The sequence below is a fragment of the Camponotus floridanus genome, unplaced genomic scaffold, assembly GCF_003227725.1.
Source record: "Camponotus floridanus strain SB8 unplaced genomic scaffold, Cflo_v7.5 scaffold77, whole genome shotgun sequence".
In the NCBI taxonomy this organism is placed as follows: Eukaryota; Metazoa; Arthropoda; class Insecta; order Hymenoptera; family Formicidae; genus Camponotus; species Camponotus floridanus.
In genome coordinates, this window is record NW_020229846.1 from 539937 (window position 1) to 612025 (window position 72089).

A 72089-nucleotide genomic window follows, 5' to 3' on the forward strand; every position below is an offset into this window, starting at 1 on the left:
ATTTGTTAAATTTTTAAGATGTTCATTCATTTGATCGAATTTCAATCCTACGTACCTAAAAATTGAAAAGATTATTGGATAGTTATCCAATTAGCAGATTTGACAAAATATGTTTGTATTTTTACAAGAATAAATTAACCAAATCATATTCGTTATAATTAAATTGTTGATAATGTTAATATTAGCACAGTACATGCGTAAAGAAGGTATAAAGATAGATTCAGCAGTGCTAAAGTTTTCATTTTTGAAACTTGAAATATCCAAACAAGTTATTATTATAGCTATGACAAACCATCCTAAAATAAGCCATATTGTTCTCTTATGTAATGTATGATCTGTTTTTATTCCCAATTTTTCCAATGTATTATCCACAGCAGTGATATTCTTTATACAATTTCTAAAAGTCTAATAAAAAGAAAAAAAATAAATTAATGTATGTAAAAATTTGTATTCGTAATATCAAATTGTAGGAAATATTGACAATTTTAATGTCTATTAGTAACGTACTCATTTTATCTTGAAAAAGATGTAATATAAAATATAAATATATATTATGGTAATTATCTAGAAGAACGGCAATCTCACCGATGACTTTGACCTTGACATATGTGGTTATGATCCTGGTTATGATCCTGAGTAACCTTCAAAATGTTTCAGTTGGCGGTCATTGTTTATTAAGAAGTTGTGAGCAATTGAAATTCACGTAAAGCAAGGTCCATTTCCAAGCAAAATTTTACATAATTTTTCAACTTTTCATGCCAAATGACGTACACACACACGCGCGCGCGCGCGCGCGTGCGTGTGTGTGTGTGTCCAAACTATGTAAAACAGAACAATTATTTTTATCCTTTTTCAGATTATATCTTGGAAAGTATATGAGTCCGACCCTTATATATATATATATATATATATATATATATATATATATATATATGAAAATACTCGGGAAGACCTGCCCTACACATATTTAAAAATCAAATCGGAGGGGGGCCCCTTTTATGCATAATTACCCATTGTTCATTTAATACATGTGTTTATTATGTTTTTACTACAGAATTAAATTGTTAATAACTTCTTAATAAACAATGACCGCCAACTAAAACTTTTTGGAGGTTACTCAGGATCATGACCTTGACCACATATGTCAAGGTCAAAGTCATCGGTGAGATTGCCGTTCTTCTAGATAATTACCCAAATATGTTATCTTATAACAAAATTAAAACTACTAATTTACAATATATTACAATATGCTAAATCTTTTATATTAAAATTTTATATAAAAATATTTTTTCGTTACATAAATATTATAAGAAAAGTTTATGTTCCATTTTAAAATCAATAATTTTAAATATTCAAGCTAGTATTATTTTTTTTAAAGTGGTTTACCTTGTCATGATAGATCCCAATGATAATTGACAATAACGCTATAAAGATATTTATTCCATACCAAATATGATATAGAGTGGAATAATAAATCATCTGAGGTACTACATATACTACTACATATATAAAAACAAAATTATATAAGGACCACACTAGCAGCATATATAGAAGACCGAACCATTGTCTCGAGACATTTGGGGAAAACTCAATCACTCTTGAACCGCACACATAACTGATTATTAATAATAGCGATAAAATTTTTCGAATGCCCATAATGTAGGTATGCGATTTCGAACTTGGTTTGCTAACAATTGAAACGTTATGAGCGAATCTTCGTAATTTCATTCATTATATTTATCCGTAATGAAATAATCGATTGTACTGAATTTTTAATACATACTGCAAACTGTACAAATACTTTAATGCATCATATTTTTAGACAAAGTATATACGTTTAGAACACTAATATTGATATTATTTTTAATAAATTACACAAAGTTAAAGGCTCTTCTAAATTAACAAAACTAAATGAATAATGAAAGGCAATAAAGAGCCAACGCAGTTGTAGAGCGTGGATAAAATAATTTCCAAAGCAGCAATTCAATTTTACTGCGTTGGCTCTTTATTGCCTTTCATTATTCATTTAGTTTTGTTATTATTTTTAATTTTTATTGTTCTACTTATATGATGACACTTTTACACTATTAGAAACATCTAATAGTGAAGTAATAATATTTTAAAAATTGATTATAATTAATATCAAATCTGACAATATAATAATAAAATATTGTGATTGTAAAAGAAAAAGAAAAGATAGAAGAAGAAGAAGAAGAAGAGAGAGAAGAGAGAGAGAGAGAGAACAAAATATAAAATATAAAAGCAAATTAAATAATATGTTTCTTTTTATAATACATTGATGAAAAATAATATTGCCTTCAAGAAGCATGCTTTACATTCAAAATATTATTTTCAATTATTTAATGTCTATTCAAATTGTATGAAATATTAAAAGAAAAAATCTGATTGAATTGTTAAGTTGTCATTTATACTCTGCCATTTTTTAAGATGTCTGCTTACTTTTGCGTAGTAATAAAACTAAAACAGTTATAATAGATGATTTAAATGAAAAATAAATGTAGAAAAGGTATAATCGCTAGTCGAATAATCAAAGGATTATTGAAAAAATTATATTCGACCAAACTAGCCAGAAATTTCCTTTATTTGATACGACGTTTCGACCATATAGTTGTGGTCCTTATCAAGTATATACTGGAAAGATTTAAAATACATTAAATTAACGGTTTGAATACGTAAAAAGCACAAACAAAATAAAGAGTAAATAAATTTACCGATGAAATATAATAATCAGGAGGCAAACATAGCGCTTGTAAAAACCATCACGAGTCACAAATAAAAAACGTTATATAATTAAATTCAAAAAACGAGAGAGACTGATGCGTCCATGTGAGACTTCGTCGAAAAACTAAACGAATCTCGAGGGAGAAACACAACTAAGTGACCTTTATTATTTTGTCATAAATATTATTTAGATTATCTGTGTCTGTCTGTAAGTTGATAAGATTATCAGATCTCTTAATAAAAAACATCTCAGCAATCTCTCTTTTTCGAACATACGTTTCGCTATGTAAGATGTCGGGTTTCAACCAATCAAATTCGTGTCCAGATTCCAATCTGTGTTTGGTAATTACAGAGTGATTAGAATCATGTAACTTTATATTATTACAATGTTCGTTCACTCGTGTACGTAGATGTCTTTTTGTTTGACCTATGTATGATATGTTGCAATCTTTGCAATTTAATTTATATACAACGCTTGTCTTATCGTTATTATGTAATCTGTCTTTACCGCGTCTAATTAAATTATTTAGTTTTTTTGTTATTGTATAAACAACGCTAAAACCGTTATTTCGCAAAAGGCGATGCAGATCATGGCTCGTATTCTCAACATATGGTATTGTAATAATTTTAGCCTTATCTACACGAGTAAGATTGTCGTCAGTATTGTCATTACGGTCACGATTATTTAAAAAATTGATTCTCTTTCGAATGTGTCTATATACGATGTGTTTAGGAAAACAATTATTGATTAAAGTGTCATAAACTAATTTGATATTATCTTGCTTAAAGCAATCGTCAGATAATAAAATAGCATGGTCGACTAAATTGTAAATCGTATTAATTTTATACTTAAGCGGGTGATTCGAATAAAAGTTAATATATCTACCAGACCATGTAGGTTTCCTAAACCAATTAGTGATAAGTTTAGAGCCTGACCTAATGACTTTTACATTAAGAAAGTTGATTGACGAATCAATTTCAATCTCGTGTGTGAAACGTAAACGTTCATGATAATTATTGAAAATAAGTTAGAATCTCGTCGACTTTTGTACGTGGCACGATTGCGAAAACGTCATCTACATATCTATAATAAATAGGCGCCGCAAAACTAAGTGAATTTAAACATTGCGTCTCCAGATCGTCCATCACCAAATCTGCTAAAATAGGTGATAGTGGGGAACCCATAGGAGTGCCGAAGATCTGTTCATAAAAACGACCGTTGAAAGAAAAGCAAGTTGAGTTCAATATCAATTCTATAGTATGTAAAAACTGTGACAAATTAAATTTTGTATTTTTAGAGATGTCCACCCAACGCTTTCTTATGGCATTCACAACTAATTCTTTTGGAACGTTGGTGAATAGAGAAGCAACATCCAATGAAATCATTATGTTATCTTCTTCAATACAAGTGTTCTTAATTCTGTCAACAAAGGACCATCCATCTTTAATATGTGAGTTAGGTTTCTTAATCGATTTGTGAAGAATGTTATGAATATATGTAGAAATATTATAAACCGGACTTCCCAAAGTGGATACAATAAGTCTCAACGGGAAACCATCTTTATGGATCTTCGGCAGACCGTAGCAACGCGGTAAATTACCGTTCGTACAAATTAGATTTCTGTATGTTAATTCACCTATCAAGCTATTTTTCTTCCAAGACTTGACCAAATCGTTGATCTTATTAGTCAATTTGTTTAACGGATCCTTTTTCAAAACTTTGTAAGTGGCTTGATCACCCAGCAGCAGATCCATCTTATTAAAATAATCTTTCTTATCCAAGACGACGGTAATTTGGCCCTTGTCAGCGCGTGTGACCATGATATCCTTGTTATTGAGGTGGTGGTGCGTGGAAATGGAGTAAGAATCACTACAGAGGATATGTACAGTTTATTTTACATACAAACGAGTGCTTATTCCTAATCGCGGGGGATTACTCATCGCGGGTGCCGCCCGTCCGGTCGCGTCGCATGTAGGCAGCCGAATGCCTAGGCGGAAAGGGTGAGAATCTGTCGTCTACGGAAAGGCTAGGAATGCCCGGCATATGTGTGAAAATCTTATTGTTTTCAACACGTTCGGGTTCGCCCTTGTAAACTCGAGATTTACGTGCTGTAACTTTTACTTTTATGACTTTTCTTTTTCGGGCACACGTGAGTGTCCGCCACAGTACCCCCTTACCAGTGATAACGCTCGTGAACGCAAACAATGTACTGTTGTTCGGAAAAAAAATTTTCGCGTCGATTTTGTACGTGGTGAAGGTGGCATTATTCCCATTGCTTATATGTTAAGCAAAATCGGGCATATATCCAGGGACTTATCTGAATCCGGCCTGAAAACGCTCGGGAAAACGGATCGATCTTCCGGCTCGTGACGTGAATCGACGTCCGTTTTCGTTCTGTGTCGGTTGAGGTTGGGGTTCAGCTGCAATGATCTCTTCACGGATCTTGTCTTCGTGGCCTCTCTGATCTATATGTTCAGATACGACGAAAGCAGGCTTTAGTCGGTCGATCGTGACTCTTACGTTTTTTCCTTTGATCTTGACTACGAAATTCTTGTCGCCTCGTTCGATTACCTCATATGGTCCGTCGTAAGGTGGTTGCAATGGTCCTCTTGCAGCATCGTGACGAAGGAATACATAGGGTGATGATGAAAGTTCTTTGAAAACAAAGGTCCGCTTGGTGCCATGTTGTGTAACTGGGCTTGGCTTAATATCGTTTACGCGCTGTCTGAGACGCGCGACGAAATCTGAGTTTGCCTCTTGGTCGCTAGGTACGAAGAATTCCGCCGGTAGATGGATTCCTGTGCCGTAGATCATTTCGGCTGCCGTCGCTTTCAGGTCGTCTTTGATCGCCGTTCGTATACCCAAAAGGACGATGGGTAAAATCTCCGTCCAGTTCTCTGTCTCGTGACATTTTATAGCTGCTTTCAATTGTCGATGCAGCCTCTCTACCATGCCGTTTGCTTCAGGGTGGTAGGCTGTCGTTCTAATATGTTTAGTGCCCAGCATTCTACATAATTCTCTGAATAGATCAGATTCGAATTGGCGTCCTTGATCGGATGTGATTCTCAAAGGTACGCCAAAACGAGCAATCCATGTGGAGATAAAAGCTGATGCTACAGTTGCTGCTTCCATATCGATGATCGGGATGACTTCCGGCCAGCGGGAGAAACGGTCGATGCACGTGAGGCAATATTTATATCCTTGCGAATAAGGCATTGAAATAAGGTCAATGTGCACGTGTTCGAATCGTCCGGCCAAACTTCCAAAATCATTGACGGGTGCAGACACATGTCTGGTTACTTTGCATCGCTGGCAAGGGATACATTGCCGTGCCCAGTTTCTGCAGTCTTTGTTCATTAATGGCCAAGTAAAGCGTTTGGTTATAAGTTTTTGCGTAGCTCGAATACCTGGATGTGAAAGTCCATGCAACGAGTTAAATATGACGCGCCGCAGGGGTTGAGGGACATATGGTCTTGCCGTGTCGCTCGCTATGTCGCAATAAATGCCACTGTCGCAGTCGGGAAAATGTATTTTCTTAAGTTTTAACGCACTATTTTCGGATTTTAAAATTCTACCTAACTCGAGGTCGTCTTTTTGCGCGGCTTCCAGAGTTTTGTGATCAACCGTTTTCGAGATTGTTTCGACGCGAGACAATGCATCGGCTACGTTATTGTCTAAACCTTTAATATACCGGACGTCTGTTGTGAATTGTCCGATATAATCCAAATATCGAAATTGGCGTGGCGAGCATTTGTCTAAATTCTGATTAAACGCGAAAATAAGCGGTTTATGATCCGTGAAAATAGCAAAATTCCTACCTTCTAAAGCGTGCTTAAAGCGTTTGACTGCGCTATACATAGCGAGTAGTTCGCGATCGTATGCGCTATATTTTTGCTGTGAAGGAGATAAAGATTTGGTAAAGAATCCTAAAGGTTGCCATTCATGGGCCACGAGTTGTTGCAAAGCTGCTCCCATTGCGTAGTCAGATGCATCCACGGCGATGCTAATCGACGCGCCCGGTACAGGGTGAGCCAACATTGTGGCGTTTGCGAGAGCGCGTTTCGATTCGACGAAAGCGTTTTGCGTGCGATCGGTCCATGTTATAGGCGCGTTGCCCTTTTTCAGACCTTTCGTGAGTTCGTTTAGCGGTTGTAAGATTCGAGCGGCTCCAGGAATGAAACGTCGGTAGAAATTAATCATTCCTAGATACCTTCGGAGTTGTTTTAATGTCGCGGGTTCGGAAAACTTTTCGATTGCTTCGACGCGCTCGGCCAGCGGTTTAATTCCGTGTTCGTTGACAGTATACCCGAGGAAAGTTATTTCGTTAACGCCGAAAACGCATTTCGCGGGATTTATAATGACGCCGTATTCGCTAAGACGCTTAAATAGGACTTTTAAGTGTTCACAATGTTGCGTCTCGTCTTCCGACGCGATAAGGAAATCGTCGATAAAAGCGTATACAAAATCTAAACCGCGTGTGATCTCGTCGACGAATCTTTGACACGTTTGAGCAGCGTTACGCAATCCGAACATGGTATTTAGTGCCTCGAAAAGACCGAACGGGGTCGTGATTGCCGTTTTTTCAACATCCTCGGGCGCTACCGGGATCTGATGATATGCTCTCACCAAATCAACCTTGGAGAAAATCCTTTTTCCATGCAGGCGCTGCGCGAAATCTTCAATGTGCGGCGGGGAATACCGGTCGGGAATGGTGCGGGCATTGAGTGCACGATAGTCTCCACAAGGTCGTAAGCTGCCGTCTTTCTTCGGTACGACGTGCAATGGGGATGCCCACGGACTCTTCGAAGGTCGAATGACTCCTTGTTCGATCATGAGGTCGAATTCGGCCTTGACTTCCTTGAATCGATCGGGGGCGAGCCGGCGAGGTTTACTATAAACTGGCGGTCCTGGCGTTGTTTTAATGTAATGTTTCACGTTATGTTTTATCGTCTCCCCTCGGAACACAGGCGGTCGAGTGAGTTCAGGGTATTCACTCAAAAGCTGATGATACGCCGACTTCCCGAAAACCGTCTTCACCGTGACAACTTGAGCGCTAGCCGCGTGCCCGATCGTCGACAGACTCGTGATCGAATCGATTAAACGTTTGTTTCGCGGGTCAACGAGCAATCCATAATGGCTCAGGAAGTCTACGCCGATAATAGGTGTACTCACGTCCGCGATCACGAATCGCCATTTGAAACTTCGGCGAAGGGAGAAATCCAAATCCACCGCGGTTGTTCCGTATGTCGCTATTGGCGTACCGTTAGCTGCGAAAAGTTCGTATTCGCATTTCTTCGTATTTCGCAACCTATTGCGAGGATACACGCACACATCAGCGCCCGTGTCAACGAGGAAAGAAATCTTAGTCTTTCTATCGGTCACGAAAATGCGGCGGGATCTAGAATCGTCGTCGAGTGCCGCGTTCACGAACGACTCTCCTCGTTTTCCGCCTTCCACTGACACGGGGGTCGGCACTTCGTTGCGTTGTTCTGGAACTTCTGATGATACCAGCATATTCCCTCTAATTCACTTCCCCCTTGCGTCAGGGCCCTCCGGTCGCGGAATTTACTGCGGGATCGGTCGCGTCCCCGCGTCCGCGAAAGAAAACGCCGCTGCGCTTTCTCGATCGCGTCGATCTTCAATGTTAGCTGCGCAAACGCGACTTGCATCTCGGTCGAAATCGCGTCCTTCGCTACCGCTGTAATCCGTTCTTGTTCCGGTTTGATTTCGTGGATCCGGTCAGCCATTTCGACGATGGCGGTAACGTCAGTATCCGCGGAAGCTGCCAATACCCGCTGGGTGCTTGCCGGCAAACGAGTCTTCCACAGCGTTATGACGAAATCATCAGGTATTGACGGGGTCGTGAGTTTCCTGAGGTCGCGGAAAAATTGCGAAGGTGTCCGATCGCCGATTTCTTCGCTCTCCAATAACTTCCGCACGCGCGAACTGTCTGATTCGGTCAACCGCTTGATGACTTCCTTCTTAAGGTGTTCGTATTTTTCGACTGCCGGCGGGTCCATCACTACATCTTCTACTTGCTCGATATATTTCTCGCCGAGGTTCGCGATGACCACATTGAACTTCGTGTCGTCCTTCGTGATACGCGCGGATGCGAACTGCGCTTCTAACAGTCGAAACCACAAAGCGACTTTTTGCGGCCAGAATTGCGGGATGCGCAAATTATTTTGGCTTATAATGTTGATCGTTTCGTTTTCGGCACTGGCGTCAAGGGTTACGTTCCTTTCCGGGAGCGACATTTTCGCGTGCACACGCACTTCCGTCTTCGCGAAAATTTCACTAATTCCCACGTTCACCTCTTTACCCAAGCGATCACGTCGGGGTCCAATTGAGGTGGTGGTGCGTGGAAATGGAGTAAGAATCACTACAGAGGATATGTACAGTTTATTTTACATACAAACGAGTGCTTATTCCTAATCGCGGGGGATTACTCATCGCGGGTGCCGCCCGTCCGGTCGCGTCGCATGTAGGCAGCCGAATGCCTAGGCGGAAAGGGTGAGAATCTGTCGTCTACGGAAAGGCTAGGAATGCCCGGCATATGTGTGAAAATCTTATTGTTTTCAACACGTTCGGGTTCGCCCTTGTAAACTCGAGATTTACGTGCTGTAACTTTTACTTTTATGACTTTTCTTTTTCGGGCACACGTGAGTGTCCGCCACATTATTATCGCGTATGAATTTTTTAGAAACAGCGAACGAATCGAGAATGCATCTATCTGGATGATTAATGTGTTTTTTTGTGAAAAGAAATCTTTGAAGGATGTTAGCCACTGAAATCCTAGTTGTTTCGATGGTGTCAGTAGGCAGAATGTTACTCTTCGCTTCAAAGTTCTTAATGACATCCAACACATAATTCGTGCGATCGATTCGCTCATCTTGTTTTAATGGCAAGGCAAAGTTATCACCCAAGCTCAAAAAATCGGACACCACGTCTGGTATGTCTCTGCTACTGATGTTAACAAACCACTTTGATTTGTTAATATTTGTAAAAGGATATTGACAAGCGTTGTACTTTGTTGTATTTAATGTATTTTAAATCCTTCCAGTATATACTTGATAAGGACCACAACCATATGATCGAAACGTCGTATTAAATAAAGGAAATTTCTGGCTAGTTTGGTCGAATATAATTTTTTCAATAATCCATTAAATGAAAAATATTAACATCATTTAAAAAAAATAATTTAGCATAGATTTAACTGTTCAATAAATATCATGTAATTATCTAAATTACACATACGTACATATATATGTACGTATGTATATATATATATATATATATATATATATATATATATACAATAATTTATTTATACGGTTTTGCTTTTGAGAAAATTTTCTTTGAGGCCTGAAAATTCGATAATTATATATTCACGCTTTCTTAGTCAAATGACTTTGTATAATTGTCAGAAATATAGTATCATGTAAGTTTATTACTTACAAATATTATATAGTAAATGGTACATTTTGGAAATGGTACATTTTAGTAAACTTTATAAGATATTATATGGTGAGTATTATGTACCGAAAGTCAATTATATTAACAAAAATAATAATAAAGCTCTCTGTAAATTCAAAAATTAAAGTGATCAGTCAGGCGTAGAGAGCTAAAAAATCAATAGTGTAGAAATGTTAATCAAAATATATATTAATAAATCATAATTACAAGCTTTAAGCAAGATAGTTATAATATATAAAGATGTTGAAGATGTGTGCGGACGTTTCGACTTATTTGACTGACTGATCACTTTAATTTTTCAATTATATTATTTTTGCACATTATATACTTTATAATTTTTTTTTTAAATGTATGTAGTTATTTGTGTAAGTTTGTAGTAATATGATTAAAACGGTGACAACAGATGTAACAACCTATAAAAAAAATCAGAATAGTTACTTTTTTATATTTATTATGGATTTCAGCTAATTATAACGAATAATTATATTATTATAATATACACTTTGAAGAAATTTGAAACCAAATTGAAAGAGTCCAAATCCGTAGAATTTGATTGGTGATTGAATCATAAGTAAAAATTGTAGAATCCATATTAATACAATAAATTATATATGTATATATATTCTAATATATTTGTATCTAATATATTAATATATTTGTTCTTATGAATTTAAACTTAATTAAAGTTTATACTTTTATAATAACATAATACATTAAATTTTAAAACTTACATTTCCACGAATTTCATAATCGCAATCAGAATATAATAATTTACTTATAAAATTTCCTGTTGCATTTGCCTCAAATTTGAATATATAAAATAAAATTAACGTAAGTATTTTAATATTAAATTATATATATATATATATATATATATATATATATGTATGTATGTGTATATGCCCATACAGCACAAATTGTTTCAGAAATAGCTCAGAAATATTGCATTGAAAAAGTTGAAATATTTCTGAAATGTTTCAAAATGTTTCTGCAACATCTCTGAGATAGCTCTGAGACGTTAAAATGTCCGCGTTTCTTACATTTAAAATATTTCTAAAATATTCCTAAAATAATTTCAAAATCTCTCAAAATCTTCAAAGTCTTTGAAACGTTTCAAAACTATTTCAGAATGATTTTAGAAATATTAATCGAATCTTCACAAAAACCATATTTTCAAAACTTAACTTGAGTTTTTCAAAATTAATTATGGACTTAACTTGTTTTGGATTATTTCCAAAACAAATTAAATCCATAATTAATTTTGAAAAATTTTAGTAAAGTTTTGGAAGTATGTTTTTTGTGAAGATTCGATATATTTAAAATGTTTAGAATTATATATTTTTTCTTTACATTTTTTTCAGCTATTTAAATAGTTTGCCTCTTTTACAATTAGTTTAATATATCATATAACTAATCAATTTTAGAATAAGAAATGGAAATATTAAATAATTCGTAAAAATATGTTTGGAATAATAGCATTTTACTACAGCACATATATATATATATATATATATATATATATATATAATACATATACATATATATATTAGAACATTATTTATTAAATTGTAGCATATATATTATATTAATATTAAATAAAATAAGTAAAAAAAGTATGTATTAAGAGTAAAAGTATGTATTAAATTGCACTTGAATTGCATAAGTAAAATATATATAAAGTACAATAGAATAATACGTATATTAAATTACATATATTAAATTGCATTGCATTAATATCTAATTAATATCTTAATTGCATTAATATCTAATTCTTATTCATTGTCAGAATTCGTGCTCGCATCTTCATCGTTACATTGCACGCATGAGGGATCCACATTTTCTTTAGAAATACGTTTCAATTTTTCTCTGCAAATATAGTGATATAATAAATGAAAGTATTATAAATGTATTTTTTGTATATACATATTTTGTAAATTTACAAACGCAATATTCTTTTAACTGATAAAATATTGATTCATATTTTTAAAAATACATAAATTATTTTTTCGAAATGTTAATTAAATTTTTAATTAAGTCACTAACAAGTGACAAAATACATAAACAAACGTTCTCTCTGAAGGATACTGATAGCGAATGTTAAGTAGAGTTATTAAATTTTAATCAGATTTATAACAAGAATTATCTAAATAGCAAGAACTATCTCTCTTTATTTTACTTTTTGATTATATTTACTCTTCTCTATCCTTTCTTAATTTTCCCTGAATCAACCACTTCGAAATAACATCTGCTACTTCTTTTTCTGTGCAATTGAATTTAGAACGTATACATTCTGAAATAAAAATATTATAAAATATTATTTAAACTGTATTTCTTTTTGATAGACGTTTGCAATATTCACAAGCATTATGTTCGTAATTATTAGATAATGAACATTGCAAAATAAAATATTGAGAGATTCTATGCATCTTTCCCGCGAACTTTTAACGCGCATCCGTCTCGGTTATTTAAAATGCAGATAAGACTACACCCCCGATATTAGAATTATATATTATATCCAATCAGTGCTGGCCTCTTTCCCTTCCCGCTATGTTAGTAGAAATGTGATATCCATTTCCGAATTTACTTGTTTCTCAGATGAGACTTCGCGCATCGAAAGTGCGCATGAAAGGTGCATAATTTCTTAAAAAATAAAAAAGAAATTAAATAAGTAAAAATCATGCTTACTCATAATACATCTTGTTAAAAGCAAATCCTTAAAAGATTGTTTGACTTTTGTTCCATTCCAAGTATACAAAGTCGAAAGGGAATTGCTGCATACACGCTTTAATATAGTTACGGTCAGGTCGTGAAAATCTTTGCCACCTAAATTTGTCATGAAGATAACCTAAGAAAACAGTTAAATTAAGTGTAAATTTCAAAAAATGGTTTTTTAAAATAATTTTTAAAGCTCAAAATATTTTTTATTATTAAAAAAAGCAGACTTTTCTTATTTGTATATACACACACACACACACACACACACACACACTCGCACGTGCATACTCGCATATTTTACACAAATTCCAATATCTCCAGATATTTAGATGAATAAGCGTTTACATTTAATATTAGAAAAAATTACGTTAAAAAGTTACTTTAATGAAAAAATCATTCTCCTACCATTTTTGAAAAACATTCTTTCTCTTTAAGATTATTTTCCAATGCTTTAACGTCATCGTGATTTTGTAACGGCAATGAAACGATCTCCATAAAATCACATATGTTATCGTTAATGCCTTGACCAACGCCATCAATTTTTTCTTGTATATTGTGTAATTTGTCGTCAAAACTTTCTAATTTTACAAATATTTGGTTTGTTCTCCGTAACAATTCTTTCTTCAATTCTGCAACCTCAATAACATGAATAAATATCCATATAGCACAGAAGCTTGCTGCAACGTTGCTGCAATGTTACAATATTACTCACTGCAGTGTAATGTTGCTGCACTAATGCAGAGACATTATTTTGTAATATTACTTTGGCAATGTTGTAGCAACGTTTTAACATAGCGAAAATGTATAACATGTGTTTCTTTACTTGCCGCTACGCGGTGACACCCAATTTAACCAACTCGTATTCGAATTCATTTAAGATGGATATAAGGTCACAAAGGATTAATGTAGTAATTATATTTCTTGTGTCAGTTTAATTTCTGGCGATAAACTGACTTGATTTACTTAATCCTAATGAGGGATCTAGATTATTAAACAAATAATTTGTTTAATAATCTGGATCCTTTATTGGATTTCAGAATATTAAACAGATTTTTCTTAATTGAAAATAGAAAATAATAGAAAATAATTAATTTATTGCACATATTAAAATATTCTGATGTCGAATGTATGTAAAATAATTATATGTAATATTATTGAGATAAATATTTAAGAAACATCTAATAAAAACACTAATAGATGTTTTTTTAAAGGCATTTTTTCCTATCTTTCTGAAACACGGCTTTTTATATTTTCAAAGTTTATTTATTAAATTTAAAACGGTGTCTGCATTTGTAGCAAAACGCGTTTTAATATTACAAATACGTTGCACCGTAACATTGCTGCAATATTGCATTGCAATATTTCTACAAGCGGACATTTTACCGTTGCTGCAATATTGCAGCAACGTTGCAGCAATATTTTGCAACATTTCTGCAATGTTGCAATCTTGCAAAGAAATATTTCTGCAATGTTGCTGCAATATTTCTGTGCCGTATGGGTATTAAAGCCAAATTATTGCATGACAAATAAAACATGTATGTAAACCAAATAATTTATAACCAATCTAAGTTATAAATAACACATTACCGTTATCTGTTGCATAATTTGACATGAAGAGTTGTATTTTTCTGACTAAATCTGAATTGTTAGACAATGGAGAAGAATTTTCCATGAAATCCGTTGGATTAGTTTGTTGACAAATCTTTGATGAGGTAGGTAATATATTACGTGGCGAAAATTTCTCTTTATTTGCAGAATTAGAACTATCTTTCAAAATCTTGGATGTGTTATTACATCCATTGGAAGGTTGACTTTTGGAGCATTTTGTTGGATATTTATTTGGAAGTGTTGGTATTTTTGGTGGTGGAGGTAACGATGACAAAGTTTCATCATTACTATCAATTTCATCATCACTGTCGATATTGAATCTTTTCTTCGCATGTTTTTTTCTTGATTTTTTCGACGTCTCACTGTCAGTACAATTATCGATATCTGAGAATTGCTCTACTAATTTTACCTTTTCTATTCCACTTTCATATGAACCTAGAATATTACAAATCATAATTAATGTTACATAAAAATACCTCTGCGTGTCTTTGATAATACATAATTATTTCTTACTTACTTGCAGTTCCAAATACACGTATTATTTTAAGAGTTTGCCAATTGTCGGAGACAGCTTCACAATTTGAAATGGCTCGATTCATTTTTGATAAATTAGTATAAGGTGGCCAAAAACATTCTTTCTCATTATCTAACATCCAAGTGCTGGGCACTAATTGTAAGCCATCTTCAAACTCAACAATGGCGAATTGTTGCATTTCGTGTAGTGTACTATAATATAAAAAAATATCGCGAAATACATATATATATATATATATATATATATATATATATATCCATTTATAATATGAGTAGCAACGTTACGAACCGTCAATTGTATGCTATATTTACACGACGTTGTCGATTTGTTATGGATATTCGTCACATATAATATGAATCGACTTTTGCTTATTATTAGTGTTTATTGAGAAAAAATATTGTATCGACAAAAATATAAATATAATGAAATATTTAAGTAGACATTTTCACAAGCTTATTTTGTAACTGAAGTTGTCAAAAAAACATATTTAATTATTATTGTGATTAAATTCAGTATTTATAAATATATTATATAATTATTTTGTTTTAATTATGCATATAAACAAATTAACTATCTGTGATAACAATTTCTGTGTGATGATAATTTATGTATGTATAATGGGGAAAACAACAATCTGCTTTTTATCTGAGTTATAAGGCATTTTCCACATTTTACTCTGAATTTTTTCACAAAGTCATATATTTATAGGAGTGTTTTCACTCATAATTTGTATACCCAATACTTCTGATGCACAAGGATATATAGGGTCTGAATATAAATTTTTTACTACTTTTAGTTTTTTTCCAATTATATATTTTTTGTTATCTTCACATTGGACTAAATTTAGAACAGATACTATAGTTCCATTTTCAAATAGAATACAATTGTTATTTCTACTGTTAGCATGAATCGAATATGAACTATTGTGCAATACTTTATATTGAGAGTGAAAGTTATATCCAGTAATAAGAGGTCCATTCTTGTGAGGTTTCTCAAAATACATTTGATGATTATTTTGAAGTTTCTTAATAGGCAAATTGACGTTTTTAATTTCAGCATACTTTCTTGACAATTGTTGAAGAGGTTTTTCATTCTTTCGAATTAATTTTTTTATGTGTAACATGTAATTTTCGAATCTGAAAGCACTAAATTTATCAACAGGCCCGTATTTTTGTACATTTGGACAAATGTGTAATAAATTGTGTAAATTGTGAGACATATATTCAGCTCCATAAATTTTTTTAAAACATGTTAGAAAATACTCTAATAACTTTTGGGCCCAGATAACATTATCCTTTGAAAGAACGGGACTTGCAAGAATTGTAATAGCAATATGTAAAGTTATAAAGTTTACGTAAATGTCTTTGGATACCACGTCTTTTAATACAACTGGGCCCGTATAAAGAAGGAACTGCCGAAATTCCGTGGCTTTCCACAACTTTACATCTTTTAATGATCTTGGACGTCGAACGAAATCATTAGGTACACTGGTTTGTAAGTTTAATAAAGCTCCTGAAATCTGATTAAGTAATTGTTGAGATAATCGTATGGAACGAGGACCTTTTATCCAAAGTAATATTAATTTTTTCACAACGCCCAAACATACAAGATGCATATAGTCAAGCGGTACGCTTGACACTAACCCAAAATTCGGAATTTGCTTTAAAATCGTATCTCCGGTTTGATAATCATCGTACTTATTACTTTCAAAATCTTGATCAGTTCTTAAAGCATTGTTTAAATTTGTTGCTGGAAAACATACGCTTCCATTTATGTAATCGCCTCTAATTGTGCATTGCGTACAGCTATTATACCCAGTATGATTTTTTACAGCTAGAACAAATGCCTTGGCAGGAGCATCACAAATTAAACCATGTAAATTGATGGCTACACGTATTTCATTATGTACAAGTCCATTATTTATTAATAAAATTGCTTCATCAACAAATCTTCTCAAAAAATTATTATGATTTTCTGGTTTTGTTTGACCAAAATATGCTCCAACAATAAAAACCGACTTTAAAATAGTATCCGAACATAAAATTAGCCACAAAGAAGAATTACTTGATTTGAAAATTGGTAAACCGTCAATATTTATCAATATATTAAGACTATTAGGTTGGTATCTAACTTTATTCGCATATTCATCTAACATATCTTTTAAGGCATTTTCCAAACCAAAATAACAGTATTCTCCAGTACCCATTTTAAGAATTGCTGTATGCCTTGGTGTTTTCAGTAAGGTTCGAGGATCTTTAGGAATTGGATAATGAATATATTTTCGTAATATAAATAAAAGGGCTGACAGTGAAGTGTGAAAGATATTAAATTTAATAGCCCAAGAAGATATATCTCGTAAAAATTGATTTTCTCCATGATTCTTTGCAATTTCATCGACTTCAATATTTTCTAAATTATATTTTATGTTTTCGTCAGCAGAATCTGTACTTTCTTCACTATCGCTTTCTTCTAATAATTCATCATAAGAATGTAAATCGATATTATTATCCATTAATTCATGTAATGATTCGATGCTACTGCTAGAACTTTTTTGAATTGCATCTATTGATTCTTCTAAGCTTTCATTACGTTGGATTAATTCATCTGAACTTTTCATTTCTTTGGAATCTATATTGTTATCAATATTGTTATCAATAGAATCATTTGAACTATCACTGTTTATAAGATTAGATGTATTACCTAATGTATTTATAAGATCAAAAGCAGTATTGTTTGCAATTAAGGGGGGGGTATGCTAATTTCGATGGAAAAAAGGCATGTTTTTACGAATTTTTTTTGGCGAAACAGATAATGTTACTTTATTTATTCAATTTCCATGTAATAATACAACATTTGAAGAGTAGCTTGCTAAATTTTCATCGAAAAATATCGAAAAATACGCGAGTGACAACGAATTTCCGAAGGCGCTCCTAAAAAAAGTGGTTTGGCGGTGATCATCATAACTCGTAGTAGAATCATCTGAAACCAAAAAATAAAAATGCATTCGTTAAAGGAAATGTTTTTCGAGGTAACGCTGGGGGGAATTTTTTTTTTTTTGATTTTTTAATTTTTAGTGGCACTTTGAAGCCAAAATTCTGATTTTTGGTGCAAAAAATCGAGTTATTTGTTTTTGTAAAATTAACAATTTTTAACAAATCAAAAAAAGCTCCCAGGAATACCTGGTAAATATTGTTACGAAGCAGTGTGCCAAGTTTTAGAACGATTGATCGAGTAGATTTTGAGTTATCGTGATCACGGACTTCGGAAAAGGCAAGTTCGAGAAAAACACTTTAAACTTTTGCACACTAAAAATCCCGAAATAAAAGTCGATAGTTCTTTTATACTCACACAGAATCGTCGATACCAGGTCCATACAGCAAGGCGCTTTCATCCAGAAGATCCAGAGCATCTTTTTGTGTTTGTCTCCGCGAAACTCTCCCTTCTTTACTGTCGTGAGCCGCCTTCTCGCCTCCTCTAGTAATTCGCAAATCGTCAACTTGTCGCGCCCATTCATGAGAACTAGGGCCTGTACCGATGTGCATCTCTTCCATGAAGGCCAACAGGGCAATAGAACCTTCATTAAAAGTGCAAGCAGCCACATTAGCTGCAATTTGTACGGTTGTAGAGGTTCCACTGTATGCCTTTGGAGAGATTTTCCATATTAGCTGATTGAGGCTTTCGTTATTGTTTTGTGTAAAACCTCCAAGACATCGCTGCAACAGTGCGTCCCTGCTCAAGTCCTCATAAATGGGCATCATGGCTTCCAGAACTTTATAGCTTCTATTTCAATAGCGGGACGATTTTTAATTTTTTTCGACGACGAGCTGCCAGCTGTTACTTCATCGTTTTTACGCTTTTGTGGCGGTATTATTTTTTTTGCTCGGTTCAAATACTTTTTGCCGTATTTACGATCATCTCTAGTCACTTTTCGAGGCATCTTTAATAATAACAAATACACTCAGTAACAGTTCAAACACAAACACAGTTCAAAATGCCCGAAAATTCAACGAACTCGAACGATAACAGTCAAATTTTTCGACTCACTTTCTACCGTTCAACACGACATACAGCGAGCAACTGATGTATATACCATGTTTTCAATGCTCACAAGGCTACCTGAAAAGATGCTTTCAGCAATAAAGGAATTTAGGGATTAGGAATGAATACAATAGAGTGCCACGTCAGCGCGCCGCACACCGGTCGAGCGGGTAGAGAAATACGGCTCGGAACAACGGTCCTTCAAGCGTTCATAACTTCTTTACTTTTGCTCCGATCGACTTGAAATTTTGACTGAATATTCTTGAGATGTTGCGCATTCATTTAAAAAAATAAAAAAAAAATGCCAAAAAAAAATTTTAAATAGCATACCCCCCCCTTAACCTACGAAAATGCCTTTTGGAAAGTGACGAATACCTTTTGCGTTTTCTATCCATAATTATTTTATGAATTAATATCTTTTTTAATGTTTATTACAGAAATTGAAGATCTTTTGTTTTATATATTATAAATTATTATATATATATATATATATATATATATATATATATATATATAGACATAAATGTTTTAAAGCGTTGAATCACACAAACACGTTGTTGAGGTTAAGTAAAGTTTTACAAATTATGTTTTGATAATATTTTTACTTACGTGATAAGTAAAAACAATATTATTTATTACCTTTTTATTTACTTCAATTCTAACTCTCCACGCGATGTCTTAATCTGAAGAAAAACGCAGAATATTTTTACTTACGTGATAAGTAAAAACACAATATTATTACCTTTTTATTTACTTCAATTCTAACTCTTCACGCAATGTCTTAATCTGAAGAAAAACGCAGAATAATTGTTCTTTTCAGCCAAAAGCAGCGAAAGCAAACGATCCGCATGGAAGCATGATCCACATGATATCACGTGATATCAATATGGCTAGATTCGAGAGGCGAGCAACACGATACGACCGTATGGAGATGCGCAGTAAGCGAAAACGTTGCGCGTTCGTTTGAGCTCTGCGCATCCCTTACGGTCGCGCGTGTTGTTCGCGTTTCGAATATGGCCACACTTCGTGATATATGAGCTACATTATTACCAGTGGCTGCGTCGCGTCGCTTTAGACGCTTACGCGCTTTACTTATTCTTCTTCTTCGTCTTCCTCCTTCTTTAAAAAGAAATGCGTCCAAAGTAAATGCAGTCCTTGAAGCACATACATATTGAGTGCGTTAATAGAAAATGTATAAGTTCGTCGAAAATGATGGCTAATTGTGATTTATTATCATTATATCAGATTTATATGAATATTTCACATACCTTATTTTCTTTAATCAAATTATTCAATTTTTCATTTTACTCTCATAACTATTTTATAATAAATGTTATAAAATTTATCGTATCCCAATCTAACACATACACAGTATATAATATATAAATTATTATATATTATATATATATAATTATATTAATATTTATGTATATAAAAATATACTTTTAATATACTTTTATATTTATAATATATAATTTATATTTACTCATTATAAATTGACATTAAAAATTAATTAAGCTGAATTCACATATAGTAGGATTCCTATTTCCAAGATTTTAACTAAAAAAGCATGTAAATAAAAAATTTCTAAATTATTTCATATGAAAGATTTCAGAGATAAATCAATTGACAGTTTTCAAAATTATTTCAGATGGAAAATTTCTGAGATAACTCAACTGAAAGTTTTCAAAATTGTTTCTTAAGAAAGGTTTCAGAGATAATTCTTTTTCAAACATTCAAAAGACATATTGCAGAAATCTTGCAAAATTATTGCAGAAGATAATGTTCAACACATGAAAGGTTGAAATATTTCTGAAACATTTCTGAAACAATTTTGAAACAGTTTGTGCTGTATGGGTGTATAATTGTTCTGGATTGCAACTTTGAAGTTGCTCGCTTAATGCCGGTACACACCCGAGTGGGTATCGCGAGCTGGGAGGACACGTGACTTAGCGGAGGATGAGTGATGGGATGAAAGAATGTGAGCTTGCTTCTGCGAATTTGACAAAGTAGCTTCCACGAGAGAGTTACTTTCACTTTATTACAATGTTTCGAACAAGATTTTCCACTGTTCAACAAAATGTTCGTAGCGTTCACAAAAGCGATTGCGAGGATTATGAGTTAATCGAACGGCGCGCTGGAGTAATCGAGATCGCTCGATACAGCGACGAGCGAGAGCGAGCGAGACCGCACTATACGACGGTTCGCGAGAGCGAGCGAGACCGCACTATCAAACGGTTCGCGAGAGTAAGCGAAACAGCGCTTTATCGGCTGCACGCGAGATTGAGCGAGAGCGCACTATACGACGGTTCGCGAGAGCGAGCGAGACCGCACTATCAAACGGTTCGCTAGAGCAAGCGAGACAGCGCGATTTATGAGCACACGAAAGAGCGGAGGCCGAGGCTCCTCCTGCTTACGAGAGTGGAGGTACTCAATTGTGTTCCGGCACTCGCGATTAAACTTGCAGTTTGTGACGGCACTGAATGATTCGAACGGGACTTCGAACCGACACTATGATTTGAACGGAATTTCGAATCGATACTTGGCACTACTACGTCCAACAATGTATCGGTTTTATGTGCTCGCGTTCTCACTGATTCAAACTGGCAATTAGATGACTCTTTTTTCACTGCAAAGGAATTTCGACAACTCACACCGAGAGAGGCTTTCTTCCGGAAGATAAAGATTCGATCGCGAGTCGGGTGATCAAATTTTAGCCTATCCGATTTAGGCACGTTACATCGCGTGATTTTCGGATCTCCCGATTGGCCAGGACCATGTAATCATCCGTGATCACGCGGATTCTGGCTGATTTCGCGAAACAAGGACGGCATTACATACTTTCGAGTTCGATCGAGTGTGAACGGATGGCGCCAGTATGACCGGAGTGAATTTTTAATTTGAATTACATAGCAAATCCTGAACAATAATATATATGTTTAATAAACTAAAAATTGTTAAAAATAAAATTCAAATAAATGCTTCCTTTCATACCTTGATGCTAACTCTTTCACATGCATAATTTATGAGAAAGAGTCTGAAAATGTGCAAGAAAAGCCATAAGAATACAATTATGAGAAGGTATATATTATTCTGATAATCTTTGATGAATATCATATTAAAAATATTATGAAAACCCAATGCTATGTAAAGGAAGTAACATCCCATTTCCATAATTACTTGTGTTCAATATATCAGATCTATTTTGCAAGATATTTTATGTAATTCCAAATGAAGATGTCTGTGCACACATGATATTAATTTGTTACATGAAACGTAATCATATGCCATGATTAATAAAAATGATATAATTCGCTTACATTACAATTCATATTGTATATGCGTTTCTCGAAGCTTTTACATATCTGGATTGATGAGAAAGTAGTACGGAAGCTCACTTTATTCTACGTTTGTTATTATTTGTTAATTTTTCAAGATGTTCATTGATTTGATCAAATTTCAATCCTACGTACCTATAAATTAAAAAGATTAGTAGATAACTATCTAATTAGGATATAACAAAATATTCTTGTATATCAACAAGAACTAAACTAACCAAAGTATATTCGTTGTAATTAAATCGCCGATAATGTTAATATATCTTATTTTTATCAAATTTTTCTTCCTATATATACTCAATAATTTGTGTTTCTGAGGAAAAGTCTGACTTTGATTTTGATTCTGATTCTGACTCTGAAGAAGATGATACCTGTATTGAATCAAGGTACACAAATCAACTATATATCTGAAATAATCATAAATTATTATAATGATATAAATATTATTGTTAGATTTCACATAAAATATTTACTTTTCCATCATCAGTAAGGATGAGAAAATCTGTTTTATTGCAAGCAATATCTATAATATGTTTCCCTTTTAATTCAAGCATTTTAGTGGATTCAGTTATGAACGTAACATCATCTTTTCTTATATTCGGAAATTTATATACAGATTCTCCTTGATAACTCATCCATAAATATACTTTTTAGAAAGACAATGTCATTAATTTTAATATTCTATTTATACATTCTGATTTATTTTATATATACACAGAATATCAAAAATTTGATTACAAAAATAATAATAAAAAAATTATAGAAAATAAATTTTTTTCAGTCATTTATATATTATTTTAGCATAGATACTATATAATCTGATAAATTTATTATTAACACATAAGAAAGAGATACATTAATTTTAAAATATCCCAGCTAACAAGGTGACGTCAAAATGACGTGCATTTTTCAGCCCGCAAACGTTATTAGTAACATGAATTGGACGTCATTTCGACATACCTATAACGTCATTATGTCACAGTCTATTGACGTCATTTTTGCAACGTCATATGACGTCGACAAGTTACGTAAAAATGACGTTTTTTAGACATCTTAGGAACGTTTTTTAAACGTTTTATTAACGTCAGTTTGATGAAATAAATGAAAACACAATATATATTTTGTTTCAATATATTTTATATTATTCATACAAAAGAAATACACAATAGTAAATATATTATTTGTTTTACAAAATTAAAACATAGTTTTTTAACTATAAAATAGAAATGATTTCTAATAATGATTTGTATGTAATAAAGGAAAAGAAACATATTTCTTTTTATAAGGAAAAACTAAACACTTAGTATCTATATCATTTAATTGCCATATTTTTAAATCAGATAGTTGTTCAACAACAAAAATATTTAATTCTTGTGAATGAAATGGATAGTTATATAATGAACTATATTTAGTAAACATTTTTCCTACTACGATAGTTCCTTCATGTTTTAATTTAATAAAATTATGTATTTGAACAACATTTGATTTAATGAGGCAATAACAGTCAGCTTTAGAATGTGAATAAATTTTTAATATAAAATCTTTAAAATTAACTTTTTTGTACTGGGCAGAAATGATGTTAATATATTTAGTATTGGTCCAACGCAATGTTCTCTTTCTAATGTAGGATATATTTGTGTATTATTTTTTTTGTCTCCCAATAAATCATATTCTGCAATTCTATTACAAAGTTGTACTAATAGTTCTTTAGGAGATTTTACAAGTCGCGATAACTGTCCTAGAAAATTTTTGAAGGGAAAAGCAGAAAAGTTATCAAGTTGTCCGTATTTTTTTACATCAGTTGGTAAATGTATGAGAGAGTGAACATTATATCAGTAGTATCAGTAGTATACCATAAATTCAGGATTGTATAAATGTTCACAATGTTTTACAAAAGTCTTCAGCATTTTAGAAACTAATTCACAACCGTGATTTGATATGTGTTTGTCAGAACACAAAATAACTATAGAGAAATGAAAAAGTAGAAAATGTTCGTAAAATGAAACATTTAAAGTTTCTGCAAGCACAACTGGCCCTAAATATAATAAAAAAGAACAAAATTCAGTAGCCTTAAAACGCGCAATTTCACTTAGTGGCCTAGGTTTTCTATTTATTTCTTGCGGAAAATATTTTTTTAATGCAACCATTTTTTCAGAAATGGTATTTATTTCGCGACTTGATAATCGTACATGTAAATCTCCACTCATCCAACAAGTTAAAAGTTTGCGAGTTACCCCTAAGCATACATTATGCATATAATCTATTGGAAAGCAAGTAACAAGTCCAATATTTAATTTTAATAAAGGTGTATCGCTTAAATGATGCTCTTCATCACGTTTACATCGAAATGATTCATCTGTTCTTAGCTTTTCGTCTACATTTTTTAGTATTACCTTTCCTTTCATAGTTGTCTTGTTCGAGAATTTTCATTTTACTTTCTTTACATAATAATCACCACGCACAATACATTTTTCACAAGAAAAGTAATCGCCGTGTGATTTTACACATTTCAAATACGATCGCGCAGGGACATCGCAAACAAATGAATAAATCTGTACTTTATAATGTTTTTCTACTTGATGTTTTTCTAATTGATGTTTTTCTACTTGATGTTTTTCTACTTGATGTTTTTCTAATTGAAAGCCATTAGTAAGCAAATGCGACAATTCAATTATAAAATCATCCAAGAAATCAGATAATGGTTGTGATTTCGATATTCCACAAAAAATTCCAATCACAAATGGTTTCCGAACAGAATTTTGCACCATTCCTAAAATTGGCCACAAATTTATACTAGAACTTTTAAATAAGCAGAGTCCATCTACATTAATAATAAGTTTAATAATATTTTCCGAAAAATTAGAGTTTTTAAAAAGATGTGTCTTTAACGCATTTTCAATGCCAAGATAAATGAATTGTCCATTTTTCAATTCTTTGATATTAAATTTCAATGACGAAGTCTTTAAAAGCGTTCTAACATCAAGAGGCAGTTCTGGATGAAATGAATGTAAGATACGAAGTAATGAACTAATTGATGCATGAGAAACATTCGAGTTTGTCAATGCCCACATTCTTATAGCATCTACAATTGAACTACAGTTGTTAGATTCTTGTATTGTATGTGTATTTTGCATAGATTCTGTATCATTACTTATTTCTTCAATACAATCAGAAGATGTATTAAAACAATAACTGTCAACATCACTTGTCGATAAATCTATGTCAGTATAGTTAACCATGATTGGAGATTTACATGTAGGAAGATTATCAAATTGCGTGAATGATTCTTTTAATGTTTCTGCTACTATTTCTTCCCGCATTTTACTTTTAGTGTTTGAATTTAAATGTAAAATAATTTCATTAACTTCTTTTTCTGCCTTTCGATATAAATGTCTGTTAGTAACAAATTTTTTACTTTTACGATTGCACGTATTATATGCAGACATAATGATAAAAATAAAATAATTATATAAAAAAATTATATAATAAAATAATAACAAATAAAAAAGAAAATTATTAGCGTAATTGCACGAATAAAGAATGTTTCTTTACTGATTATTTTGTTTTTTTAACTCCAATGTAAGACGTTGAGGGGAAGGTTTCAACCAGTTTTTAATGCAAACAGTTACATCATCTTCTGATGTTTGTGGTATTGCAATTTGAACTGCTCCTTAAATTAAAATGTTAAATAATAAAACTGTAATAAAAAAATTAAAAAGCAAAATAAGAAAGTAAAAGAAACTTACTAATTACTGCTCTATTCAAATTTATTGTTGGAAATGCTTTCTTTTGGTTTTTGCTACCAAGAAAACTGTAGTGAGATGCCACTTCATTAGTAAGAATCTTTCTTAAAATAGCGTTTGTTTTCGAAGTAACATCATGGCCTCCTAATGTTGACAAATATGATATCTACAAATATAATTATTTATGTAATCTTTATAAAGACACTTATATTTTAAAAACACTTGAAAAGCATACCAATTCAGAAAAATTCTCGTTGTCATTTATATGATCATGAAGAAGAGTCACTTCTTCAAAATTTTTCAATGGTAGTTGTACAGGTAAATTTGGCTCTTGAAAATTTGGGCCCTGAGAACGTTCCTTATTTTTTAATATTTTAAGAATTTCTTCGTTTTGATGTATTATTTGTCGATTCTGTTGCTTAACGAAAACAAGTGCTTTCAAAAGAACTGTGGTATTATTTATAACGTTTGAAACACTTTCTGTAAATAAATAAAATAAATAAATTATGAAATACGATTGTGTATGTGTGTGTGTGTGTGTGTGTATGCGTATGTAAATGTTTATGTAGGAAAAGTGATGTATTACCATTTTCGAGCTCTTTTTCTGTATTTGTTGTTACTTCCTCAATGAGATTTACGGGAGTAGATGTTTCTTTGAAATGTGTCTGACAATGAGATAATGATGATGAATGTGCACTCACTGCTTTAACTATATTGAATTTATTATATAAAGTATTCTTCACAATTTGAGGAGGCCTAGGAGGTATCTTTTTATTGATAGTTGCATGTGATGTCAATTCTTCATTAGAAGATTCAGATGATGTTGTTATATACTTTTTTGGTTTTGTTCTATTCCTTTTTCCAATAATATTTTCATTGTCATCTGTCGCGATATCAGATGTCCATTCATATTTTTGCAACTTTTTTTTTGCTTTTTCAAAATTGTCTGAAAATATATAAGAAATCAAGAATTTTATAACCTATAATTTTTAAACAGAATGTTATATTGTTCTTACCAGTTGTAAAAAGAACTTTTTTTATTTTATACATTTGCCAGTTTTCCGTCGGTGTTTCCTTCTTTTTTAATAATTTATTAAAATTGTCCTGTGTTTTAACAGGTGGCCAAAGTACTTCTTGTTTTCGTGGTGTAAGCTACTGTGAGAGAACAGTAGCCAAACTTCCATCATCATCTGCTTCTGTACAAAATTCTACTCCTACGAATGCCATCTATGTATCAACAATTATAAAGACTGCATTTTACAATATTAATTAAATTTTTTTTAATGAGTTATAAATGTAGATATTGTAAAGAATTTATAATCTCTGTTTCACAATATAACCTCACATGTTTAATTCATACGTATATCTATACAAAATAATACAAAAATATATTTTTATCTTACCTTATTGATGTTGAAATACACTTTACTAATGTACAAACTTAAACTTTAGCACAATTTAAACTTCTGCTCTCTTACTTAAATTTACTAAAAAATAACTTCAAGCACATGATACATGTGGTTTCTGCCTGCACGGGATACGGAAAACGGAAACGCTTGCCGCTTGCAGCACTGCAAGAAGTGACGCGGTAGCTAATAAACCATGCCCTTATTAAAAGCTCTTATCAAAAAGCGGTATGTTGATTGGTTACCGTGTTATTCTTGCCGCGCAGCACCAAGGTAGCAAAATTAGTTTTGACGTCAATTTTACATCAAATTACGTCAAAATGACTATAATTTAAATGACTATAGTTTTTTGTTAATTGTTTTTATAATAGTTTATAATAGCTTATAATAACTTAGAAATTAAAATTATCATTAAAATATATAACGCGCGAACAATGCCATGTCATTATTTGGGCATACAAAATACATTTATATATTCGACGTTAATGTTACGTCTTTTCGATGTAACAGTAATGACGTACTATTTTAGTATTTAAAATCACGTCAAAATAACGTACCATTTAAGTCACATGACGTTATCGTCATCAAAATTACGTATTTTTCACGTCATTTTGACGTTGTCTTGTTAGCTGGGATCTTTAAAGCTAATTATAACAATGTGAATGTATTAAATATAAAAAAATTATATATTGTAATTTCCATTCTCATTGTAAAGATAAGAAAATATCATAAAATTCTTCTAAAGTTTGAAATTCAAAGTTAAATCTTTTTATCTATACACTTTATTTAAAAAGGTAATTATATTTTTCAAACATTGTGCTTCAAATTTTAAACTTATATATAATAAAACTTATTTTTATAACATTATCATACACACAATACTTTATAAAATATAATATAATATGTATAAAAACATTTTATATAATTTTAACATTATAATTTTTGAGCATACTTCTCCTTCTTCTGAAAGAAGAACTTCTTTATATTTTTATTACAAATTTTATTTAAGATTTCTACTTTTGTTAGCTGTAATATATTATCTCTATATGGTATCCCTAATTGATTTTTGTTATTTCCTATGGCATATATATGTCATTTCATTTCTTGTTACAATTAAAGCTCCATCATCTGTTTGAAAATACATGAAAGTTTAAATGTTATTGTCAAAGCAGGAAAAGATAACAAAAAAATAAGAGGAAATTTTACTATATCAAAGCCAGATCAATTCGCAGAAGAATTTCCTCTTCTAGCAGAATAAAGATTGGCCATTTCTTCAAGTTGAAGAGATATTTGTTACTAACAAGATTATTTTGCAACCTTTTTGTCTTATCTCTATCTCTCTATTAATACTGATTTTTTAATTTTATAAATTATCTTAATATCGCTAGTCAATTAATCAAAGGTTCATTGGAAATAATGTAATCGACCAAAATTAGCCAAAAAAAATTTTTTGTCTAACAAATAAAAGTGTAACAAATAAACAAACTTCTGATGTTTTAATTTATTTAATAAATTATTAATAGAACAAGTTTGACAAATGAATTGATAAATATTTGATCTGCTTCAAATATTTGAAATTTTGATTTCAATTACTTCAGGAGCTCCCCACTCTCGATCGCCGTAGCGGCTGAGCCGAAATTGAGGGACCTCAGAGCAGGCCTAGACTCAGTCAGTCTAACTCGCGACACCGAACCGACAAGTCCTAAGCTGGACTCTAACTCTAAATCTTAATAAATGTATCTTAACTCTAACTCTAATTCTAATTCTAATTTTAAAGTTTATTAAGTTCATTTATAAATTCATTCTCAAGTTTAAGTGTTAGTTTAAATATATTACATTGTGTGTATTAATTTAGAAATATATATTAGTGCGTGTTAAATCTTGTGATTATTTGAAAGGAATTCTAATTCAATAAATCCATATCCCACGCGACGCGACATTAACATATAAATATATTCTTATCCAGGCATGTGCTAATAAATTTATTATAATAATTAAATCGGGACTTCGAATTTGAAGTGACTCAGAGAGGATGAACCGCTCGCCGCCTACAGAAAATCAGAAAAATAATTAAACATCAGAATTAATAATTCGGATTCGTGGTGTTTGTTCTGAGAGGACAACCGCTCGCAACACAGCTAAGGCAATCCTTGATAGTGAGGATCGTCGCACATTAAATCATTGCCAAGACAACACAAATCTGAATATGATTTTCAATTTTTACAATGCTTAAGACATGCCGTGCCAGTAAGATAAACCAACTCCATCGATTAGTAGCAAGATATCACCGTGCCGCATCTTGACTACATCGATATCGCGTAGATGGATCATTACAACAAAGAATAACGAACTGCTATTCACGGGTAAAGTGATAAATAGTGATTGCGAGATTAAGTGGCTAACTCAACTCACACCGATAGACGTCGAGGACAAGCTCATCGCCCGACAACTTTCCACGAAAAGGATCCACGAGGTGTGACGTCATCCAACGTGCCTGCGTAATTAATCAGTGGAAAATAATCAACCACGTGGTGGAAAATATTCTACAGGATTTTAGAATATATCAAGTAAGTGGAAAATTTGAAATATTCTGTTCAAGAAATCCTACACATGCAAGTTTTACTTTTATTATCCGACCCTTGTTTTTCTGATGCGTCCCGAGTTTCACTTTATTGTCCTGAGTGACCCTTTGTTTTGTGAGTCAGGACGATTTTACTTTTATTGCCCTGAGCGACCCTTTATTTTGTGAGTCAAGACGATTTCACTTTTATTGCCTCAGGCAACACTCGAGTTTCACATTTTTCAGCCAATTTTAAAGTCTAAAATATTTTCTAAAATATTATTCTTACGTAAAATATACATAATATTTCTTAACATACAAATTATTGATATAAATATTAATAAATTAATAATTAATAATCTATAACTAATCGAATTAGACGATGTAGAATCATTAAACTTAAATTAGATATTTTAATTCATATCACAAATCTGAATATGATTTTCAATTTTTACAATGTTTAAGACATGCCGTGCCGGTAGGAAAAATCAACTTCGTCGATTAGTAGCAAGATATCACCGTGCCGCATCCTGACTACATATCGATATCGTGTAGACGGATCATTACGACAAAGAATACGAACTGCTATTCGCGGGTAAAGTGATAAATAGTGATTGCGAAATTAAGTGGCTAACTCAACTCACACCGATAGACGTCGAAGACAAGCTCTACCGCCCGATAACTTTCCACAAGAAGGATCCACGAGGTACGACGTCATCCAATGTGCCTGCGTAATTAATCAGTGGAAAATAATCAACCACGTGGTGAAAAATATTCTACAGGATTTTAGAATATATCAAGTAAGTGGAAAATTTGAAATATTCTGTTCAAGAAATCCTGCACATGCAAGTTTTCCTTTGTTACCCGATCCTTGTTTTTCTGATGTGACCCGAGTTTCCCTTTTATTGTCCTGAGTGACCCTTTGTTTTGTGAGTCAGGACCAGTGATGGTAGGCCGGGTGATTTTTTCGCGCATGCGCCGCGAACGCGGCGTTACCGAAGTATCTAGTAAAAGTAAAAAAGTGTGTCACTCGTCGCCCTTAAATAAATTTCTGAAGGGAAATTTTTAGAAAATTTTTACGAGCGACCAACACCACACTATCATATATATTATTATCAAACATTTAATTAAGCTAAAAAAGAAAAAGATACAAAAACAAAACACAATTTTTATATTAACAAAAAATAATTTATTTGGCAGAAATATCATAGAATATTTGTTGCAAGGATAAGGAAAGCTGCCAAAAACCTTATCAGTATTCATAAAACAAAAATACATTTATAAAATAAATAAATAGGTATCTTTTTTATGTATAAATATAAAGAAATAATATGTTATATATATATATTAAAAAATGTACTTAATAATATACAAAAACAGAAAATTAATTAACTTTATAAAATAATATAAGAATATTTATAATTAATTTTTAAACTATAATTATTATTATAATTATAATCTTAAATATAATATTAAATTTCTAAAATTAAAATGCTAATAATTTCCATTATATTAATTATCACATTAATTTATCACATTTTAATTACACATATCACATTTGTTAAATAATTTTAGTTATAAATTAAGTTATACATAACATTTTTAAAATCTATTAAAAATAATAAAAACTCAACATAAAGAAAATAAAAATGTTGCACATAAATATTGCACAGAAATATAAGGATTTACATTAATATAGAAAATAAATATATAAACTCTGAAAAATAATAACAATTAATAATAACATATATGCAGCATGCATTGAAGAAAATGGCTCCATAGTCTAATGGCAAAATATGAAATATATATAATGCAAAAGCTCACATGCAAAATAATATTTAACATATAAAAATATTAAAAAATTATAAACTATCAGTTGTGCTCTGTTCTACATATAAATTTGATGTATTATGCAGTTCTAAATGCCTTGCATCGACTTCAAAATTTGTACAATTAATACCTTCGTCTTGAAAACTAGACCGAACTATACAAATCGTGGAAACTGTATCATTAGATAAACGATTTCGTTTTTTATTTCTTACATCTGTTACTATAGAAAAAATTCTTTCGGCCTCAGCATTAGAGTGTGGAAGAGAAAAAACGATCAAAACTAAAGATTCTAAATTTGGAAATATTTTTGTCCCGTCAAAATTTTTAGAACTTAATATATTTTTCCACATCTCATCTATTTCTAAAGAAGCTAACTCTTTTTTCTTTGGTTCATCAAAAATTGATGGCAAAATCCTCCATTCAAAAGCTAATTGTGTTAAATTAATTTGTTCTACTCGCGTTGCAATAAAAGTCAAATCTCTAATTTTATTTCTACCTTCATTATATAAAGCAATTTGAGGATCTAGAAATGTTAATTGTTTAAAAAATATATCTGTACACGGTAAACGTTTCAGCATTTCTTGAACTGCAGTAATATAAAAATCTAAACATTTTAATCTAATCTCATGCGCGCATTCCAAAGATAAATTTTCTAAAAAGCTTTCACATTCTGGTCCCACATATACATTATCTATGTGTTGTAAGTTATTTTTATCATTTAAATCTAAATTACAAATATTATTTAAAACATCAAAATTTACAAAATTTTGAGCAAACTGAAACATTATTTGTTGACTATTATCATATAATTTATGTATTAAAATATTACGAGACTGAAACAAAGCGTTAAAGCTGTTAAAAAAATTCAAAGAATATTTCAAAAATAATAAATATGCTTTAATAGAATTATCATTTAAATGTTCTAAAATAGTCTCTGCAGATTTTAATTTATCTTCCATTACAGCTAAAACAAAATAATTTTTCAAGATTTCCCAATTTTCAAGAAGTCTAACGACACATTTGTGAAAACTAAGTCATCTAGTATTAGATAATAATTTTTTATATTTTGTGTATATTTGTGTATATTTGTGTATATTTTGTATTTTTAATATTTTGTGTCGTTCTGCATTAAAAAAATCCTGAAATTCAACTAAAATTGCACTTCTCTTTGCACTGCTCGAAATATAAGTAGCAACTCCTTTAATCAAATGTTCACAAGACGAAGGTAATTTTTCACAAGCTTTACTTGCTACAAGTGCAGATGAATGACAAATACAATTCATTGTTATTAATCTTGGTATTTCTGACTTTAAATGACTCATAAAAGAATTATTGCATCCTACCATAACAGATGCATTGTCACATGCTAATCCGACAATATTTTTAATTGGAATTTCTTTTTCTTCAATACAATTTTTAAATGACTCGAAAATTTTACTTGCAGAACAATCTGTTGCATTTAAAGGGTATAATTCTAATAATTTAGTAGTAATTTTTTTACTCAAAGGAGAAATGTATCGAACAAGAATACACATTAATTTTGTATCCGATATATCTGTGCTCTCGTCGATTAAAATAGAAAATCTGCTAGTGTTTAAATCCTCAAAAATTTTTTCTGTTTCGCATTTAGCTATTACATTTTTAATTATAGATGAACACTTTTTTCGAGCAAGTGAAAGGTCTTGCACAATTTTAGGATCTATACAAATATCTTTTAATAACGGAATTAAATGATCTACGATCGAAAAGGCGACATTATGTTCCGCGAAAAAAGCTGCTAATTTAATTTCTGCGCGTTTGACTCTATCTTTGACGCGACCATGTATTATTATTATTATTATTATTATCATTATCATTATTATTGATGGTTTTATAATCTGAAGAATTAACATTCTCGATATGTTTTACCCTCTGTGAATATTTAATTAAATCCGCTTTGTGACAACTGAGAGTTTTATTACAAGCCATGCAAAGCGCTTTATCTTCTGAAGTATGAGGAGCCAACCATCTTTTAAAAACATTTTCATCTAACCATGCAGCTTGAAATTGTCTAATTTGACGCTTTTTAATAGCTCCTTTAGAAATAGTAGGCTCCATTATAATAATATATCAAAGGATATATCAAAAGATATCAAAGGATTGAAAAAAGTGTAGTCGAAAAAGTGTGGTCCTTATCAAGTATATACTGGAAAAGATTTATAAATAAATTAATTAATTAACGGTTTGAATACATAATACGCTCAACGAATTAAAGTGTGAACAATTTTTATACCGATGTAATAATAATCAGGAAACAGGCATAGACGATAATCTTGTAAACTGTACAAATCACATTAACAAAAAACGTTATTTAACTAGATTTGAACTTGAGAGAAATTGATGCGTCCGTGTCAAACTTTGTCAAGAAACTAAACACAACCAGAGGAAAACGAAACTACGTGACCTTTATTATTTTGTCGTAAATGTTGTTTAAACTATCCGTGTCTTTCCGTAAGTTGATTAAATTATTAAATTTCTTGATAAAGAACATCTCGGCAATTTCTCTCTTTCGAACATATTTTTCATTATGCAAAATATTAGGTTTCGACCAGTCAAAATCATGTCCGGATTCCAATCTATTTTGCTAATGACCGAGTGATTAGTTTTATGTAACTTTGGCGCCCATAATCCACTATCCGATACACCGTTGCTTTTCTGCGATTTCTACTGCGCATGCGCCAAAAAATCACCCGGCCTACCATCACTAGTCAGGACGATTTCACTTTTATTGCCCTGAGCGACCCTTTGTGAGTCAGGACGATTTCACTTTTATTGCCCCCAGGCAACTCGAGTTTCACCTTTTCCAGCCAATTTTAACAGTCTAAAATATTTTCTAAAATATTATTCTCACGTAAAATATACATAATATTTCTTAACATACAAATTATTGATATAAATATTATTAAATTAATAATTAATAATCTATAACTCGAATGAGACGGTGTAGAATCATTAAATTTAAATTAGATATTCTAATAACAGATATAATGATAATTAGAAAGCTCGTGTATTGCAATGCAATAATAATCAAATTAACATTAAAGGGCCGACAATACGAGCAAATTAATAAGTTAGAAATAAAAATAAATAAAACAGTTAATTATAAGTTAATTTAATTAAAAGATCACAAACGTTTCGACTTAACTTAGTCTTCTTCAGTATGATATTTAAACAAAAACAATATATTAAATTAGTTCATAATTGGTCGTAAATTACAATTATAACTGAGTCAAAATGTTAAATGATCATCAGAGCGTAGAAAAAGAATAATAAGAAGCCCTCAAATACTTCTGCGGATCGCATTTATACGTTTCGACGATAGGAAACGGAGTAACGCCGAGAGACAACGCCAACGCCCCACTCAAACCATCTTCCTCGTTGGAAAGCGAGAAATTGTTGATTTGAAATCGATTGCGTCAAGCTGTGTCAGAGTCAATCCATCTCATACTGCTAATAGGAATAAATTAGATAAAGAAATGAAAAACTACATTAAATGAGTTATTAAAATTTCCATGAGTATTTAAAAAAACAATAATTAGTATGTACTAACGCGATATCTATTGATAATAATGAATGAATAACTAATGTTGAAGTCAATGATAATTAAAATTGCTTGTTAAAACGCGAATGTCAAAATTTGCTTCTGCGAGAGTCATAATGATCTTAAAGGCTTCTTACTGTTTCGGAGTTCGAACCATGACTGTTAGTATGTGTCATGATAAAAGTTGAAAATAACATGGTGACAAAATAAAAACAAAAACAAAGTAACAATTATCCATAGACCTTACAGATATGGACTGGCAATTGCCTATAGTTTCTTTAGAGAAGCAGTGTCCGGAAGAGGTTAGAGAGAGAAACATACTTTTTAGTACTTCTCTTTCTACAAGTGTCCGGAAGTATGCATTGCGCATGTCAGTTTTAAATAAGCTAGATTAAGTTTATAATATGATTTATCAAGAAATAAATTATTTACAACTTTTATAAAAAATATTATGCCAAAAAATGAATGTTATAACTTATTTTTATTACTCTGCAACAATAATAATATAAGTTTTGTGTTGTTAAATAAAATGTTTTAAAAATAGATATAAAAAATATGTGTAATTTAAATTATGTAGATATATAAAGCTATATAACAGCATTCTCTTCAAAATTTTAATTAAATTATACTTTAATAATATTTTTTCATCTAAAACCTACTGTATACTATTAAAAATAATTAATATTAAAAATAATTAATATAACATTATACTATATGTTAAGTTCATTATATTTTAAGATTTTTAGTACTTAAAAAATTTTTAGTACTTAAAAAATGTTTTTGTATTTCTTCATAAAATTAAAAAATACTATAAAATAAAATCTTAATCTTGTTTACATTAAGCAAATAAGTAGGATAGATAGAAATAAAAATACAATGTACAAAAATTATATTATTTTTTTATTCATGATTAAATAAAATTAACTTTGTTAATTTTTGTCTCTTTCTCTGTTCTTTGTTACGTATTTCCTAAATGATGGAATCTTATATTAATGTAATGTTCTGTTATACATACAATTAATTGTTTTTTATGATTATTAAATGGTTCTTGAGAAAGAATATGATGATTCAAATTGAGAAATACATAAGGTAATACATGTTGTACAACTTTATTAATAATTACAGGTTTCATATTTTTTTTTTAAATTTCATTTTGATATTCTCTAATAATTTTTTCTGCCCATGTACAAATATAATTAACATCTTTTGATGGTTTAATTAACATGCCTCTATTTTTTAAAGTAATAATAAGTTTGTACTATTATTTGTTTCTAATTGTTTTTCGCATATTGCACATGATATTCTTTTTTTTATTTGTTTCACAACAAATCCAGCAATATAATTTGTGACATCTTCGACAAATGTACTTAAAACAGGAATAGCAGATATGTTAATCATGATCATTTAAAACATTTGCATTTAAATCAATTTGTTCATTGTTATTAATAGTATCAATAACATTTTTATGTTTTGGAACGGAAACAGGTAATATTGATGTCGTATCTAATATTGTACAATTAGCATGTGCTGATTCTGATACTTGATGGTGTACCAGCAACTTTTTATAAGCACTTTCAAATGAAACACTTGATGGATTACTATTAAATCCTCCACGACTTCGGATTGCACTAAAAAATGATTCCAAATGATCCTGTAGTAATTTATATGTAAGTAAATATTCAATATATTTTTTTGAGTACAAAGTTTGATATAATTCAAGTCCATTTTTTAAACTACAAATTATTCCAATGAACCCCGTACTTCTTGTTGAATGTATGATTTTTTTGCCAGTATTATCTTTTAAATTAGAAACATATGTTTTAAATAATGATACAAACTCTGAATATTTTTCAATTGTATTATTACTAATAGGCTGATTGAAAGGTTTTTTAGAAAATTTACTTCGACAGTTTAATATATCAAATGCTTGGTTCATTAATGAACAAAATTCTGCTGTAGTAAAAGCTCCTTCAAAACCATCATATTTTTTCTCCGCACAATATATTAATGCCTTGCTAACACTCTCGCTTAAGACTTGGACTGCTAAACGAACATTCATTTTTTCATTATAATAATTTATGTGACGTCCAGTTAATTTTGTGGCAGCTTTTAATCCTTCCGTTTTTTCTTTATTATAAAGTGCGATAATATAATCCCATTTTATCATGTCCCCTTTTTCATTAAAAAGAATTTTTTTTCACCAAAAGTATTTCTTATTAACTTTATAGCATGGGAAGGATCCAAAAAAATAAAGATATTGTCTCTTGTTACAGGATGATAAAAAGTATACAAAGAAGTGTTAAAGTTAAAAACAGCACCAAGTTGTGCACACATAGACTTATTGACAGGGGCTCCATCCAAAGTAATTGAATGTACATGACATCCTGTATCATGTAATAACGATAAACAAATGTTTAATAAATTTGCTCTTTCCATGGCATTGAAACTATTAATTAGAAAATATCCTAATGGTATTTTCCAGTAACTATTTAAAGCTACGGCAAGAAATACTAAAGCATTTTTAGCTAAATCTAATTCATCATGATCATAAGTAAAATCAGAACCTAAGTTGACAAAACCAGAATAATTATGACTATCCCAGTGAACATGTTGTCTAATGGCCATCTCATCAATTACAACGTTAACAATAACAACTCCTTCTTGTACTTTTTGCCGAATGGAATTAAAAGATTCATGTGTAAAGCCTGGTTTGCCATCAATTGATTCAAACCATTTTCGTATTGTACGCTCGCTAGGTAATAAGTTATTAAAAGATCTTCTGACATATGCATAAGTTCTAGCCGAATAAAAGTGTAAAGTGATAGCAAATCGTCTTAAATCTGAAATAAACGATGCTTTCTTGACTCCCGACAAATGTCTTTTCATTATCTCTGAAAGCGAATCTGATGTTGTCGTCTATATGTGAAAATAGAAAAAATTAATACTTCTTAATAAAAAATTTCCTTTTTTCATTAATAAATAACAGTTATATTTAAAAAATAATTGTTACCTAATATATATTAATTTTCTCATTAGCTCTGTAAAAAATCCACAAAAAACTGCATTAAAATTTTAAACATTAAGTAGTAGTAAAATCTGAAAAACAGTTTCTATATAATTGATTATTTATCATTGTATACACATATACATGATAAAATGTTTTTATTGTAAAGTAAAAATTTTAAACTAAATTATATATAAGTGGAAGCTATAAAATATTAATTATTAAAAATGTATTTAATAGATTGTATAAAATCTTCTGAAGTTTATAATAATAAATCAATTATAGAATATATATATATATATATATATATATATATATATATATATATATAAATTTTTACACTCTTTATCATAAAAGATAAATTTATGCTAAATTTATTAAGACTATCTTTTTTTAAGATTTAATGAAAATTTTTATATATCACATTAATTCTTTATTGCCCTAGTTTAACAACAAATTAAATTAATTAACTAATGAGATTAAATAATTAATGAGTGTTCATCTTATAAGAGCAATTATAGAATTAAGAAGTTATGTTCATTATGATCAATTTTGATAGAAACATTTTGTACATTTCACAACTATTTAATGATAAAATGTTAATAACATTAAGATTTGATGTGTACCAGTAACATCTGAGCTGCATTTTCTGAGATTAATCGTTTCTTTTGTAATGTTGAAAGTAAATCCTCCAATGTCTGCACTTTTGATTGCAATCTTTTAAATCGCTTTCTAGAAGCATCTAATTGTTTGCGATATTGGGAGACTTTTCGTATAGCTACATCAAAGCATAACTTAGCACGGCGTGGAGTTGAGAAATGTTCAGCTATACAATCTCCAATTCTTGCAGGACGCCAAATTTTTGTACTTGCACTATGTGACTCGCTAAAAAAATCATTTTATATAATACATATATTTCTATATCTTCTACATATAATATATAAAATAATATATATATATATATATATATATATATATATATATAGAATATATTTTATGATAAACAATAAATATATTACTGTAATGATATTGGTTCCATGCATTTCTCTTCTTCATTAATTTCTTTCCTTTCACTTTTATTTAATGTCTCTTCTTCACTGTTAATTTCTTTTCTTTCACTTTCATTTACTGTCATTGTTGATGCTTCATCTATATTACATATGGATGACTCTTGAGCTCTACAAAACAAAAATATAAAAACATATGTACATATTTTAAATCAATTAAAATAAAATTATAAATAAATCTACATTTTAAATATATATTTTTATTTTCATAGGAGCAAAGAATAATATACCCTGATAATGTAATTTCCATTTCTTCTTGATTATAAATAGATTCTTTTGTATTTTCTGCATCTGACGTTGAGGGAGAAGATAGGTTTGATACAATATTTGAAACAGTCAAACATTGTTTTTGTATACTAAAATAATAAATATATATTATTGAAGCAAAATTTTTTGGAAAAGTGGTTTTTCTAAACATTATTAATAACATTTTTTAATAAGATATAGAACATAACTTTTCTGTAGCGATTAAAATTGCATATTACATTTTTTTCGTCTTTATATTATATTTATTATATCTTATATTACCTTTTTAGATACTTTTTTCTTTTTCCAAGAAATAATAATGGAACTGCATTTGGTTGTAAAATTTTTCGAGATCTATTAGTCCATTGCAAATGAGATGAACTGAAGTGACGTGAACATACTCTACTTTCTTTCGTGATTTCACTTATATTGCACACACCCATCCATAATTTTTTATATTTTTCATTTGTTGGAAAACTGAAATTTTTGATGTTTTTCTTTCTTGTACTGTTTATAGAATGTCATTTTATGACATTACGATTTGTTTCATTAATACTTACGAGTAAAAAGAAACACTATTTTTTGATGAATACGTTATATCACAAACAATACATCTTCGAACCATTATTGTTAATCTTTATTAAAATAATTAAATTAATATTAAATACAGAGACTTTCTGAGACTTCAGAGACACAACCTCAATATTATGTTCTCTCTGTAATAATACATATACACATACACATATACATCAATCAGAATGTTTTATTATATAGTATATGTCAGGTGCATGCGCAAAACGTATTTCCGGACACTTGTAGAAAGAGAAGTACCAAAAAGATGTTTCTCTCTCTAATCTCCTCCGGACACAGTCTGATACGTATTGCCAGTCCATACTTATAAGGTCTATGCAATTATCCGTTGGATAACTCGTCTAGAATATCGAAATATGCACTATCGAGTAATTCTGTATCTGTGTTCAAGTTAATTCCATGTTTTTGTTCTTTAATGTGTACATACAGAACATTTCAGAGATAAGTCTTTTCTTGTAATGAACCTCTGTATCTAAAATTCTAACGTTTTCCCAATCAAACGTATGTTGTTTATTTATAATATGTTCTGACATTACTGTATGCTTCGAAGATTCTAGTCTGATATTTCTTGCGTGTTCTTTAATTCTAGTGCCTAACTGTCGTTTCGTTTGGCCCACGTATGTCGGTTCCTAAAATTCACAAGGAGAATGTCCCCTTCGTAAAATACATCAAGTACGACGATGGTTTCGATGAATCGTACGATTCTTGTATATACTTGTTATTAGCGCGCGCGTATCTGTTGGAACATTGACTTAGACCACCGCGTACACCACGTTCAATAAACATAACCATGTCGATATCTGTAAGCAGCTCGAACGTAATCTTCGTATGTTTTAACATGGCGTCCCACGTGTATCCGGAGAGAGTATAGTAATACGCGGGGTCGAGTCCGTAACTTTTGATGCAACTATCGCGAAAGTTTTCGAAAATATCGGCTAATAATAAGACATCGATTTTCAGATACAAATCGCTATATTCGCCCAGCGTTCGAATGGAGAATCACGTCCAGATATTCTCGGCGTGTGCGTAATCACTCTCTGATATAGTTTCACCGGTCAAGGAACTGTAAAACGATTCGCGCGATGGTAAACACGTATCGTGCAACCTGTCAATGGAATCGATGTATTCGTACGGAAAGACGCCTTTTCGCGTTAACAAATTGAAATGTTCTGCAGATAAATTTTGAAATTCTGATTTTAAAATTTTAAGCTTTGTCCAAAAATGATGCCAATTTGTCGAGACTCGATGCGAGAAATTTAAAGAAACGTAATTTTATTTGATTTTTTGATTCTTCTTTTTGATTCTTCTTTATGATCAACATTTTTTGATTCTTCTTTATGATCAACATTTTTGGTAAACGAAATATATTTTTTCTTGGTTATTGGAAGTAACTCGATTTTCCCTTCGAACGCTGTGGCTATTTCCTCGATAATAAAATGAGAATCATAACCGGATAAATTGTGAAAAACTATCGGAATACAAAAAGAATCTTTATAATTTAAATTACAGTTTGAATGCGTGGGACCTCTGTACCGCCCGGTCAGATGGTAATGATCGCGTACGCGTGTATCGTCTTGCGCGAACGGCTTTTCGCATATATGACAACGAGTGGCGCTATGGAATTTTTCCCACTCTTCGGACGTTAAATTTACCATGGGGACATTTGTTTTTAAGATATTCTTAACGCGAATTGCTAAATTTTTAAGGTCTTTGGCGAACCACGCTATACAATCGGCGCTACGACGCGAATGATACGCTGATAATGATTCATCGTACGAACAATGTACATAGTAAGCTAAACTAAATATGATGGTGTTGATACAATTTTTCTTCCTCTGTCTTGGTCAGGACGCATTCCAGGTCGGCGTAGACCACAAATGGAAGCCGCTCCTTCCGATTAGGGTTGTTGATAATAATCGTTGACGATAATCACTTGTCCTTGTCGCTCGGCAATCGGACAGCGCAGTCGTTCATCTTTCCGCAGTCGACCGTATGCGTACTGCAACTTGTCGTCCGAATCAAAATAATGAAGGCATCTGTAAAAGAAAAATTTTAATTAAGATTTTAACAATCCATATTATAATTATACAAATTATAATTATTCAAATAATATAAAATAAACTTACCGATCGCAGATATATTTCTTGTGATCCTTTTTGCTCAGTTGCCAGCTCACTAGTCGGGCTAAATTCTTGATCCATGCGAAATGTTCCACGCTGTTGTTATCATCTTCAATGTATAGCAAGTTGACATGCCTGTCCCGTTTCTGGTTCGAAAGACGTATCGAGACAATGTTCTTATCTTCGATGTCGTACACATTTATGGAAATGTCATTTGTAAGTTCAAATTTCTTAATTTGATTCACAGTCATTGGAAACTCAATGTCCCGGAGATTCAGCACTGTCGCGTAATGCGGGTACGATGATTCCCGTTCCGCGTTCCTTTCGGTGGGGTATAGAGCGGCGACTGCCCGCGCGAAACACGCATTGTCTTTAGATTGTACGTTAATCATCGCTCTCTTCATCATAATCTCCCGCGGCAACTTGATGTGACATCCCGCGCGCATAGGATTGTACTTGTTTATATTTACAGTTAAATTAAGTATTCGCGACAAAGCCCACACGCTGTCACGTTTCTAAAATTCGTCCAGCGATGCTAAAGTGGACTCGATAACGCGCTGTTCGTACCACTCGCATAAATCGGACGTGCGAAAGAGTTCATAGTTTCTCGTATTCACACTTTTATTCGCGCGTTTATCTCCGGCTACAAATTCACCGTTGAATATAGTGTTCACTTTTACACTGTTGTGTTTTTTTAGAGCGTCCTGCACATGTTCCAACACAATGTCTTTAGCATCTTCGAGAAATTGGCGCGGTTCGATGTGATTATAATTTATCACCGCACCAGTCGATACGCGACTCTCGAACGCGGTCTATCTCTCGCCAAACGAGTCTTTCCGCGTTATTGTCATCGCTGTAATCACCACCACTGGGAATAAATCGTCTCTGTAATCGAGTTTTTGCACCTTCGAGTCGCGCGATTTTAGCTGCCAGAGATTGTCTATTTCCGATCGAGAGTCGCGGACGCTTAACACGACTGCGTTCTTCGAGCTCTTTGATTAATTCCTCGCAACGCTGCAGCCATGCAAAATACTCGCCCAAGGTGGCAATTTGGCGAGATCGCTCCATCAGATCGCGTTCAGTCTGCTCGTTTTCCATTTTTTTCTGTTTTTTACAAAATGTCACAGGATTCTATTTCTACGGAGCACTACTTGCACGTAACTTTTGCACACGATAAACAATACCGTTCGTTATCTTGAACGTGAAATCGCGCAAAAAATCTTTCTGACAAAACATTATACTTTCTGAGAGAACACTACTTTTGCTACCGACGTGTCGATGCATCCAATTAATGATCAGCATCCGTATCAGAATCAGAATCAGAATCATAACTGATGATATATTCTAGATAGTTATGCTAATGGATTCCTCGCATCCTTTCGGAACACGCTTCTCGATTCCCACCTGGCAAACAGCAATTTCTGCAAATGGCTGCCTCTAGTTTGTTCCTCTCTCTGATCTGTATATATAATTTTAGATCGGAGGTCGCGGTTGGAGAATTTCTTCCACCAAGTTCGCGATTTCTTAAATATTTAAACATCGACATGTTCATTAATTTTTTCGTTGCTCGCACTTTATACAGTCTTATTCAATGTTTTTTTTTCACAGCGTACATTGCGGACGCATGTTGCACGGAAATGTCAGATTGTTGTAGTGGTTCTCTACAATTGGAACAGTATCGTCCATCCGTTGCATCCAATGTCTCAATTGTATGCTCCCGAACTGCATACATAATTTGGGGGTCTACACCTTGCAGCTCAATCATGCAGGACGCACATACGGCTAAAGCACCGCCAGTCGAATAATAAAAATATATAGTGCAATACTTTTTACGTCCGCTTAACGCATTGATCTCTGCAACAGATACTATTTTGTTTCTGATTTGTGTAAGGTCCTCACTGCAGTCACTGACACAGTCGCTGTCGGATGATAACGCGTGATCTTCGTCTTCCATTTTATATATATTATCACACAATATATATTATCACACTTTCTGATAGAACACTGTACTTTCTAACAGAACACTATCCTTTCTGACAAAACACTATACTTTCTGAGAGAACACTACTTTTGCTACCGACGTGTCGATGCGTTTTCAAATGACGTACTATGATCTGCTGCGCTTCAATCCTTCTTATATTCGACCAACAAGCTTTCAGAGATTGTCGAGGACACAAAAGAAATTTTCTTGCAAATGTACCTAGGATCGTAGAAAATGTGCTATTATATTACACAGATTGCTTGATAAGGTTGGACTGAAATATCTCAAAAATGTAAGTTTATGAAATAAAGTTATAAAAATATATATAAGGGTAAAAAAGGTTTATTGTAATATCCCATTTGTGTAAAAGGTTTTTTTTATAGTATCCCATTTGCAAAAAAATTTCTTTTATGTCCCCGATAATCTCTGAAAGATTGTCAGCTTACTCTGTATTGTTTATACGTCGAACGGAAAAAGAAACCTAGAATTATCTATATTAGGGGTGTACCTCGAGAGCAGCCGAACATCGGCGCTGATATGTAAACGGGGAAGGGGAGGGAGAAGACAAAGGAGACATCTACGATTAGTCAATCAAAGCCTGTTGTGTCCAATTGTATTGCGTCTAATCGGACAATCCCCAGACAAAGCAGTCGAACATTGGCGCCGTTAAAATTTTTCCTTAAAAAATAAAATTAAATAAGATAAGATAAAATAAAATAATACAAAATGATTTTTTGGGTTAAGCTCATAATCCTCTTCAAAAGAATACCACTCTTTTTGTGCTTTTGTTTATGCTTGTCATCCAACGTGAGTCACCCACCTCGCAACCCTCGCGTGACGTCATATCCCCGCTCCGCTGAGATCCCCTTGCACCTCATCTCCCTGAGAGGTCCTTAGTTAGAACCGGCCTAGTATACCTACTGACGCTGTTGTTACCGTCTTCCACGTATAGCAAATTGATGTGCTTATCTCGCTTCTGCTCCGAAAGACATACCGGGGCAATGTTGTTCTCTTTCTCGATGCTGTACACGTTGATCGAGATGTTTGCAAGTTCAAACTTTTTAATTTGATTCACAGTCATTGGAAACTCAATGTCCCGGAGATTCAGCACTGTCGCGTAATGCGGGTACGATGATTCCCGTTCCGCGTTCCTTTCGGTGGGGTATAGAGCGGCGACTGCCCGCGCGAAACAGGCATTGTCTTTAGATTGTACGTTAATCATCGCTCTCTTCATCATAATCTCCCGCGGCAACTTGATGTGACATCCCGCGCGCATAGGATTGTACTTGTTTATATTTACAGTTAAATTAAGTATTCGCGACAAAGCCCACACGCTGTCACGTTTCTAAAATTCGTCCAGCGATGCTAAAGTGGACTCGATAACGCGCTGTTCGTACCACTCGCATAAATCGGACGTGCGAAAGAGTTCATAGTTTCTCGTATTCACACTTTTATTCGCGCGTTTATCTCCGGCTACAAATTCACCGTTGAATATAGTGTTCACTTTTACACTGTTGTGTTTTTTTAGAGCGTCCTGCACATGTTCCAACACAATGTCTTTGGCATCTTCGAGAAATTGGCGCGGTTCGATGTGATTATAATTTATCATCGCACCAGTCGATACGCGACTCTCGAACGCGGTCTATCTCTCGCCAAACGAGTCTTTCCGCGTTATTGTCATCGCTGTAATCACCACCACTGGGAATAAATCGTCTCTGTAATCGAGTTTTTGCACCTTCGAGTCGCGCGATTTTAGCTGCCAGAGATTGTCTATTTCCGATCGAGAGTCGCGGACGCTTAACACGACTGCGTTCTTCGAGCTCTTTGATCAATTCCTCGCAACGCTGCAGCCATGCAAAATACTCGCCCAAGGTGGCAATTTGGCGAGATCGCTCCATCAGATCGCGTTCAGTCTGCTCGATGTTTTCCATTTTTTTCTGTTTTTTACAAAATGTCACAGGATTCTATTTCTACGGAGCACTACTTGCATGTAACTTTTGCACACGATAAACAATACCGTTCGTTATCTTGAACGTGAAATCGCGCAAAAAATCTTTCTGACAAAACATTATACTTTCTGAGAGAACACTACTTTTGCTACCGACGTGTCGATGCATCCAATTAATGATCAGCATCCGTATCAGAATCAGAATCAGAATCATAACTGATGATATATTCTAGATAGTTATGCTAATGGATTCCTCGCATCCTTTCGGAACACGCTTCTCGATTCCCACCTGGCAAACAGCAATTTCTGCAAATGGCTGCCTCTAGTTTGTTCCTCTCTCTGATCTGTATATATAATTTTAGATCGGAGGTCGCGGTTGGAGAATTTCTTCCACCAAGTTCGCGATTTCTTAAATATTTAAACATCGACATGTTCATTAATTTTTTCGTTGCTCGCACTTTATACAGTCTTATTCAATGTTTTTTTTTCACAGCGTACATTGCGGACGCATGTTGCACGGAAATGTCAGATTGTTGTAGTGGTTCTCTACAATTGGAACAGTATCGTCCATCCGTTGCATCCAATGTCTCAATTGTATGCTCCCGAACTGCATACATAATTTGGGGGTTTACACCTTGCAGCTCAATCATGCAGGACGCACATACGGCTAAAGCGCCGCCAGTCGAATAATAAAAATATAATATATAGTGCAATACTTTTTACGTCCGCTTAACGCATTGATCTCTGCAACAGATACTATTTTGTTTCTGATTTGTGTAAGGTCTTCACTGCAGTCACTGACAGTCGCTGTTGGATGATAACGCGTGATCTTCGTCTTCCATTTTATATATACTATCACACAATATATATTATCACACTATATATATTATCACACAATATATATTATCACACTTTCTGATAGAACACTGTACTTTCTAACAGAACACTATCCTTTCTGACAAAACACTATACTTTCTGAGAGAACACTACTTTTGCTACCGACGTGTCGATGCGTTTTCAAATGACGTACTATGATCTGCTGCGCTTCAATCCTTCTTATATTCGACCAACAAGCTTTCAGAGATTGTCGAGGACACAAAAGAAATTTTCTTGCAAATGTACCTAGGATCGTAGAAAATGTGCTATTATATTACACAGATTGCTTGAAAAGGTTGGACTGAAATATCTCAAAAATGTAAGTTTATGAAATAAAGTTATAAAAATATATATAAGGGTAAAAAAGGTTTATTATAATATCCCATTTGTGTAAAAGGTTTTTTTTATAGTATCCCATTTGCAAAAAAATTTCTTTTGTGTCCCCGATAATCTCTGAAAGATTGTCAGCTTACTCTGTATTGTTTATATGTCGAACGGAAAAAAAAACCTAGAATTATCTATATTAGGGGTGTACCTCGAGAGCAGCCGAACATCGGCGCTGATATGTAAACGTGGAAGGGGAGAGAGGAGACACCTACGATTAGTCAATCGAAGCCTGTTGTGTCCAATTGTATTATGTCTAATCGGACAATCCCCAGACAAAGCAGCCGAACATTGGCGCCGTTAAAATTTTTCCTTAAAAAATAAAATTAAATAAGATAAGATAAAATAAAATAATACAAAAGGACAAAATGATTTTTTGGGTTAAGCTCAAAATCCTTTTCAAAAGAATACCGCTTTTTTTGTGCTTTTGTTTATGCTTGTCATCCAACGTGAGTCATCCCGCAACGCCCGCGTGACGTTATACCCCCGCTCCACTGAGATCCTCTTGCACCTCACCTCCCTGAGAGATCCTTAATTAGAACCGGCCTAGTATACCTACTGACGCTGTTGTTACCGTCTTCCACGTATAGCAAATTGATGACCGTCGACGAGCGTACTCTCGATCGTGCGATATTCCCGCGCACGCCTCGCGTGATTTATACGACGCTCGAGTTCGCGCTCCATTCATATCAGCCATTGCAAAGCTTTACGCGAATGATTGTTCGCGCATCTATATACCCCCGTAGGAATAATGCCTATCGTATCGGCTTACAAAAAGTTTTTCCGGAAAATCATCATGCAAGTCGAAGCAATAGTTGTACATTCTTCGAACGGACATACATTTTCCCGATCTATGAAAATTTTTCTAAACGCTACACACGCTCGTTGAAGAATATCAACATCGTTACAACAATAGCGCACTATCTCGCGTTGGAAGTCGAACACGGTATTTTTTTCCCTCATTTTGTTATGCCATGCGAGAAAGCGTTCGCGCTCTTGCGTTTCATGCTATCCGGAGAATAATTGTACATCGGGTAACGGTCCGACGTGCGTTTAATTTTCAATAGTATTAAATAAATGCGGAAAAATGTCCTTATCCAGTGTTCTTTAGCCCGAAAGCCTTAGGTAATTCGGATAAGCGCATCGGCATATAATTAACGCTATCGATGAATTTTATATGTCCTGTGATTAAAAGAATAATTTTTGTGCCGTTTAAAATTACTTTCGGTTCAATATTTCTACAATTTTCCACGATATATATATTTCAAAATAAATTGCGCGTCGAACGCTTTCGCATTATGCGCTATACAAATTATGTTGTTACGTCCAGGCCCGGAGAAGGATGGGTCGAAGGAAGAACGTTACACAGGTAATATTTTCCCGAAGTCGCAATGGGATGTGAGCGACTCGGGTCGAGCGAATTTTGAGACTCGAAAACAGGTAAACGACTCTCGTTAAGTCGCTATTATTCTGATTCGAACGTTCGCTCGGCGATCCCCTTTTTGGTAAGGGATTCTAATCCCTTTTACACAGGGCGGGATCAATGCGCCATCTTTGATGGTTAGAAATGAGAGCAAGGTAATGAATCAATTAAGAATTTTAGTTCCAAGTTTAACATTTGTTATAATAAAAAAAGATACTAGATAAATTTGGACATAATAGAAAAATTTAATGGATTATAATTAAGTGTATTATATTTAGCGTGTACCAGTGTATGAGTGAATATGCATGTGTGTGTGTGTGTTTTCTCGCGAGTGTTACACGAGTACGGAGGTCGTCAATCGAACAGATTAAGAGGGGATACCATTTTTTTATCTCTATGTTCGACCGAAGGTACAATGTTTTGAGTCGTCTACGCAAATAACAGTTAATTCTATGTGAGAATGTATGTATATTGACGAGACAAGCAGGTTAATTAGGTATAGAGGAAATTAGATTGCGGAGAATATTTTCTCCATAGAAATTCTATGGGTATGGCTAAGGGATATTCTGTAAAGGGGGTAAAGCAGGGGATAATAATATTAGGGGGAGCGACATTCAAGAAACTGAGTAAATCGGGAAGGTATATGGGACTAAGCCCTAAGGTGTAACAACATGGAGGGATGGGATCTTTATGCTCAGGAAAAAAGAGGGAGAGGAGTGTCGCGAGGCGGAGATCGCTAGGATCGATAAAGAAATAACAAATCAGAGAAGGAGGATTCGGGAAAGAGGGGAGAGTGAATTTGGTGATGGTTCACCAAAGGAAGCAAGAAGAGTTGAGGTTAGCGACGGTTCGTTGAGGGGGAAGGAGGGGTGAATGTAATTGAAGATAGGGTGAAGGAGCTACTTCGGTCGGATTGGCTTCTGGTTTATATATAGGGATGTAATTAGGAGTAAAAGTTCCCGGAGATAGATAGGGAGTGTCTCGAGGATCTTCTTGAATGTTATTCAAGAAGATCCGTGCAGCGGGTAAGTTGATGTTAATTTGACTTAAATCTAATCTGAACGAGGGATCGTTCACCGCTCGGGCCAGTAAATTCCGCGTTCGACGATTCCGACGGTATCTGGTGCGTCTAGCGCGACGCCTCTCGGAGTTAGAACAAGTGGAATGGGATTCCACTGAGAGCAAGATAGTAATAATTAAATAAAAAAAATCGAGATATAAGGAAGTCGAGAGACCGCGATGAGAAATCGGATGGACTTACTATTTATGAATGCTGTTCATTTTCAGCTGGATCGAGCTGGTTGTTTTCATAATTGTTAGCCGAGGGGCTGTTCGTCGAAGAATAGGTCGGTTGCTGATGGGCAAGGTCCTCTAGAGTGTAGTCCCCGTCAATGAGGGAGTTGTGATAATGAAATTGGATGATAGTTGTACCACCGGGTAGAGATTTGTCACGACTGAGAGGACTTGCACTGAGTATAAACTGGTCACAACTGAATTGACGCTTCCTCGAGAGCTTCCTTTTTATACTCTGTCTTCGGTTATCTTTTGCATATTTTGTCTTTCGACAAGATTTGCTCAGGTGTTCGTTAGATTTCCCGGTTCCTTCGTAAATACATATCTTGTCCTTCGATTAGATTTTACAACATTTATTCAGGTGTCTAAAGTTCCGAGTTTATTACATTGTCGGTCCTTGATAATTTAGATTTTGTTCTTGATATTTATTTATAGATTTATTACGTTCGATCCTTGGTAATTTAGGTTTTGTTCTTCATATTTATTCAGGTATTTCTGATGAAATTTTATATCCTCTATTCTTTATCCCTCGAGATAGATTATTTGGTTATTATGGTTATTACGGATATTTGCAGATTATTAAGCCCGAGATAAAATATATCGGTATGGACAAATCTTCGCAAAAAAAGGCGGAAGGAAGGAAACGTGAAGTCGGCTGGACGTAACAATGTGTTTAAAATATTTTACCGGGCGTATAACAAAATCTACAAACTGTTTAACCGGATCGCGTTGAAACAAACCTTTATCGCCGCTCGGAGAAGCCCCCCTCCCCCAAATGTAGAAGTTTGGAATTTCTTATAGTCATATCGTATTGTAATTATATTTTTCATCGTAGCATGAATAATCTATTTGATTTTTTATTTTTTCGAGTAAGCAACTAAACTAGACTAAGACACTAAATATTTTTCTAATTACCTTAATTAAGTAATGGTATGCACATATGATTTCTTAAAAACTAGGCGTAATAAAAAAAATTTGTAATTATTTCATTTGTCGAAGTTGTTTATTTAGCGTCGATTATAGATATTACACGAGTAGAATAAATTTTTAAAATTATTTGTTTCTTTATAAGAAAAATACTTTAATGCTAATAATAATAATAATAATACACGACGTATTGCTGCGTGTGTTCGCAGTAAAGGACAGAAGAAGATATTGAGAAATATAAAAACGTAGTAAAAAGTATTTTGTGAATTTTTAAAAAAAAACTTGATATTTATTATTATATTTTATCGATGTAAATTTATTTATTGGTTTTCATAAAATTTTCGTTTTTGTAAAATTGCATGAGAAATTTCTAATTAAATTTAAGAAAAAGTATCTCTACGAATACAATGCTAAAATATACAGCTGAAAATGTTAAATTATTAATTTGAGTTCGAACACTTTATTCGATTTGTTCATAATTTCCTTTAATTGTGAGTTTTGTAATTTCACAATATATGTACGATGAGGAACGTTTTAATTCTATTTCGTTTATTATATAGCACATATATAGACAGTATCGACGATATTAATTAATTGCGACAAATGCGTATCTATGCATTTTATAATATTTTCCAAGCCGAGGAAAATAATTTTCTGCATCACAATAGCGGTGTTAGGTACATTAAGTTTTTCGTTTTTTCGACGGAAGTTGTTCTTCCTTCTCAACATTAGTCGCAGAATATTCGCGTTTCCTTGTATGCCACTAGAATAGCCCTCGCGCCATAAGCGCTGGTAAAGTTGATGGTGATATTGTTAATAATAATCGGATTTATTTCTCCCGTTCTTTTTTCATCCTCGTTCAAAAAATACTGCCTCATATGATCTATGCAGGCTTGAAATTGCTGCCATGTGTCGGAGTCGAGACAAATCTCTTCGGCATTATTGCTCGTTAATTTAACAATTAGAACGAAGCAGTCTTCCTTCGTTGATTGCAATCTTCTTAGTGAAGGATGAATTAAGTCCATATGTTGTTGATAACAAATGTCGGTTTCTTCCACCGTTGCTGATTTTATTGTCTCCATTTCCCGGCTCCATCACAAACATGCGAGGATTTCACAAAACTAGTTATTTCCGTTGTTCCAACCATTACTATTAACTTTCGAGTGTACCGAGTAAAAAATAGTCACAACAACAACAACGAGCATATTTGCGTAGAATTTTTCTTCTTCGGTCGAAACTTCTCTGTTAACGATGATGAGACGTTAGTATGGTCATAAAATGATTCATCTATTTCAATGTCTGAGAAATATAAATGTAATTCGTCATCTTCGTTTTCTTCCTTGTTGTTTGGTTCATCTTGCGTATTATTAATATTCAACGCCTTATCTTTTATAACATTACAATTTGTTTCCACGAGGTTTATAGGTTTTCATCATAATGCATCTGCGTTTACGCTAGTTTTTTCGGCTTTATATACAACTTCACAATCGTATTCTGCCAATTTCAATCTCCAGCGTAGTATTCGCATGTTCGCGTCATAGACTTATATAATAGACTGAGCGCTTTTATGGGCGAGCTGATGACAAGATTTGAAGGACAGCGTTAGTCAGTCTGTAGCGGTCCACGATTTATTGGTTAGGAAGCGCAGGGAGAGAGAGAGGAATATTGAAAGAAAAATCTCGCGTTTTCTTGCCTATATGAAGTTAGCCCCCCATTTTTCGATTTTAAATATTTTTTTAGTTGTTCCAGGTTGTTCTACGTTTGTTCTATATTGTTCCAAAGTTATGAGCAAAAAAATCGAAAAACATGACGCGAAAAGCAAAAAAACGGTTTATTTTTGTGGCCACCCATTTTTTAAAAAATCCAAATTTTTTTGCTGTTCCGGATTGTTCTAATTGTTCTAAACATTGTTCCAAAATATTAATCCCCCCAAAAAAGAATTTAAAAAGATATAGCAAAAAATAGCATTAAGCGTCCAAATAGTATTTTTACATTTATCGCTATTATTATATTATCTTTTGACACCAAATTACATATTTAAGCTAAAAACGAATAGAACAACCCGGAACAACTCTCAGTTTCACCAGAACAAACATATAAAGAGCACTTTACGCTTGGAGGTAGAGAATTATTTTGTCTTTTTCGACCGATAATATTACATCAGCGACACTAAAACCTAGAACAATGAGAAATAGACATAGAACAATCCGGAACAACTTTTAGTTTTGCCAGAACAAACATATAAAGAGCACTTTACTCTTGGAGATACAGAATTATTTTTTTTTTTACTGATAACGTCGCATTAGCGACATTAAAAACATATAAAAGACACTTTTGGATATAAATACTTATGACATTTTTTCTTTCTTTTATTTTAAAAAACTTATAGTTTGCAAGATATTTTACTTTAAATTACTTTAAATTAAATATTTGACTTTTAATTTTATGCCTCTTTACCTAGATCGGGAGCGTCCCGTTTAGCCGTTAATATTGACCACCGTCCCGATTGACCACGTTGAGATTGACCACGTTGCGATTGACCACCGTCCCGATTGACCACCGTCCCGATTGATCACCGTCTCGATTGACCACCGTCCCGATTGACCACGGTCCCGATTGACCACGGTACCGATTGCCCACCGTCCCGATTGACCACGGTACTGATTGACCATCGTCCCGATTGACCACGATTCCGATTGACCACCGTCCCGATTGACCACGGTCCCGATTGACCACTGTCCCGATTGACTACCGTTTCGACTGACCACCATCCCCATCGCCCGGTGCTTCGGATGTAAAACTAGGTCTATGATTACATAGTTTCATGTAGGTTTGCAACTTTCCACGCAAAGCAAAGTCCACCTTCATTGCCCGGTGATTCGGATACAAAACTAGGTCTATGATTACACGGTTCCACATGGATTTCGTGGTCAATCAGGATCGTGGTCAATCGGGACGGTGGTCAATCGGGACCGTGGTCAATCGGGACCGTGGTCAATCGGGACGGTGGTCAATCTCAACATGGTCAATCGGGACGGTGGTCAATATTAACGTGGCCAAACGAGTGCCACTCCCCAGATCAATGACGTATTTTGATCAATAGCGGTATTTTGATTCCTTTTGGAATGCTTGATTAAAGTGAGTTTTCTTGTCTCTCACGCCTAAGGTCTTGTACGTGTATATATAATTGAATGCCAATTCCAATTCTTCTACAATTGATTAAAATTGTAAGATTTTTTTTATAAAAAAAAATTTTGTTTGTAATTTTTTTGAGTTTTAATATTTTTTTACTTTTGTAAATGTTTTTTAATGTTTTTAGATTTAAAAAAATTTTTTTATAGTTTTAAGTTTTTAAGTTTTTAGAGTTTATATAATTTATAACCGCAAAATTATTATTATATATATATATATATATATATACACGGTGGGCCATTTTAATCGATGCACTCGAATATCTCGAAAACAGCACTCTTCAGAAAGAAATGTTTCAAACAAAAATTGTAGGGTGTGAAGGGGGACATAAGATGGTAGCATTGGTTTGACCTTGGAAAGTCATTTGAAGGTCACATAAAAGTCACCTTCAATTTCTTAAATTGAACCCACTATTTTTCATTACATATTCTTGTAGCTTATCTCGAGAGCTTTCCAAAACACTACAGACAAATGTTTTTTCATTAAATACTTTTTGAGTTATAAGGCTTCAAAGTTTGCAGTACTTCGATATAAAATGCAAAATATCTCGTAAAATATTTAGTTTTCGGTAGTCTTACCCTAATACTTTTATGCACAGGATAATGAGACAAAACTATTGGTGCAAAGAAAACGTATGATTGTTTATAATAAAAAATGTGTAATTTGCAATGCACTTTTTGTTATAAACAATCATGCGTTTTCTTTGTACCAATAGTTTTGTCTCATTATCCTGTGCATAAAAGTATTAGGGTAAGACTACCGAAAACTAAATATTTTACGAGATATTTTGCATTTTATATCGAAGTACTGCAAACTTTGAAGCCTTATAACTCAAAAAGTATTTAATGAAAAAACATTTGTCTGTAGTGTTTTGGAAAGCTCTCGAGATAAGCTACAAGAATATGTAATGAAAAATAGTGGGTTCAATTTAAGAAATTGAAGGTGACTTTTATGTGACCTTCAAATGACTTTCCAAGGTCAAACCAATGCTACCATCTTATGTCCCCCTTCACACCCTACAATTTTTGTTTGAAACATTTCTTTCTGAAGAGTGCTGTTTTCGAGATATTCGAGTGCATCGATTAAAATGGCCCACCGTGTATATATATATACAGGGTTGGGTAAAAGTCCGGAAACGGTCAAATATCTCGAAAAGGATCAACTATAGCGAAAAATTGTAAATAGCAAAGTTGTAGGGCTTAAAAAAATGTACCTAATGATGACTAAAAATTTTACTTTGAGTGGAGGACGAAGATCATATAAAAGTCAAATTGAATTTTTTAAATGGAACCCCCTATTTTTCATTACATATTCTTGTAGCTTATCTCGAGAGCTTTCCAAAACACTATAATTAAGTACCTTTTTATTAAGTACTTTTTGAGTTATAAGGCTTGAAATAATTTCTTAATTTTACATAAACCATAAAATATCTAGTAAACCATTCATTTTTCGATTATCTTACCTTCATACTTTTATGTACAAAATAATGAGAGGAATCAATTGGTGTAAAGAAAACACATAGTTGTTTCTAAGAAAAAATATGTAATTTGCAATTAACAATTCCATGCAACAACTATGTGTTTTCTTTACACCAATTGATTCCTCTCATTATTTTGTACATAAAAGTATCAAGGTAAGATAATCAAAAAATGAATGGTTTACTAGATATTTTATGGTTTAAAATTAAGAAATTATTTCAAGCCTTATAACTCAAAACGTACTTAATAAAAAGGTACTTAATTATAGTGTTTTGGGAAGCTCTCGAGATAAGCTACAAGAATATGCAATAAAAAGTAGGCAGTTCCATTTAAAAAATTCAATTTGACTTTTATATGATCTTCGTCCTCCACTCAAAGTAAAATTTTTAGTCATCATTAGGTACATTTTTTTAAGCCCTACAACTTTGCTATTTACAATTTTTCGCTATAGTTGATCCTTTTCGAGATATTTGACCGTTTCCGGACTTTTGCCCAACCCTGTATATATATATATATATATATAGGTATATATATATATATATATATATATATATATATATATATGTATAAGTTTTGAAGTTTTTATTTATATACATACTTCTAGGTTTATCTCTATATCATTCATAATATGTACTGGTTTTTTTTACACATAAAAAATTTTTTTGTAATTTTTTTCATTTTTAATATTTTTTTTATTTTTTTAATATTTAAAAATTTTTTTAAAATTTTAAAAAAATTTTTAAAAGTTTTCAGTTTTTAAAGTTTATAATGTAATCTATAATAACGCAATAATCTATAATAACGCAAAATTATGATATATATATATATATATATATATTTAAAAGGTTTTTAAGTTTTTATGTATATGCATACGTGTGGGTTTATCTCTATATCATTCGTAACATGTACTGGTTTTTTACACAAATCATCAAATTGCATCCACTCATTATTTTTTACGAATGCAGTATAGTGTCCTACAGATGTCATTTTTCTACGTCCTTCAAAATTAATTACTCCCGCTAATTCATACTGTGCTCTATTTAGTATTAAATTATTTCTAAAATCGTATAATTTAGTTTTATGGTTCGTACCATTCATAGTTTCGATATTATATTTCCATATTCTAAGTTAATATTAACCTCACTGCTACATTTTTTACAATTTTTATTTAATGTGTGAGTATATTCGTCTATTGCATCTTGTAATTTTTCATGTCCAAACTGTTTCAATATATCAATATCAATTAGTAAAATGATTCCTTTACGTTCGACAACATTTTCACATTTTATGCAAGTTTTATTTAGATGATAACTGAAGTCTTCCTTGAATAATTGTTCGCAAAGATAAAAAATATTCGAAACTGTGTTAATAATTATGACGCCAGGTACATTTTCGCTTACAAAAAGTTCTATTTCACGTAACAATTCTGCACTTTTCTTGTAAGTTAATTTACTTGAACCGGTTTTTAAAAACAATTTCAAAAATTCAAAGGCGTTCGTGGAACTTGATTCAATCACTTGACGGAACGAATTATGTATACTTGCAGAAGCTAAAATATGAAAGATACTATCAAATCCACATGTATTCTGTACGACATATTTTATATTTTTCTCTGCAATTGAGGGACATAAATTTCCATTTTTAAGCATATCAATACCAATTACATTTTTTTTATTCAATTCCGTGATATTCCAATTAGGTTGAACACTGAGATATGTACGTTTACTTTTTTAGGAGCATTTTTATTTCGCCAATTTTGTTCCAATAACAAATCATGAGGTTCATCAAATGAAGAGTCCGGTGTTTTTAGATTAGAAGTATTTTTTATATCATAGGTATTTTCTTTATTTTCTATAATGTCATTAGATGTTGCTTCATTTTTATTTAAATCAAAATTGTCGATTTCAAATGAAATGTTTGATAATTCTTTGTTATTAATATTTGTCTCATAAGCGTTTTCCTTGTCTTCTTTTGTTTCGTAATTTACTTGTCCTTTCTTTAAATTCAAATCTAGTTCTTTTTTGGCTATAGCTAATTTCGCTTTTCCTGAAAATGATTTTAAATGTATGCTTAAAAATTTATCAATGCGCATCGGTCGACATTCATTTTTTAATATGCGATGTTTAAGATCATTAAATTCCGATTCTACGGCGGATGAGCTGATATGTATTTTTTCGAGTTTAAATGCATTTGTCATAGTATTCGTATACAATGGAAAGTAATGTAATAAATTTTTAATTTTAGTAGTTAAAGCAGGAGCATAATATGAATTAATTGCTTCACCCTGAGGGGCAGAAGCAACTGCACTTATGCAATCTTTGAATAAAACATTTAGCCAGTTATCAATAGTATGCTTTTCAAAACTTTGAGTATCTTTATCATTAGAAAGTAACGCCTGTGTTGTTGAAATGTCTTTAATAGTTTCATTTTTTATTATATTATTTATATCTGTATTACCCTTAATTATATTCTGTAAATATTTTAAAGCTTGCTCAGCTAAACTTTCTAATTTATTTTCATATAAACCACAATCTTCACTATTACAAAGTATTATAACGGATCTAATGACATTTTCGAATTCTTGAAAATCAGTTATTTTCGTTAAATAGCCCATGATTAACATATAAAATGTTTTTACTCGTGAATGTACACTTTTAAATTCATCCCATCGAGAAATTAAATGTGTGAGATATCTAAATGAATGAGGCATGATGGTAAACTATAGGGTAAATCATTAAGATAACAAAAACATTGTTGTAAATAATCTTTTAAACTTTTGCATCTTCCAAATGATTTTGCTACAGCGCCCATTAATGCTTTGTCGAAGTCGCAAACTACTTGTTTAGGATAGGGAAAATTTTGTTTGTGTGTACAACCTATTCTAGTTATTTCGTTAAACCAGTACATAATCGCATTAGTATTTTGGATCGTGCTTAACATTTGAAATACGGGCATTTTTAATGCTGGTGTTTCTACTACTATCTGATATAAGTAAATATGCGAAGATAATTCATTATTTGGTAATTTTAATTTTTTTACTAACGATCCTGTAGCATCGACACAAATAAAATTAGAATATTTAAGATATATTGCCATTTGTTCTTGTGTCCAGTAGTGGACAAAAAATGGATCTAACCCAACTGAATGAATGTGTCCTGCATGAATATTATATTTCATTTGCTTTATACTTTTTATTGGATCGTTAACAGATATTCCTAAATCTACATTGCATCTTTGTTCCTTTGCTTTACGTAAAACATCAACATTTGGTAAATGAGCTGGCTCATTGTCACCAAAAGTGTCACTCATAAGTTTATCGGTTTCCTTTCTACGCCACATACATGGCAAAATATTTGCGTCGACCATTTCTTTGGAAACTTTAATTCTTCTTTCACCTTTTAATTGTCGTTTTTTTTATGTGTAATTGAATCATCGAAATTTTCAATTACACATTCCATCATTACATCAGTTTGTATTAAAGGTCTATTAATAACACAACCTTTAAAAATACAATCACATTCTGGACATCGACCAGACACAGTTAAAAAAATTCCAGTTCCAGATATCTTGCAATGTTTAAAAGTTAAAGGACATGGTAATTTCGTTACAACATATATTTCTGCATATAACTCGTCAGTCCATACCTTGCGTAATAAAACATTGTATCTTCTTTCCTTTAAAACATTATCCGCATAAAATACTTCTTCGGGAGCTATCTTTAACCAAACTTTATAAGATAATTTTAAATTAAAAGTGATAAGATTACTGTTAGTTTCGTTTAAACTAATATCTTGATCTGATTCGATAATTGATGAACCAATCTCAAAATTGAAAAACTTTAAAATTTTGTCCCAAATACCATATTTATTTTTTTGTAAAATTACATAAATATACTTTGGCTTCAAGTGAATTAGAATTATCGGGATTTTGTTTAGTAATATCGCTAATTTTTGCAACTTCAGATTTTTGCAAATTTCAGAACTGGGAACAACGGGTTTGCCGCAAGGACTTATTATATCATGAAAATCTAGAGATGAAATAATATCCAAGATATTTTCTACGTGCGCAGCCATATCAATTTTACGAGAAATCGAAAAAAAAATGAAGATAATATCGCATACAAAGTGCTAAAAATATTATTTTTTTCTAAGTATAATTTTCAAATGATCTCAAGATCGATCATTTAAAATACTTTATAAAAGAAAATGCTGATTACGTGATATAAATGCGCGAAAGCTAACGATTAACGACAATAGTAAGATCCGTCCGCTCATAAGCGCAGAGAGAAGAGAACAAATGCTCAACACTGACTACTGACTACGGCTAGACAGCTAGACACGCTGGCACAGTAAGAAAGAATGGTGGGGATTTCCTTGCCCAGCGTTAAGCGTTGCGCATTTGTTTTCTCTGCGACGCTCAATCGAAAAATACAAAATAATTCTCCACCTTCAAGAATAAAGTACCTTTTATATGTTTCCTTCAGCGAAAATGAGAGTTGTTCCGGGTTGTTCTATTCGTTTTTAGCTTAAATATGTAATTTGGTGTCAAAAGATAATATAATAATAGCGATAAATGTAAAAATACTATTTGGACGCTTAATGCTATTTTTTGCTATATCTTTTTAAATTCTTTTTTGGGGGGATTAATATTTTGGAACAATGTTTAGAACAATTAGAACAATCCGGAACAGCAAAAAAATTTGGATTTTTTAAAAAATGGGTGGCCACAAAAATAAACCGTTTTTTTGCTTTTCCCGTCATGTTTTTCGATTTTTTGCTCATAACTTTGGAACAATATAGAACAAACGTAGAACAACCTGGAACAACTAAAAAAATATTCAAAATCGAAAAATGGGGGGCTAACTTCATATAGGCCGTTTTCTTTGATACATAGTAAAATATATTCTCTGATTAACTAAAATACAACTGTTCTCCACCAGAAACGCGAATAGAATTCTCTAACGAAAAAATAAGTCAACGCTTTCTTTCTTACACAGTTGCGATCTCTGTGTATATACCTGGTGAGTAACATGCCGACATGTGGACATACCCACATCTATATTTTTCCATTCGAACGTTATAAATTGAATTTTCTCTTCGATGTAAGCCGATTTCATTATTGTAATTTCCGCTACTCCGTCGAATATTTTATTTGCGCCGACTTTTTTCAGTAATTTGAATTTTGTTATTGTATTTATATTCGAATTTTGCGAACGTTATTATGCGAGAGCGACCTTTTTTCTTTTGTATTTATATTTCTGTAATTTCTATTATGTCAGCATTGAGAAGGATCTGGAACAGATCGAAACGTTTGCGTTGCGTGTATATTTATAATTGATGATTTATCTTAATAATTTTGACTTTTTGCTATTTTTGTATATTACATCCATAATTTGTGGTTTATTTTTTGCCTAATTTTATTGACTACATTTCATTTAGATTTTTTCTTCAAAACCACTGTATCAATTGTTTAATTTTCCTTTATTTGAAAAAATAAGTCTTTGATCATAATGCCTCTAGAGAGGCTTTAGTTTTTGGTGGCTTGTGATGTCCACGTCCAGCGTCTGGATTGTTGGAGGGCACGCTTGCGCACTCACGAGTCCTCTAGCGCCATCACTGAGACGCCAAAAGTCCGGTATGTTTTTTCTCTCGTACATGTAGAGAGAAGGGGAAAGATGACCCGCATCTTCCCTACATGCGCGTTCCAGTAGGGGAAATAGGAACGATAGCCCCAAAATTACCGGTACAAATTTTTTAGTCCTGATTCACCAGAAGCAACATTTTTGTTTAATTATATAATGTAGAGAAAATAATATAAAAACATAAACATTTAAATTTTATTACGATTTTTTTTTGCAACTATTTATTCGAGAATTCCCCATCGAAGGGCACAGCTAATACACATATGTTAGTTTTAGAAAGAGACTAGAATTCAAGCCCAGTCTCTCTTATTTGTTTAATAAGAAAATAAATAATATACACTATAAGATACATTAAAAACAAAACCAATATTTAGGAATTAAATACAAAACCTTTGTTTTTATGCAAAATTTAAAAATAAAACTTTTAACGATTCTGTTTGTATGGTTTCTCAAATAAACATGAATATTGAATTGGAAGGAAAGTAATGTCATATTTTCACAATAGATGACTTTAAAAAATAAAACGTTACTTTTATTATAATTTAAATAAAACGTTACTTTTATTATAATCCATTATTGAATCAATTAATTATTGATTTTTAAATACGACAATCTGGTTATGAAGACTTCTTATTCATTGAATTATATGTTAAGAACATTTTGCCTCATGATAAAGTCTAATATTGAAATATTTTTTGAAAATAAAATTTATTAAATCTAATTTGTGATTCGAAAGGACAGTGTGCTCAACAAACATATCCATCTCTGCAAACAGGCTTGTATCAAGTAATAGTTGTTTTACACGAATCATTAATTTTTCTAGCATTTTGTTTGTGGAAAATAAATTCGAAGTACTTCTCAAAACTCTTTCAGCAGTTTTACATACAGTAACTACATCATCATTTGGCGATACTAAGCCTTTTCTTTGGATTTGAGAATTTTGAGACGTCGTTTCTGTTCGAAGATACTCGATTTTTCATTTTTATTAGTTTGCATGTAATTTCATTATTCTCTAGTTGATTAAGGCATAGTTCATACTTAATTTTTTTTAATCGTAACAATAAATCCAGCAATGTAAATAACTATTTCGTTACTGTATTCACTCCAGGACCATCCATTGGATCCTACATAATCATGGTCGAACGTTACAATACTGAGTAAATATGCAGTGCTGGAATCAATACAATCATCAGAATTATCATTACTATTAGATTTAAATATTATAGTATCGTCTTGCAATGTACAATTCGCTCCGTCAGATAACCATAGAATTGACATGAATTACTATTTTTTATAACTCGATCTGAACTGGCGACATGTAGAATTATTGTTAAATCCTCCCATTCTTCTGATAGAAGAAAAAAAAGTTTCGAGATGATCTTGCGATAATTTATATGTCAAAAGATGTAACATTATTTTGTTTTCAAAAACGTATCGAGCAAGTTGTAAAACACTCTTCATTGCAATAATAAAACTCCAAAATCCTGTCCTCCGTCTTTGCAAAATAGGAATACTTTTATTGGAATTAATGTTTTCGGTCTTAGATATCCGCTGCAAGGATTAAATATACATATGTTTATCGTCGGCGCGATTCTTAAGAAGGATCGTTTTATTTCTAGAGTTCCGATGGTTCAAACTTCCCAACTGTAAACATATGCGAGTTCGATTTTATTACAGTTCTTTATTCTAGTGAAATTTTATTTATTATTTATATCAAGCTATCCGCGTAGTCTAGGCTTATTTATTATTTTTCATTTCCTTGCTTTAGATATCGCCGAGAGTTATCCCCACATATGGTTATCGTATAATTTTTGTATAGTTTCGAAGAAAGAAAAGAATTATGACGTCCATCAGACGTAACACTGCATTAAATTGTATCTCATCTGATGCAATCTCATCTGATGCTCTAACGTTTGTTGTATTTTCTATATTTTTTAAAAAGTTATAACGGCTCTGCTGTTTCAAGAGCCGAATTTACGCTCGCGCCAATTGGCACTGAGCGCCGTTGGTTGAGCACCTCGACCAAGTCGCGGATTAAGAGCTGCCGATTGAGAATCGCGGCCCACGGTAACACGCATGACCGTGTGGGGGTAACGCGTGGGGGTAACCAGCCGGGTATATAAAGCGGCCGCTCCGGCACAGTGTTCCGATTAGGGATTCTGTGCGCGCGCATGTGCAGCTCTGCACTTGCGCGACCGTGAAAGTACAATGTAATTTCAAAAATCGCGCATGCGCAGAACCGCATATGCGCGCGCACGGAATCCCTGATCGGAACACTGCTCCGGCAGACCGGCATCTATTCCTGTCCCGACTCTCGGGATGCTCGAAGCAACAGGGCGTACTCTAGGCATTTGAAGCCTACCGAGTTCCTATCCTTGCCTCTGGTCCACAGCACGGTCGGTTATAACCGACGTCTAGTATTTCAATGTACTGGGCGTTCTCCTGTACATCACTTGGAGGATGGGTGCTTCCGTCCTCAGCCGACCATGGTTGGCAGACCCTGTTAGACCCGTGTTCGTGTCTAATTGCACGCGACCACCCTGTAGGTTAGGTTAGGTTAGGTTAGGTTAGATATCTCGCGCCCGCGACTAGTTACTCGTGACCATCCTATAGATATCTCGCGTAACTGGCCATGTCTGTGGCGACCACCCTATATATCACATCCGTTCGCATCCGTGCCTAGCCATACGAGATAGCTTTGTAAATATTCGGCGTTTAGAATAAGATCCGTGTTCGTAAGTAAGTTGCGTCCGATCCGCGTCATGTAACACACGATCGATTACTCTGTACATAGTACTAGAATAAGGTTTATGTTAGTACGTAAGTTGCGCCCAACTCGCATCGTGTAACACGCGAACGATCACTCTGTACATATTACTAGATTAAGGGTTGTATTCGTAAATTTGTTGCGCCCGATCCGTGTCGTGCTGTACGCGATCTCTAGAAGTACACCTGTTTGTTAAACGTAGTTTAAGGATTTCGGAATAAAGAATTTGTTCGAAATTAACACATGTAGTTCTGTGAGCCTGAGTCCCCTTCTACCGAACCCTGACACCGGCGAGCTGATCCGCGGCGTCAGAAAACGTGCTCCGTTGGAGCCCAAACAGGGATTTGATCATTAGAGGATCCGACTCGCAAACTATATCCGACCCGTCAATGTTCTCGGAAGTTTACCGGCTCAACAAAACCGAAATTGTCGCGAGATTATCCGCGCCGAGACACCTCCGATTATACACAGTACAATTGGACACAACTGGCTTTGATTGGTTAATCGTGCTTGATCGTGCTGGTTACCCTAGGCATCGGTCAATATGATTGGCTGTGTCTAATCGTACTGTCTAATCGGGCAATCCCCTCCGCGCTTAGGTTAGAGGCCGCCAGGAATTTTGAGACTGTACGTCAACGACTTCGAGATTATATCATCGCAGAAAACGCCGAGATGACTAAGTCCGGGGGTGATAGATTCCTGAGCGTACACCCGAATTCAGAGAGAAGATTTTAAATCAGATGCGAAAATGGGACTTACATTTTGACGGGAAAGATCGCCTTTCGTTCCTTGAACGTGTAGAAGAGCTTAGTGCCGCATATGGTTACGATGGGTCACGCCTATTAACGGGCTTGCCCGAGTTACTACGGAGCGATGCCTTACTATGGTATCGAAATTGTCGAGCCGCCTGGCAAACTTGGGAACAGTTTTGCGAAGATCAGTATCTGCCCCGTAGCTACTAACGCAAGTTACGGTGAAATTCAACGCCAAAAACAACAACCGAACGAGTCCTTCAAAAAAATACGCTACGACCGTTCTGATGATGATGCATAAAGCGGTTATACCGCCCAAGAACAGATTGACCATCTATATGAAAATTCCGATCCGGATTTTCAACTCTACGCTCGAATTGGCAAGATAATTACCCTGCCTGAGATATTTTATTATGAGAGATATATTATTATTCCACCGGGCCGCAGAATACGAGACCATTAATCAGCGTCGCAAGGATTACCCGAAGGAGGTTAAGAAAACCTCCGAGGCCAACCAGTGGTCACCGTCCAGTATGACCACAGCACTTGCTGCTGGCGTTGCAAACAGCGAGGACACACTCGCCTCGATTGCAAACGCCTACCTCGAAAATTTTGCTCGCGATGCGGCAAAGACAGCATCCTAACTCGGGTTTGTCATCCCCCGTCGAGAAACAACCCACGGGTCGGCGACAAGGCGGCCGAGTCTCGACCCGTTTCTGAATAAGATACATGCCACGGCCGCATATACACGCTCATGGTGTCGCTGTATGGACACTCATCGACTCCAGGTTCAAAGTCTCGTTCATTAATGCCGAAATCGCCGAGAGAATGGAGGCGACCGGACGACCGTTGCAAAACACGAAAGAGCCAATAATCCTGGCAGACGGCACTGAGGCCACGGTGAAAGCTATCACTGACCTTACAACTAAAGTTGGAGGGACCAGAATTGATCATCGATTCGGAATCGTATCCACGTCAAGAAGTACCATGCTTATCGATACCGTTCTGTGGGCTAAGTTGGGGATTACCGTATCAGCCCCACCGCTTGACTAAGATACGTTTACGTCTCAAGTGGCTACCATCACCAGTGATATATCTATGGAAATTACCTCTTGATCCCAGACGGAAGACCGACGGTTCTGGCAATTCCTTGAGGAAGAACTGTTAAAATTTGAGTCCGTTTAGAGGCCCCACTGACCGTATCATGCATACAATCCGTTTAAAACTCGGTTCGCCAATTAAACAGAGATACCGACCTAGGAACCCGGCAATGCAGGCCGTGATCAATGCCGAAGTAGACAAGATGTTGGAAGCCAGAATTATAGAACCTTCCAACAGCGCGTGGAGGTCTCCCGTGGTCCTCGGAAAGAAAAAAGACGGGGCTTATCGATTCTGTATCGACTTTCGAAAATTAAACCAGGCCTCGGAGAAGGACGCTTATCCTCTTTCACATATCACAGCGACGCTAGATAAGCTAAGAGGAGCTAAATACCTCTCCATGTTCGATCTAAAAGATGGGTACTGATAAATGCCTCTCGAACCCGCTATCGTATTTACAATACCTGGCCGAGGCCTCTTACAATTTTGTGTAATGCCATTCGGCTTTTACTCCGCACCAGTTACCTTTCAGCGACTCCTCGATAGCGTTATAGCCCAGAGCTAGAGTCTCACGTCCTAGTGTACCTGGACGATATCATCATCGTCAGCCACACTTTTGAAGAACACTTGGCACATCTAGGGGAGGTTTTCCGTCGATTACGACAGGCCCGATTACGATTAAACGTCGCCAAGTGTCATTTCTGTAGGATTTGAAATATTCAGGTCACATTGTAGACCGAGAAGGGATCTGTACCGACTCTGAGAAAGTGAGCGCTATTAATAATTGGCCTACATCGATCACCGTTCGCCAAGTCCGACAATTCTTGGGAATGACCTCGTGGTACCGCTGATTCGTACCGAACTTCTCTACTATCGCGGCCCCACTAACACAGCTTACACGGAAAAACGTCCGATTTATCTAGACCAGTGAAGAAAAAGAAGCTTTCGGACGACTAAAAGAAACGCTCACTACGGCTCCTGGTCTGTTCCGATTTTAACTGACCATTTATCCTGCAGACCGATGCTAGTGCATATAGCCTGGGCGCCGTCCTCACCCAGAATCTAGAACACGGGGAACGGGTGATCGCCTACGCAAATCTTAAATCAAGCCAAAAAGAATTATAGCGCTACCGAATTAAAGTGTCTTGCCGTAGTCTGAGCAATCCGCCGTAGGAGAGACTACCTTGAAGGCTATCGGTTCACAGTAGTCACTGACCACCAATCATTAAAGTGGCTACAGCGACTCTAATCTCTTACAGGCCGTCTAAGGAGATGGATGTTCGAATTACAACAGTTCGATTTCGACATTTGATATCGAAAAGGTCTAAATAAAGAAATCAATGCTCTGTCGCAGCAACCAGAAAGTAGCGCTATCCAGAAAGCTAGAAAGTGTCCATGGTATCAGCAGGTTTATAAAGGCGTGCGGAAGAACCCAGTAGACTACCTAGATTTTCGACTACGAGAAGGCAAGCTCTACCGACATGTCTTACATAGCCTGGATTTTCAAAAAATTCCCGTTTACGAGCAGTGGAAGCGATGCGTAGCCACCCCCGACCGATCAGAAATATTGCGCCATTTTCACGACGACGGCCACCTAAGGATTTCAAAAACGATCGTGCGGACAGCCTGTCTATTGGCCCGGGATGTACCGGGACATAGTCCGTTACGTACGTGACTGCTCAAGCTGCACTATGTATAAGGCCTCCCAACAACTACCAGCGGGCCGATTACACGCCACCAACATAACCGCCCCTTGGCAGTTTCCATAGACTTAATAGGCCCATTGCCGCGTTCCATACAAGGACATACTTGGCTGCTCTTGATGCAAGACCGTTTTTCTAAATAGCTCGAGTTAGCCCCGTTGCGCCAAGCTACCGCTGACAGCATCGTAAGGGAGTTCGCGAATCGGATAATATACCGTCACGGGTGTCCGGACGTCCTAATGTCAGACAATGGCACTCAGTTTAAGTCCCGTCAATTTAAGGATCTACTCCAAGCATTTGGTACCATTCACTACACTGTACCGGCCTACGTTCCACAATGTAATCCGGTGGAAAGGGCCAACCAGACGATAAAGACTATGGTCGCACAATATGTGGGAAAGAGACACTGGAATGAGAATATACCCCAGTTACAGTTCGCCTTCAACACAGTCAAATAGGAGGCCACCTAGTACACTCCTGCATTTTTGATACATGGAAAAGAACTCACGCTCCCACATCCGGACGATCGGCGGTCATCCCGAACCATTACCGCACCAGAAACCGTCCGTCAAAGTCTCTAAAACGCGTTTGAAGTCATGCGCATCAACTTTGCCCGTTCGTTCTAACGGCAACAGCGACATTACGATCTGCGCAGGCACGACTGGCGACCGCGAATAAAAGAACGCGTATGGAAACGTGACCATCCGTTGTCTGACAAATCAGAGGGCTTCAACGCCAAACTGATATTGCGTTATCAAGGCCCAATGACCGTTCGGAAAATTATCTTCCTAGTTATCGTGGACTTACGCAACGATTCCGGTAGGGCATCGCCGCGTACATATACGCGATTTAAAGAACGCACGAGCGACGAATGGGAAGTCCCGCAAACGATTGCCTCACCACTCGACTCGGCCCCGCAGGGTATATAAGGCGAGCACACGCGACACTGTCTATCATTTCGCAATGGATAAGCGAGCTATAATGAGAGAGTTGTTTGGGTGCGATTCCGAAGAGTCCGGAGAAGAGGAGAGTCGAGAAAGAAGGCAAGACTGGAAGGAAGAAAAACGTAGACCACCACCGAAGTAGGGCACGACGGTTCAGCAGTCAGACCGCGACCAGGCACGTAAAACAGCTATTTCTCTGGTCACACCATCGCTGCCGCCACCACGTGCACGAGGCCCGCCAGTTTCAGCGTCACATCACCGGATAATCTCCGGACAAGGAGGCCAGCCGAATCCGTCAACATCGGCCAGTTTCACGACTGCGCCACCGGCACCGGTCACAATTCCGGTTTGCGCCGCGGCTACACCAGCAGCAGCCGATTCGGTCCTGCCAGCCGTCGGTCCGAATCCACTTTCCAAACAGGAAGACACTGGAGGTGCCATACTATATCGGCACAAATCACGGAAATATTGCGCGCACCCCAACAGGGCGCTGGCTGATCCGCTTCGATCATTAAGACCGCCAACACTCCTGTAAGAGACAGCCGGACCACATCTCCCCGTAAAGCCGGAAGGTGGTGTAACGGCTCTACCGTTACTAGAGCCGAATTTACGCTTGCGCCAAATTGGCGCTAAGCGCCGTCAATTGAGCATCTCGGCCAAGCGGATTAAGAACCGCCGATTGAGAGTCGCGGCCTCTCCCACAGCAACACGCATGACCACGTGAGGATAACCAGCCGGGTGTATAAGGCGGCAGTTCCAGCAGACCAGCATCTATTTCTGTCCCGACTTTTGGGACGCTCAAAGCCATAGGGCATACGCTGGGCATTCGAAGCCTACCGAGTTCCTATCTTTGCCTCTGGTCAGAGCATTGTCGTTACCGTGCCCGGTTGGTTGTAACCGACATCCAGTGTACTACGGGCGTTCTCCTATACATCACCCGGAGGACAGGTGCTCCCGTTTTCAACCGTGGTTGGCAGACCACGGTTGGCAGACCCTGTTAGATCCGTGTCCGTGCCTAGTTGCACGCGACTCTGTAGGTATCTCGTGCTCGCGATTAATTATCCGCGATCCTGGACATATCTCGCGTCTGTAGTCAGTTACGCGCGACCACCCTGTAAATCATATCCGTTCGCATCCGTGCCTAGCCATACGAAATAGCTTTGTAATACTCGGTGTTTAGAATAAGGTTTGTGTTCGTAAGTAAATTGCGTTCGCATCGTGTAACACGCGGTCGATCACTATGTACGTAGTACTAGAATAAGGTTTATGTTAGTAAGTAAGTTGCGCTCAACCCGCGTCGTGTAACACGCAAACGATCAATGTATATATTACTAGATTAAGGGTTGTGTTTGTAAATTCGTTGCGCCCGATCCGCGTCGTGCTGTACGCGTCTTCTAGAAGTATACCTGTTTGTTAAACGTAGTTTAAGGATTTCGGAATAAAGAGTTTGTTCGAAATTAATACGTGTTTCTGCGAGCCAGAGGCACCCCTTCTCCCTTCACCTTGACACCGGCAAGTCTGATCCGCGGCGTCGGGAAAGGTGCTTCGTTACGAGGTTGCAACTCGATATCTTGAAGAAACACAAAGGGGCATCAGATAAAGTATCCATAACGATTTTAATTTTTTCAACTGTGCTTATAACTTCACCGTTCACTGTTTCGTCACCATTACATTGTGGATTATGTGACATTGATAATTGAATGCAATTATCACTTTAAATAAATAATATTGTGATATAGTAATGCGGATGACTTACTAATCAAATAAATAAATTTAACTTCCTTTTCAATGTGTATGGCATTTTTAACAATTTAACACAATAAAACCCTTATGAAAAAAACACTCAAATTTCGAATGTTAACACTAGATTATGTGAATTTGTATGTAAAGCTATACTTTGGATAATACTCAAAATTTAAGTGCTTTTTTATAAAGGAATACTATAAATATTCATATGTAGCTCAAATTTTAAAGAAATTTGCTGAGTTTAAATTTTAATGTCATTAAGGAAAGTATACCTGTCACTTTTATTTAATAATAAGAATGGAACAACTGTGAGTACCAAAAACCTTCTTATGGAATCTCCAAATTGTTTGTAGCAAAAATCTTTCTCTTCGAAATGTCTGCTACATACTATGTCTCATTTACCCATGTCGGTCCTATGTTTTTTATCCAACTTAGTCTTGATGTTTCGTTTTTAGGAATATTAAAAGAAAAATTAATTACAATTTAAATGATAATTATATTACTTTAATAATTAATTAATATAATAATACATTATATTGAATAATATAAATTAAATTGTACAAATATTGAAGAGCTAACATAATATGTCACTAACAATAACTTAAGTAAACTCAATGTTATCTTACTAATATAACTTTTCAAGTTATTTACCGATGAAAAGAAACATCTACAATAGCTCCTTGCTCTGTTTTGCACAAACAACAATATTTAACCATTTTTAATTTATATTAATACGCCCGTTGTGCAGGACAGGTACCATACATTTAACCTCAAAGCAGTCGGCGTCAGCAAACCTCGTCCCATAGACTTCCCCCTTCAGTACGTTCGCTAAGTTTCCCTCACCAACTTTCGTATTAGAAAGAGACAGCATCTCGGACACTCCCTTGCTCTCTCTTTCTAATGTAGTATTCAGCTCCTCTTACGGGGACGTTCAGTCTATCTATAAATCTACGGTAGTTTTGATGAGGACGAAGGTAATTTCCTTCGTTGTTACCGTGTAAACGGTTGGCGTGTCGATGTTTGTGTGTGTCGTGAATTTATCGACTGGGCCTTCGTTAAATACGTTGTACTGGTTGAAGTGATAGCTGTCCCTTGGCGTGACGGTACAATAGATCTCCGAACCGTCGTGGTCCATGCATTCTCCCGTGAATGCTTTGCAGTGTATCCCGGATGGTAGAATTAGCTCGTTTGTAAGTAGCTGATACTAGGAGAGATCTAACCCAGGTCCTTTCAGAGTGGGTGAGGCGCGAGGAGATCTCAGCGGGGAATGACGTCACGCAGGATGGAGGGGGTTTTCGGTAGCGCGAGGGAATGACGTCACGCGGGACGGAGGGGA

At 34.1% G+C, this 72089-nt stretch overlaps 3 protein-coding genes and 1 long non-coding RNA gene across 5 annotated transcripts; 1 reads left to right on the forward strand and 3 right to left on the reverse strand.

Moving 5' to 3' along the window:
• Positions 1-13571: 13571 nt before the first annotated feature.
• LOC112639585 lies at positions 13572-15255 on the reverse strand. Its single transcript, XM_025414114.1, has 3 exons — positions 15060-15255; positions 14522-14977; positions 13572-13666 (listed from the first exon to the last, which is right to left on the reverse strand). Exons 1-3 carry the CDS (start codon positions 15253-15255, stop codon positions 13572-13574), a joined length of 747 nt encoding a protein of 248 aa, XP_025269899.1.
• A 2618-nt stretch (positions 15256-17873) lies between these two features.
• Positions 17874-21961, reverse strand: LOC112639597. Of its 2 annotated transcripts, XM_025414134.1 has the most exons (5): positions 21030-21961; positions 20166-20269; positions 19122-19193; positions 18426-19014; positions 17874-18056 (listed from the first exon to the last, which is right to left on the reverse strand). In XM_025414134.1, exons 4-5 carry the CDS (start codon positions 18833-18835, stop codon positions 18053-18055), a joined length of 414 nt encoding a protein of 137 aa, XP_025269919.1. In that variant the 5' UTR covers positions 18836-19014; positions 19122-19193; positions 20166-20269; positions 21030-21961; the 3' UTR covers positions 17874-18052. The 2 variants fall into 2 exon arrangements, with proteins under 2 accessions (XP_025269919.1, XP_025269920.1); XM_025414135.1 differs by lacking the exons at positions 19122-19193; positions 20166-20269.
• A 4019-nt stretch (positions 21962-25980) lies between these two features.
• LOC105259393 lies at positions 25981-27246 on the reverse strand. The gene is made up of 5 exons (XM_025414115.1): positions 27213-27246; positions 26783-27142; positions 26432-26676; positions 26200-26362; positions 25981-26123 (listed from the first exon to the last, which is right to left on the reverse strand). Exons 1-5 carry the CDS (start codon positions 27244-27246, stop codon positions 26002-26004), a joined length of 924 nt encoding a protein of 307 aa, XP_025269900.1. The 3' UTR covers positions 25981-26001.
• A 2320-nt stretch (positions 27247-29566) lies between these two features.
• On the forward strand, positions 29567-37226 carry LOC112639593. The gene is made up of 3 exons (XR_003123583.1): positions 29567-30169; positions 30628-30962; positions 37058-37226. It is a non-coding gene; the product is annotated as an uncharacterized LOC112639593 (long non-coding RNA).
• The last annotated feature ends 34863 nt before the right edge of the window (positions 37227-72089 follow it).

What these genes read in the sequence shown, in the direction of transcription:
- LOC112639585 (XM_025414114.1), bottom strand. Translation starts at nt 15,255, where the DNA reads ATGCAACAATTCGCCATTGTTGAGTTTGAAGATGGCTTACAATTAGTG. An exon ending in ACGTGTATTTGGAACTGCAA is followed by an intron (nt 14,978 to 15,059) that starts GTAAGTAAGAAA and finishes GTAATATTCTAG; the next exon opens with GTTCATATGAAAGTGGAATA. An exon ending in AAATTATGCAACAGATAACG is followed by an intron (nt 13,667 to 14,521) that starts GTAATGTGTTAT and finishes TCTCTGCATTAG; the next exon opens with TGCAGCAACATTACACTGCA.
- LOC112639597 (XM_025414135.1), bottom strand. Translation starts at nt 18,835, where the DNA reads ATGATGCCCATTTATGAGGACTTGAGCAGGGACGCACTGTTGCAGCGA.
- LOC105259393 (XM_025414115.1), bottom strand. Translation starts at nt 27,246, where the DNA reads ATGTATAAAATAAAAAAAGTTCTTTTTACAACTG. An exon ending in AAAAGTTCTTTTTACAACTG is followed by an intron (nt 27,143 to 27,212) that starts GTAAGAACAATA and finishes ATATATTTTCAG; the next exon opens with ACAATTTTGAAAAAGCAAAA. An exon ending in AGAAAAAGAGCTCGAAAATG is followed by an intron (nt 26,677 to 26,782) that starts GTAATACATCAC and finishes ATTTATTTACAG; the next exon opens with AAAGTGTTTCAAACGTTATA.